At 36.2% G+C, this 60,948-nt stretch overlaps 2 protein-coding genes across 11 annotated transcripts; one reads left to right on the top strand and one right to left on the bottom strand.

The window, feature by feature from the left end:
- Window positions 1-3,466: 3,466 nt before the first annotated feature.
- PLCZ1 (phospholipase C zeta 1) lies at window positions 3,467-54,166 on the bottom strand. Of its 10 annotated transcripts, none has more exons than XM_027594476.1 (14): window positions 54,053-54,166; window positions 53,483-53,638; window positions 52,311-52,434; window positions 41,389-41,620; window positions 37,148-37,349; window positions 32,543-32,687; window positions 27,071-27,220; window positions 23,775-24,005; window positions 22,150-22,297; window positions 17,919-18,035; window positions 16,652-16,824; window positions 8,944-9,076; window positions 4,389-4,538; window positions 3,467-3,606 (listed from the first exon to the last, which is right to left on the bottom strand). In XM_027594476.1, exons 2-14 carry the CDS (start codon window positions 53,491-53,493, stop codon window positions 3,521-3,523), a joined length of 1,902 nt encoding a protein of 633 aa, XP_027450277.1. In that variant the 5' UTR covers window positions 53,494-53,638; window positions 54,053-54,166; the 3' UTR covers window positions 3,467-3,520. The 10 variants fall into 10 exon arrangements, 9 of the variants coding, with proteins under 9 accessions (XP_027450277.1, XP_027450280.1, XP_027450281.1 ...); XM_027594479.1 differs by having other exon boundaries at window positions 41,389-41,623; window positions 52,311-52,418; window positions 53,505-53,638; XM_027594480.1 differs by lacking the exon at window positions 52,311-52,434 and adding an exon at window positions 43,107-43,184 and having other exon boundaries at window positions 41,389-41,623; window positions 53,505-53,638.
- Window positions 54,167-54,237: 71 nt separating this feature from the next.
- On the top strand, window positions 54,238-55,308 carry CAPZA3 (capping actin protein of muscle Z-line subunit alpha 3). The gene has a single exon (XM_027594082.1). The coding sequence runs from the start codon at window positions 54,392-54,394 to the stop codon at window positions 55,289-55,291; it is 900 nt and encodes a 299-aa protein (XP_027449883.1). The 5' UTR covers window positions 54,238-54,391; the 3' UTR covers window positions 55,292-55,308.
- Window positions 55,309-60,948: the final 5,640 nt, after the last annotated feature.

Genomic DNA, 60,948 nt, shown 5'->3' with positions numbered 1-60,948 from the left:
GCTGGTGTGTGACTATACAAGACACATAGATTCCAATCTCTCCTAAATTCAAATCCCACTTTAATCTACCCCTTTGATGTGTGAAATGGAAATTTCTAGGGGCTGGGGAAAATGCTTGCGCTCATTATACAGAGAGCTCAAACTTATGGCGTAAGAATCCAAACCGCATCATAAGAATCCTTTGTTGGTACAAATATTGCCTGAGGGTTATTACTTTGAAATAAATGCAATTTAATAAATGTTTATGTAGCACCAAGACTATGGAATCTTAATAACTCCTGAAAAATGAAACTCATATATTCCCTCAATAAAATGTTCATTGTTCAAGCTCATAAGGGCTTCACTGAGAGTGATTCCATTTTCACTATACCAGTCCACAGCATGAGCTTCTTACCATTGTGGTTCCCAAATATCCCTTGAAATTTGCATAAAAGTTTTAACTGCAACCCTTGGAGGCACTATTTGGGTGCATTGTCTGCATTCCTCAAAATCACCATACACTCCCCATACCCAAAATTAAAATAAAGACCTCTTTTTTATGACTACAGGGAGCTTCTCCACACTTCTTTCAGAGATAGGGCAACTTTACTCCTCAGCAACCAGCATCAGTGGCCTCCAGTGGCCACCCATCTCCCAAACAAAAGTCAGAAGAAGTCTAAGTGGGGAGACTGTGCTCTTAATGTTTTCTGAGGCCCTAAACAACCACAAGCAGAAAAAAGAGAGAAAAGGTCAAAATCAACAACATAACAAAATTTTCCTGTCACACTGATCACTAAAATGTAATGCATGTTACAGAAGGAGAAGCCAAGTTTATGTCAATGCCCTCCAGCCAAAGGTCACCAGGAACACACAGAGTTAGGTTTATTGCTTATTTGCAATAAGGAGATGCACAAACAGGGAACCATGGGGCATCTCAGTAAAAGGATGTTGAAAACACTTCTCATTGGATTTAGTCTTGCGTTAGATGATTGGGTAAGGGGGCGCAGTTCAAGGAAGTAGGGCTCTTCTCTGCATTGGATGTTGTCAAGAGTAGGGGGCAATTCTATGATTGGAATAAATCTCATCCATAATTTAAAAAAGAACGAATCAAGGCAAAAAGTATAATTGGTAAAGAATCAGCAGTCAAGGGGCACCTGGATGGCTCAGTTGATTAAGCATTTGCCTTTGGCTTAGGTCATGATCTCAGGGTCCTGGGATCGAGTCCTGCATTGGGCTCCCTGCTCAGCAGGGGGTCTGCTTCTCCCTCTCCCAAATAAAATGTTGCTTATGCGAATGTGTTGTTCTGTGAAGCCAGTCATGTTCAACAGGATACCATGGTCTAACTGCAAGTGTCAGGCCAGCTCCTGACAATGACAGGGCCCACCTGATAGCACAACGTCAGTTCCTAACTATCATTTTGTCAGTTGTGTGGAAATACACACCAAGGAACATGACCTAGTCTAAAAGATGGTGGATGGCTTCCCTGAGGAACTGACATTTCAACTGAGAATTTAAAAGATAAAAGGTCTTCTGCTGCCACAGCTCAGGGGTTCACTTCTTTCTATTCCTTTCCACTCACCAATGTTATTTTTTCCTGCAAGTGAATTATGCCCCTCCCCTCAACCTGCTCCTGCTCTCTCTCTGTCTAAAATAAATAAGTAAATCTTAAAAAAAAAATCATGCCTAGACAGCATGAATCAAAGCTGGCTTCTCACATCACTCCCAGCCTTCTCTAAATGAGAGCATTCCCTGGCTGTGGAGTTTTTATGGTAGCTGGTGAGAAATTTAATAATAATAGTAGTAAGAGTAGTAGGAGTAGTAATAATAATATGCCAGTTCAATTCAAAAGGAAAGTAAATGATAAATAATGCATACAAAAAATTAGACCAAAAATGTTTAAAGACATTATAAGATTATTGGACAGGAGGTAAAGTGATCCAATGTTTCCTTTCAAAAGTGCATTTCTGATGTAGAGTGGGATATTGAAAAATGGAAGACTTGGTCTTCAAAGTTAGTGAGCTGAATTTGATTGGTACCTGAAGCAAAAGTGAGAAAAAAAATTGTATATATCCTTTTTTCTACCTCATTTCCAATCTTGATGGTATAAATAAGAAATAGAAGTTTATCCTGCTGCAGAATTAGTGAACTCTTGCAAAACTCACCTGATCAGAGTCTTTAAATCTCATGGAATTCCAGATCTTCAGAAGACTTTAGGAGTTTAGAAAGGTTAAAGCCTCAGGTCAACAGGCTGAACACCCCACCTGCTATTAGACTGAACAATAGATGATTTAAAAAAGATCTTTTTATTATCTGGCAAAATAAAAGTATCCCTTTGAGAACTGGCTGTGTCTCTGCACTGGGAATAGGGTACCCCACTCTTAAATCTAGAACGACCACAAGGGAGTATCTGGGTGACAATGCATTGGGACTTTTCTTACTACTTATGGCTTGGGTATTTGAATTCCCAGTGGCATCTTTATTTTAAATATTTGGTTCTGAGGGTAAACCATAGTAGTAAAATATGGTAGTTGTGTTATTTTATATTTTTCTGGCCATCAAGAGAGAATGCATTAGTAAACATCTTGAAGTCATTTTTGTTATTTTAGTTTTAAGTTCAGATTTAATTTCAACAAATTAATTCTGACCTATGAGGGTCCCCTAATTAGTCAAAAATTGTGTTGCATACTTTTGCCTCAGTCCCATGCAACAATGTGGTAGAATAAGTATTAATATGCCCGTTTTTTTAAAAAGAAAAGTTAATAAGGAACTATATTATTCTACATACAACGTTTAGTAAATCAAAGTGCTGCTGATGGCGAGAAGCCCAGCATATGAAATGGCACGGGAATCTCATCTCTGACCAAAGACAATCTTCAAAGTACATCAGCACAGGCTCAGAAATAGTGTGAATTCAGAGATCCCAGCACAGAAGTTCGCAGAGTAGATCTCTTCTACAGATACGGAGATTAAACACGGTTTGATTGCAAATCAATTTCACAGGCACTCATAAAAATGTCTGTGTAATTACAGGGTACCAAATCCAATGCCCAGCATCTGAGAACTAGCCCGAGAAGGCAGGGGCTAATTACTGCCTAGGATATAAAAGGGCACAGAGCACCTGGGAATCTAATTCTAGTTCACTACAACATGCAGCAGTGGGTGTCTAGAAGTTAAAACACTCTTAGATTTCACAGTTCTTTTTACTGATAAATATTTGCCAACATATCTTATATAATCAGACATATTTTAAGAGCTTGTAAGTTCTATTCATTTACAAGCAAGTTGCAAGACCAGCCTCAGCAGCTGAGGGGCTGGAGAACTGGGCTGCAAGAGAGTCACATTGTCGGGACCCTCTGAACTGTTTTGCTTTCTTTTTTTCTGCTGTTCTATTTTGAATATTAAAGGGGAATTTGCTCAATATTTCTGTTTTTGTAAATAATCATTTTTCTTTATGTTTTAAAAAAAGAAAAAAGGTATAGACGTTCATTTTGGCTGTTTTATTACGATGTACAGCCAATGATCTGCCAGGTACTATTAGTTGCTATCTGACGTACCACACATAAATAAACAGTGCAGCCGGCTCAAGACTCTCACCCATTTTGGAAAACAGAGGAACACGACGGTAACCTGCAAAAGGAATCATTTCTAATTAGGACAATAAAAATAAACCAGCAGTGTTCTCGATAGTGTTACCAAGAACCTAGCTTTGCTAAGCGTATGTAAATCTATAACTGCATAGTTATATTCGGCTTGTATATTAATTTCCTAGAAAAAAGAAAATATCTGGTTTCTGTTCTGACTTCTTATTGCCTAACACTGAGCACACAGCTCACACTTCTCCTCCCTCAAAGTGCAGTGTGCTAAATTGGCCACCATCCTTCTGCTGCGGAAGGACTCTGTTTCCAATGTACAGCTCAGATGGTGATAGAGAAGTAAACACATTGAGACAAGGTAATTGGGGGAATAGTATAAATCACCCCTGCAAGGTGACTGCAACATAAAGGCAGCTCTGAAAGAGTCAAGAAAGAATGGTCTTGGGCTCCCAGGCTCTTCTTGGGCTGGCAGAATGAGTCATTGCTTTTCCCTTCTCTTTGATTCCCATGCTTTATTTCTTTGTGGTAGTCATGACTACTCTTAATTGAAACAAAAGAGTGATGATCCATGTAAAGAAATGCTCATCCATGCCAAGTTTGTCTAATTTATCTTCCTAGCGATCCCAAACCACAATCCCACCTTCCATATGAGAACACGTTTCTAGAATATACCACTGAGAGAAAATATGTGTCAATGCATAAAATTTCCTTTACATCTGACTGTTATGGGTAGAGTTATTTAGTGTATACATGTGTGTCTTTGGTAAATGTAAGTTCTAATTGTTAGCACAATCATCTTACTTTTTGGAATATTACCTTTGTTCATGCATAGAACTGGTAACGTATATTGGCCAAGAAATTCATTTCCAGTTATTAAACTTTGATTTTCAACAACAAAACGTATCAGAGCCAATTCTGGCACCTGAATAATGAATGTGAATGTTTCATTCCATCTTGGACAAAAAGCTGAAATATAAAGGAAGATATCATCAAAGAATCATAGACACTATCTCTAGGGAGTAATGCATGGTATCTGTTCTCTGAAATTTTTCTCTTCAACACTTAGTAATATTAACAGCTTATGTTTTAGAGCACTTAAATTTTTCACGCAACCAATGAGAAAGGAATAATAATGACAGTAACAAAAATTATTGGGTTTTTAGTATTGCTGGGCAATATGATAAGAACTTTAAGTAGATAATCTCATTTCATCCTTACAACAAACCCATCAGGGTTATTAGTATCCACATTTACAGATGAGAAAACTGAGCCAGAAAGATGTTACATAACTTCCTCAGGGTTTCACACACACAGCCATTAAGTGGCAGGACAGGAATTCAAACAAATGGAGTCTGATTCCAGAGCAGAAACATTTCATCACTAGGCAATATGACTGCTGTGTTTAGGCATTGCCCTAACAAAGGAGTTAAATAACATCATTTTTCTATACGAGCTCCTATTATGGGAAGAGCTCCATAGACAGTTGTTGGCCTGAGAGCTAAGTGCTCCAAAGCCAGCCTTTGATCCTTCTTTTGGATAAGTGCTCATTTTAAAGTCCCAAGTGGATGAGTCATTTAGATCTCCAGCAAAATAATCATCCCAAACAACCACCTCTTGCCAAATAAGAAATCCAAATTGTGTCACAATATGACCCAAATCATCCAATACTTAAGCATAATTTAATGGAATCAAGAAATTCACATCCAGATCAAATATACAGTCTATTTAGATTCAGAGAAAAATAATATGCATTGCTTTCATGTACAAAGGTAATGCTATGCTTGCTATGTCGATAGGTTTTGTTCTTTGAGTTACCTTTCCAGAAGTATGAAAGAATTTGTGACTAATTATATTTTCTGTTTTCTGTGGTGCATCTGTGGGCACAAGCACACATTTACCAGATAGTAATCCAGGATGCAATCTATGCCCATGAAAATATTAAACCAATTGACTCATGCTGGTATAATGAATGTATTGCCTTTCCTTAAGAAAAGAAATAATTCCATGGAGTGCAGGAGTCAATTCTTTTTTTTTAATTTTTTTATTAACATATAATGTATTATTTGTTTCAGGGGTACAGGTCCGTAATTCATCAGTCTTACAAAATTCACAGTGCTCACCATAGCACATACCCTCCCCAATGTCCATCACCCAGCCACCCCATCCCTCCCACCCCCACCACTCCAGCAATCCTCAGTTTGTCTCCTGAGATTAAGAGTCTCATGGTTTGTCTCCCTCTCTGGTTTCATTTTGTTTCATTTTTCCCTCCCTTCCCTATGATCCTCTGTCTTGTTTCTCAACTTCCTCATATCAGTGTCAATTATTTATAGACTCTTTAAAATGTGCACAAAATTCTGATTTATCTTCCTCCTCTATCCCTACTTCATTATAAACTCTCACACACACAAACACACATAGATCATATGTATTATACGTGAAAACCCTTTTAGGGAAGAAAGAAGAAAGAGAGAAAGAAAGAAAAAGAAAGAAAGAAAGAAAGAAAGAAAGAAAGAAAGAAAGAAAGAAGAAAGAAAGAAAGAAAGAAAGAAAGAAAGAAAGAAAGAAAGAAAGAAAGAAAGAAAGAAAGAAAGAAGGAAGGAAGGAAGGAAGGAAGGAAGGAAGGAAGGAAGGAAGGAAGGAAGGAAAGGAAAGAAAGAAAGAAAGAAAGAAAGAAAGAAAGAAAGAAAGAAAGAAAGAAAGAAAGAAAGAAAGAAAGAAAGAAAGAAAGAAAGAAAGAAAGAAAGAAGGAAAGAAAGAAAGAAGGAAAGAAAGAAAGAAAGAAAGAAGGAAGGAAGGAAGGAAGGAAGGAAGGAAGGAAGGAAGGAAGGAAGGAAGGAAGGAAGGAAGGAAGGAAGTAAAGTAAAGAAAGAAAGAAAGAAAGAAAGAAAGAAAGAAAGAAAGAAAGAAAGAAAGAAAGAAAGAAAGAAAGAAAAGAAAGAAAGAGAGAGAGAGAAAGAGAGAGAGAGAAAGAAAGAAAGAAAGAAAGAAAGAAAGAAAGAAAGAAAGAAAGAAAGAAAGAAAGAAAGAAAGAAAGAAAGAAAGGAAGGAAGGAAGGAAGGAAGGAAGAAAGAAAGGAAGGAAGGAAGGAAGGAAGGAAGGAAGGAAGGAAGGAAGGAAGGAAGGAAGGAAGGAAGAAAGAGGAAGGAAGGAAGAGAAGGAAGAAAGAGAGAAAGGAAGGAAAAAAGAAGAAAGGAGGGAGGGAGGGAGGGAGGAAGGAAGGAAGGAAACCAGGATAACAATTTGATAGTTACAAGTATAGTTTTCTCGGGCATGACCAAAACTGAAGAATTACTTCCACACCTTATCCAAATGTGATCTTTTTCCTTCCAGACTCTCATTTCTCTTATTATACTGCAATTACTCTAGGAGCTAAGCCATCTTAGAATCCCTCTTGTCCAGCTGTCTAGACTTTTATTCCTGCTAGTCTTCCTCATATAAATCCTCCACTCCTTTTCTGATGCCATGGGCCTTCTTTGACTGGAATTCCCCATCCTCTAGCCATGAAATCATATCCTGACTCTATTTGTTATTTCTCATTTCTCTGGCATACACTTCTTCCTACCAAATCTGCAGAAACAATCTCCCTAAAACTCAACAATGTTAGTGCTATATCCCTGTTCAAGAGTTTTAATTTTGTTCATTTTCTACAGAAAAGAAATTACCTAACATCTTATCATGGCTTTCACAATTTTCCATGGCCGTCCCCAACATAACTTTCTCATTTCATCTCATCCTAATCTTTAAGGACCCTGTCTGTATTCCACCCATATTAAATTTCTGTATTTTTCCCTAGCATATTTGAATTTAGTCTTCTCCAGGTTTTAGGGCTCATATTATTCCTTTTGCCTTCAATGCCTTCATCCTCAATCTCTGTAAAAAATTCTATTCATTCTCCAAGAACCATCTCCAAATTTGCCTGTTCCACTACAATTCTCATATTTTCCTTAAAACACTAATGACTCTATCATAATTGTTTTATTGTATCTCATCTCTCATGCCAAACTGCGAACTATCTACAATAGAGTTGATCAGAACATACATAGTAATATGTTTAATAAACAGAGATTTTGTTTTTTTGATACTTATCACCAGGATTCTAATAAAACAGGCTATCTATTGTTAGATAAACCAAATTTAATTTCTGTAGGAATAGTTCCATAAAACCCAGGGACATAATCTAAATTCTAATGGGAGCTAAAATCATATTATGAGAGGTGCATTGAATAAATAAATGTTCTGTGCATTTTGTCATGAAGATTCAAGCAAGGGGATGAAGAGAACAAGAGATAGGGTACTATAAGCTTCCTGACATAAGCAGTTACCATTTCGTGACACCGCCATTGTAGTATGCCTTCAACTCTAAGGCATGCCAAACACTGCAGTGAGTCATCACCAATATCCCTTCCCATAGATAACCTAGGATGAAGTAGCCAAAACTTCCCACATCTTTTTTCCATACCCTTTGCACTAGGGGGACACTGGAGGAATATTCGGGGTGTCAGTACAAGGGGCAGATGGTGGATATTATTGGAGATCATCACCCAAGAAAAAAAAGACTAATACAACTGCACCTGTTTTTCCATCAGTGCCATTTAACCTGGCACATATTTCCAGACTCACAAGTGAAGCCCACTCTATTTTGGGAATATCCACCCAAAGAAGATTCTAGACTCAAGAATCAGTTCCTAGGTCTCCTCCAAGACGAGCCTGACTAAAGGTCAATCCCAGGAATCTACACTTTAATATCCTTAATGATTTCAACCTCAATGAAGATGTGACGCTGTCAGTAGCGTATTATATAAAATATCACAGGATGCTGGGACTGAAAATCTTACCCAAGTCATTTCTTCCATTCCTAAATTTCCCTTCTGGCAAAAATGACTGAATTATGAATCCAAATATTGTATGAGTAGGTTTCTATGGCATCCTTAGCCAGAGCCAAAAGCCACAGACCTTTGATCTAAAATGCTTCAAACAGTGAAATAAAAATGGGTAACATACTATATCAGAATAATCATACGTTCTTTATTTTACACAAAGGTTAGAAGCTAAGTAGATTTGCAGCCATCAAAATGTCCCTTTAATTCAGCAATATGGGAAGAAACATGAATTTTCATCAAAGGGAAAAAAATAGTAATTTTTCAGGTCAGATAAATTTTTGTATCTGTAATCTGAAAATATATCTAAACAACACATTGAATCACTATCAAATTGTTTTGGCTGCATATAACACTTTGGTCACCTTAAACCTAATTCAAAGCCCTTGCCTTAGGAATAATAAAGATGTCTCAAAACTCTATCACTAGATAAATTTTAAGCTTTCCAACAAGAAGCCTAGTAGAAGTTCAATAAAAATATTTTAGGAGCTCACCATTTCTTTTAATTACACGAGTCTGCCGTTTCACATGATCATTTGGAACACCAAAAATTTCTAGAACCACTACTGTGTCAGCTTTGTTAGATGATGAATGGTTACTGGGAGGTAATTGGATACCACTGATGAGCTGCACAAAAATATTTGAATGCAAAAATTTAGCAGGATATCAAACTGCATAATCACATAATTTCAAAATAAAATATGTATTCCAAAAAAATGAGACTCTCAGCTCCCACAAAAAATTAAAAGTAGAATATAACACAAATTTTAAAATTTAACTCTTATCCTCAAGTGTCAGTAGGTGAATACTAGGAATATGTCTATATCATTCCATTTTACTAATATATAGTTATAGTAAAATTCACATTGAGATTTATAGTTCAACATTTTTTTTAATTTTTAAAGTCTTTGTTATAGTCGTTATAAGGCATTGTTTAAAAGTATTGTTATAATCATTGTTTACTGTAATTCAGCTTGAATTACTCTGAAAACATGAACTATCTTGAAATTCATACTGTATGTAAACAGCTAAAAATTAGAAACAATATTAATAGTACTTCTGAAATGTAAGAAAAAACACTGCATAATTTTCCTATAACAGTATTTTTTTGATAGTATAATTTATGTTTGGATAATTTATGATAAAATTTTATATTGTCTATTATTGTCAGTATTATCGTAAGTAATTTGAATCCGACAAAATCAATGATTTCATACGTATATTAGGGACTGGGTATCAGAAGAACACAAAGTAATTAACAATAGTTTCATTTAACCTTGTATTAGTCAAACTAGCTGTTGAAGCAAAGTTTTGTCTTACTTTAGGGAACAAAGTCCAAACAAAAAAACACTATTTCAAAGTGCACTAATTTGTAAAATGTATTAATATAAAAATTCAGGCATAATTTCAATTTCTGAAGATTATAATAAAAAGGAACAAATAAATAATTGTTTGGAAAAAAAAGAAAGGAAGAAGGAAAGAAGAAAGGAAGAGAAAAAAAAAGAAACAGAAGAAGTGCCAATGTATAATTTTTCCTTTCCTACATCCACACATTATAACATTAGCTGGAAACCAGAGTGACTATGTAAATATTTAACAACAACTATGAAATGGGCATTGATCAATCAGCCTAATTAGACATCAGGGTAGTTGGAACATTGGTCATAATCAATAAGTACACTGATACCAGAGCCTCCCAGCTGAGTATCTCCTCCGCAGGTAATTGACCCTTACCAATATGGAGAAGGTTCGGCTTTGGTGCACCTTGTGTCAAAAAAAAAAAAAATTGGCTGACAAAAAAATAATAATAATTGAATATGAGAACTGAAAAAGAATTTAGAGTCTATTATTCAAATACTTTTTACACTCTGAGTCACAGAGCCCTTCCAGGGGCCACCACGGAGATAGATGTCAAAAAGAAAACCCTTGATGGTCAACTAGAGTACCTCTGCTTTCATCTATTGGCCTTATGCATAAGATTTTGAACTTAGAAAATGGTTGTATTGTATTTATAAGTTTGAGAATGATTGACCTAATCCAAAACTCATAATTTGCAGATGACAGAGATTAAACCAGAAATGCTGAAATGTCTTCATCAAGGACGTAAGCTAATGGTAAAACTAGGTCTTTTGATTCCCCAGTCATGCCTTCCACAATTTGTACAAGTTGGATTCAAAGCTCTCCAGGACAATCAAAGCAAGAGAGAAGGACCCACATGGCTATGGCAGCAGTTGGCCAGGAAAATCATTAATCCTGCCTGTTTTATTACCTACATCCCTATATGCCACTTACATCCCCATATGAGACCCTTCAGAAACAAACAGGTGGCATTTGTAAACATCTGTGCATACTAGCTACCTTCTCTCTTTGCTTTCTCAATAAAAGAGCACATCTGTTCTCCTTACTATTCCTAACTTGCAAAAGAAATCATTCGATTAACTTACATATATTGAGCATATACTTTGTGTCAGACATTGTGATAAGACTTGAACAAAACACAGTCTTTATCCTTCCAGGGCCTTCAGACAAGCGGGGGAGAAAGACAAGTCCAAGTAAATAAATGAGTACAGACATACCTCATGTTATCAAGCTTTGTTTTACTCTATTTTGCAGATATTGCATTTTTTTACAAACTGAGGGTTTGTGGCAATTCTGCATTGAGCAATTCTATGGGCACCATTTTTTTCAACAGCAGTTACCCACTGCATGTTTCTCTGTCACATTTTGGTAACTCTTACAGTATTTTGAACTTTTTCACTATTATTATATTTATTATGGGGATCTGCGATCAGTGATCTTTGATGTTACTGTTGTAATTGTTTGGAGGTGCCATGAACCATGCCCATATAAGACAGCACACTAATACATGTGTGTGTTCTGACTGCAGATGGGGTGGAGAGAGCAAGAGAACTACAGTCAGAATTGGAGCCCGAAGATGTGACTGAATTACTCCAATCTCATGGTCAAACTTGAACAGATGTGGAGTTGCTTCTGGTGGATGAGCAAAGAAAGTGATTTCTTGAGCTGAGATCTACTCCTGGTGAAGATGCTGTGATGATTGTCGAAATGACAACAAAGGATTTAGAAGACCACATCAACGTAGTTGACAAATGGTACCACAGCCACCCTGACCTTGAGCAACCACCACCCTGATCAGTCAGCAGCTGTCCACATCCAGGCAAGACCTTCTACCAGCCAAAAGATTGTGACTCACTCAAAGCTCAGATGATGGTTAGCACTTTTTAGTGACTAAGTATTTTTAATTAAGGTATGTACATTGTTTTTTTTTAGACATTATACTATTGCACATTTAATAGACTATAGTATAAACATAACTTTCATATGCTCTGGGAAACCAAAAAGTTCATTTGGCTTGCTTTATTGTGATATTCACTCTATTGTGGTGGTCTGGAACCAAACCTGCAATATCTCTGATGTATACCTGTATAATACATATTATGGTATAGGGTGTTATGGAAAAACAAAACTACAAAAAGAAGCCTAACTATTTTAGTGTAGGAAAAAAAAAACTTCTGAAAAGAAGTGATCCTTAAGTCTTGAAAAATGAGTCTGAATGCAACAGGAAGGTGAAGGATGGAAGAATGACCCAGTCAAATGAAAAAAGCATATGTAATGCGTGGAGGTGTCATATGGTTACAGAATAAGGTGCAAGACTAGACGTGGAGAGAGAAGAGCCTAGAGAATTAGGCTAAGCCCTGACTAAGAAAGCAAGCAGGACACCCAAAGAAACATTAAGTAGGCACGATGAGATTAGCAGTGGGGCACAATGTCTCTGGGCAATTTGGGGAAGATGAATCAGAACTGAGACAGGCTATGTGAAAAACCCTTAGGAGGCCAAAAGAATAAATGTAATGACAGGTAACAAATTCCTTTAAAAAAGGGGGAGGGGGGTCAGTGGCAAATGGCATCAGACCAAGGGATTGGGTAAGGACGACATTTCTAATTAATAAAATTTAGAGATGGGACATGGGAAGTGACAGATGTGGAAGAGAGGAATGCTTCCCAATTTTCTAGCCTGAATTAATTGACACAATGAATTCGATGGAGATCATTGACATTTAAAGAAAATAAGATTAGACTAGGAAGGGACGTTCAGCCTTTAATATGTTAAGCTTGACAGAACAAGGATTAAACAGGTAAGGATGTTAAGTAGGATATTTAAAATATGTCTTTACATTCCAGAAATGAAGTCAGATTGAAGATTTGAGCACTCTTGGTAGTTGAAACCATGAATGTATATAAAAGGACACAAGGAGAATATTTAGTTTGAGATAAGGATTAAGAGAAAGCCTTAGCCTAACAGACACATGAAAAAATGCTCTACATCACTTGGCATCAAGGAAATACAAATCAAAACCACAAGATATCGCCTCACACTGGTCATAATGGCTAAGATTAACAAGTCAGGAAACAAGAGATGTTGGTGGGGATGCGGAGAAAGGGAAACCCTCTTGCACTCTTGGTGGGAGTGCAAGTTGATGCAGCCACTCTGGAAAGCAATATGGAGGTTCCTAAAAAAGTTAAAAATAGAACTACCTATGATCCAGCAATTGCACTTCTAGGTATTTATCCAAAGGATACAAAAGTAGTGATTCGAAGGGACACATGCACCCCAATGTTTATAGTAGCAGTGTCCACAATAGCCAAACTATGGAAAGAGCCCAGATGTCCACCGACAGATGAATGGACAAAGAAGAAGTGGTGTATATATATATATATATATATATATATATATATATATATATATATGCTTACTTTGAGTAGTATTCCATTGTATATATGGATACATACATACATATATACAATGGAATACTACTCATCCATCAAAAAGAATGAACTCTTGCCATTTGCAGCAACACATATGGACTAGAGGATACTATGCTAAGCGAAATAAGTCAAAGAAAGACAAATACCATATGATTTCACTCATGTGCAACTTAAGGAGCAAAACAGATGAACAAAGGGGAAGGGAAAAAATAAAATAAGATTAAAAACAGAGAGGGTGGCAAACCATAAAAGTCTCAACTCTGGGAAACAAACTGGGGGTTGCTGGAGAGGAGGTGAGTGGGGGAATGGGATAACTGGGTGACAGGCAGTAAGCAGGGCATGTGATGTAATGAGCACTGGGTGTTATATGCAACTGATGAATCACTAAATTTTACCCCTGAAACTAATAATATCCTATATGTTAACTAAATTGAATTTAAATTAAAAATTTTTTAAAAAAGAAAAAGCCTTAACAACATAAATACTTCAGAGGCAGTAGAGTAAAGGAGCCCACATATTTGAGAAAGGAAGAATCACTTGGGAAGAAGAGAAAAAAAAAGAGAGAGAGAGAGGGAGAGAGGAAAACCCCAGACGCACAGCAAGGAGATTTGTGAGGAGTAGGAGGGGACCATACAAAGTGGCTGATTCATCCCTTTTTCTCACTAGAACAGCTACTACAATGACTAGATTAGGTGTTTAGAACAATGTAGGCTTTCGCGTTTTTTCATTCACACAAAAAAACAACAGGGAGACACTGGTACAAATGTGGAAAAACGTTGAAATACCACCCACCTTATAGGGGCTAAAGAGATCAACAGAAATTTAAAGGCCCTAAAGGAAGTCAATGGAACTTAAAATATTAATGTATACTTTCTAGCTTATATCATAACCAAAAAGTAAAAGAAAAAGTTATAAATCTTTTAAATTTTTGTATTAAAAAAATACAAAAAAAAAGGGCGCCTGGGCGGCTCAGTCGGTTAAGCGGCTGGCTGCCTTCAGCTCAGGTCAGGGTCCCAGGATCCTGAGATTGAGTCCCACATCGGGTTCTCTGCTCATCGGGGAGTCTGCTTTTCCCTGTGCTCTCCCTCTCTCTCTCTCAAATAAATAAATAAAATCTTAAAAAAATAAAAAATAAAAAAATGCCAAAGTTACGATAATATTTGCAAAGTAAGCTTAATGGAGAATATTTTGCTGATCCTAGAAAGAGTGCCAACTAATTGATTTTGGGCAGCACCCAGTGCTGGAGGCAATTTCTACTATATGCCCCTACTTTTCTACCCTATATGTCCCTACTTTTAAAGTCACAAAATCCAGGGCGTGTGGGTAGCTCAGTCAGTTAAGCATCCTCTCTTGATTTTGGCTCAGGTCACGATCACAGGTTTGTGGGATCGAGCCCCATGTCAGGCTCTGTGTTCAGCACGGAGTCTGCTTATCCCTCTCCCCCACCCCCTTGCTTACACTCTCTAGCTCTCTTAAATAAATAAAATCTTTAAAAAAAAATTTAGAGTCACAAAATCCCTAAAAACCAAGGAAAAAGTCAGCTACATACTTCACTGGTACTGTTTCTCTCAGGGGCTGAGATCATTTCTTTCTCATTCAACTTTGCTCTACTCTCTTTCCACGTTAATCTCTGGAAGACTCTTAAATCTCCATTCTCAGCCAGGACAAAAAGGCTAGGGCCAGAAGTGGATGAAAGTGGTCCCCCAAGTCCTGTGACATCAGGACAGTAGAGGAAGGAGCCGAGAGAGGAAGGCTTATGAAGGGCATGCAGTCTGGGTTAGAACATCTCCTGCAGTCTGGGTTAGAGCATCTCCTGCACTCTGACCACCAGGGCGCCAGAGCAGGGAAGCTCCCACCAGCCAGGACAGCCAGCAACACTCCCCTCAATCAGAACAGCAAACACAAAAATCCTCGCCAGGGACAGCAATACAAGTACCAAAATTCCAGAACAGAATCTGAAACGGTTCATACGGTTCTAGGAGCAATCAGCTAAACCAAGAGAGGGACAAAAGAGCCCTACCCACCCAATTTGTTACAAACCACAGGTTTGTAGATACAATCTAAAATAGAATTGCTGGGGTGCCTGGGTGGCTCAATTGGTTAAGCATCTGCCTTCGGCTAAGGTCATGATCCCAGGGTCCTGACTGAGCCCCACATCGGGCTTCCTACTCAGCGAGAAGCCTGATTCACCCTCTCCCACTCTCCCTGATGGTGTTCCTTCTCTCGCTGTCTCTCTCTCTGTCAAATAAATAAATAAATAAATAAATAAATAAATAAATAAAATCTTTTAAAAAATAGAATAGAATTGCTTATAACTAAGTGGAGAGAAAAAAGCTAAGGGCTTTTCAGAAGATTCAGGGACATTTTTAAAAAAGGAAATAAATAGAGCACTTAAGTTATAGAAAAATAAGAAAGTTTTCAGAAAGTCTATACTTTTTGGAAACAATAAATTTTAGACAAATACTTTTGCTCCCAATAAAATCACACAGAATCTAAGAAGACAGGGGTTGGAGGGGTGGGGAAGGATGCTGGATAGGATACAGACAGAAATAAAAATGAAGCAGAATGAGGTAACTAAAAATTGGAGGGGAGAAACTGATAATGCAGGAGAAAAATTCATATCTACATTAGAATCAGTAAAGAATAAAATCAAATATGGAAAAAAACCAAAGGCAGGAAAAAAGAGAGTGATAGAGTTGATAGGAATTAGTAAACATGCAGGCAGATACTCAAGAAAAGCATATGGATAACTTTGGGTTTCTAAATACTAATCAAAGAATATTCAGAGACAAGGGGCAAAAATCTGAAACTGTGAAAGTCTAATTCTGGAGATTAATGACAAAGCAAAGAGCTCCTAAAATTTTCTAGTAAAACTCTATAAAGTTAAGGAGGGAGAGAGTCGCATATCTACACTAGTGGGCTGAACTCAGACTTCTCTATCACAATATTAAATGCCTAAAGACAATGGGATAACATAGACTTTGGAGAGGAGAAGCTTTCAGCCTCAATATTTCTATTCACAAGCAGGTAGTCATTCATGCAAAAAAGTCAACAAAAAGATTTTTCAGATATGGAGCGATACCGAAAAAGATGAACAGAAATTTTTTTAAAAGATTTTATTTATTTATCTGACAGATAGAGAGAGAGAGAGAGAGAGGGAACACAAGCAGGGGGAGTGGGAGAGGGAGAAGCAGGCTTCCCGCCGAGCAGGGAACCCAATGCTGGGCTCTATCCCAGGACCCTGGGATCATGACCTGAGCTGAAGGCAGACACTTAACGACTGAGCCACCCAGGCGCCCCAAGATGAACAGAAATTTAAAGGACATTAAAGGAAATCAGTGGAACTCAAAATATTAATGCAGACTCTCTAGCTTCTATAGTAACCCCCCCGAAAAAGAAAGTTATTCATCTTACCCTTATCGTAAGTGTAACTGGATCAATGTCTTTTGGTGTTTCATTTGGATTAAACTCTGTTTTAATATCTCTTAGGAAATGTGGTTTCAAGATATATCCAGAACAACCATTATCCAAAAATTTCCCATTTTGAAGATCCATAGGCAGACCAGGGGTCTGGAAATTTAAGGCCACTGTGAGAAAAAAGTATTTCGATATTGTCAGGAAAGAGAGGGTACATCTAAAGAAACACAGCTCAAAGATTTACTGAAACCGAATCATGGATTTTATATGTCCAAACATTGTAAGAGTGAGCGTCATTAGCCAAATAATTGCTGATTTTTAAACATGTCTTCCTGCTATGTGTATATTAATGTATGAAGATGAGTTTTAATTTTTAAATCATTTTATAGCTTTGGTTTAAACATCCAAACGATACACAGTATAGATTACAGAATAGCAATGTGCAGGTCAGATGACATTCAGGAAATAGGAGAATAGAGAAAATCAGTACACTTAATGCCAGAAGAAAAGATATGAGTATATTTAAAATTTTCAGGCCCAAAGAGATACTGTAATCACTTGAAGAGGAAGTGGGAAACAAGCAGAGCAATAATTGGTGTTAAAATATAGAAGTCCCTCCGTAGAGGTTGGTAAATAGCCACTATATGCAGTATCATCCTCCACTCCCCTAACACTCCCTCACCCACCGACCCCAACCCTACTCTCTCCCTCCCTCCACAAACCAATGGGCCTTGCCTCGAGCCAGGGGCAGAGGGGTTCACACCTGGCACCCTCTGACTGGTTAGTGCCTGTGCTGTAACAGCAAATCAATTTGGAATAGGGAGAGTCTGGTAAAGACAAGTAACAGAGCCACAAAATCTCATTCATTTTTCAATACTGTGAAGGCAGAAGCCGGTATAAAGTATAAAAGGAAGAAGTCCCTTGATAGAAAGAGGCCCTTAGCAAATCTTTCAAGCAAAGGATTTGATATTCACTGTCCTCTTACGTCCATTTCGATGTCTTTTTTCTCTTCCTACACATCCAATGCCAACTCTTCATGAATTTAACTTCCATGCCCCTAACCCTCACTTAGAGTTAACCTCTCTGACCCATTTAGGAATAACTTCAGCTCTTGAAACTAATGATTCATCATTATTGCCTGACCCTAAAACACCCAGGGCCAAAAAAATCTACTTGGGAAACTTTTCATAAATCTTTCATTAATTCACAAAATGAACTTATTTTATCTTATTTTTGCAGAAACTCACTATTCTATATAACATACCCATTTGACAACCTATATTCCAAAAATCTTGAGGATTAAAATTAGAGGAGTCTGCTCTTGTTGCTTTGGGATAAATTCTGGTAATGAACTTGCTGGTGTGAAGAATAAACTCGTGGCCTAAAAACATATATATGAGAACATTGTGAAAGCTTTCAAATAATTAAATACACTGCTATGCTTCTATATATTATATAATTCTACAATTGTTTCAGTACTTTTGATACGTATGTCTTAGCAAAAATATCTGCAATTCATGGAAATCAAAATAAATCCATGCCTTTGTTTGACAGTGTAATTCACTGTTATTGAGAAGTTAATAATTGTTTATTATACAATTTTATGTATATTAATCATTCACTTGAGAAAAAATGATTAATATATTTGTTTTCACACCCAAATTAATCTCACTTTGACATAAGAATATATAAAATTTCCAAATAAAATGTAATCATGTTTTAAAACAAAAGTTGCATCTTTCTCCATTTTGTCTTTTTTTTTTTTACTTTGGTTTTTGCGTTAGGGCAGAATCACATGTAAGTCATATAAAGATATATAATGCCATCCAAATTAATCCAGTTGAATAACCAACAGGTTATTAAGGTTCAAAGGGATGTTAAAGTTATTCAGTTCAGCTCCCAACCCTAACCACCACAGCATCTTCCCTCAAAATTCCTTCAATCTCTGTTTGCATCTCTCCATTGAAAGAGAATTTGCTACCTCCCAGTACAGCAGTCCCCCTTTATCCGTGGTTTTGCTTCTGGTGGTCTCAATTACCTACAATCAACCAGGGTCTGAAGCAGATGATCCTACTTCTGACAAATCACCAGAAGTTTGCTAGTACCCTAACAATGCATCACAACGCATGTATCATTCATCTCATCTCATCAGGTAGACATTTTAGCATCTCACATAATCACAAGAAGGGTGAGTGAAGTGCAATAAGATATTTTTGAGAGAGATCACATTCACATAAGTTTTATTACAGTATATTGTTACCACTGTTCTATTTCATTATTAGTTATTGTTGTCAATCTCTGTGCCTAACTTATAAATTAAATTTATCATATATATATGTATAATAAAAAAAACCTAGGGGCTCCTGGGTGGCTCAGTCGTTGAGCATCTGCCTTTGACTCAAGTCATGATCCCGGGGTCTTGGGATTGAGCACCGCAATGGGCTCCCTGCTCCGCAGGAAGCCTGCTTCTCCCTCTCCCACTCCCCCTGCTTGTGTTCCCTCTCTCGCGGTGTCTCTCTCTGTCAAATAAATAAGTAAAATCCTAAAACAAAACAAAACAAAAAAACATAGTATATATAGGATTCAGTACTCCACAGTGTCAGGCATCCACTGGGGGTCTTGGAATGTGTCTCCCATGGATAAGGGGACTACTGTAGTTCTGATTATTTTCAAATATTTCCCTTACTGAGATAAGGTCTATACTTATAACACACACACACACAGTCCATTTGTTTCTCTATTTTTTATGTTTCTACTTATCTATTTTTATAAGTTTCTATTTATATATGTTCTATTTAAATCACTTGAGATTCAAAACTCATTTGTACCCTTTACCATTGGACACCCTTCAAATTTTTCAACATAGATTTCGTGTTTCTCCGAGGCTTTTATTCTTTCACTAAGCAGGTCCTTTTCCCACAACTACTCCTGCTAATATGGTGACCAGTATTGGGAGAAATGGTTACTGCCTGGGGCCCACTACATTTGCTGGTCAAACTGGAATTGAATTGATGCCACCCTCATTCCACATACTATTCTTTAGGAAGCGTTGTCAAGTAAAGAAATTATAATTGCTGAAGTTAATAATTATAATCAACTTCATCAGCTCTCAATTTTAGAAGTTATACACTCCTTGAGAGAAAGTTTATTTTGAAGCTACTCATGTATAAAGGCACCATGTTGTCCAACTATCATGATCCCTTATCCAGCCCTAAGCAAGGTATTTATCTTTTGGTAAGATGTATACTCTTCTGGATCTTAATTTTTCCTATCTACAAAGTGATAAACATGCATGATCACTAAAGACCCTTAACATAATATGATCTAGTTACTTCTGAAATTGACCTTTAGAAATTAAACACACTATGTTACTATAAATGCAATTTATGTTCATCTTAGAATGAATTCTAAAAAATAAGAAATAAAACTATATATAATCTCATCACTTAATTAATAACCAGTAACCTCTTGGTATATATCTTTCCACTCTATTGTCATAGGTATATTCTTATTTTTTAATTGAATCATATTGTTTGTTCCCTTTTATAAACTTCCTTTTCTTTTACTTAAAAATAACATAAAAAATCATTCCATTTCAATACTATTCACCTACTACATTATTTTTAAATGACTGAAAAGTATCCATGCATATAAATAGTTGTTTCTTATTTTTCTGCATTATATAATAAGTAACATTTAAGTTTTTAATAATAATGGACATTCTGGGTGCCTGGGTGGCTCAGTCAGTTAAGCATCTGCCTTCAGCTCAGGTCATGATCCTGGGACCAAGTCCTGCATCAGGCTTCCTGCTCCACAGGGATCCTGCTTCTCCCTCCCCCCTCCCCCCACGTGTTCTCTCTCTCTCTCCCTTTCTCTCTCCCAAATAAATAAATAAAATCTTCTAAAAAATTTTAAAAAATAATGATGGACATTATCTTAGAGTACACCTTTGCCCACATCATTAATTATTTATCATTGGATTTTGGTGCAAGAAAAATGCCCTATACTCTCTCCAAAGAAATGGTGATGCTGCACTTTATGACTCTACTCAGAACTGCCCAGTACCTTTTCAAATTTTGAGCAAGTGTCTAATACAATGAGAGTGAGAGAATTATAACAACTTTTGCTGTGCTCAGAGGGCTTGTCCCCTTGAGAAACAACAAAAACTATCCAATAATTTGAAAGACTAGAGACTAGCAAAGTAGGTCATTCAAATTCAAACTCGGTTGACAATACTCACAGTAAGAAATATATCTTATATCACACCCAACACACAGTACACACACATAATTATTTCATAAAATAATACTCTTATTGCATCTCCATTATTCTATTCTATTCCATCCTATTCTACTCTGTTATTTTAACGGCAGTGGTTCAGATTTACTGAATTGATTTTTGGTCATAATCTACAGCTTAAAAAACAAACAAAAAGGCCCTAAAATATCCAGAGCCAGTTTGAAGAGATGAGCTGAATTATACCTCAAAACCCTTGGGTGCCAGTGGCCAGCCCAAAGAGGTTAACCAACAAATATATCGGACTCTGCATTTCCAAACAGCCAACAGCTGTTTTGAGTCAGTTGCAGGTGCTGGTTCACCTGCCATAGTGTTTCTACACAGGATGGTAGATTGCATTTTTTAAGAAGGATTTGGAGAGTCACTTGACTGCTGAGTTAACTGCCCATCCCTTTCCCCCCGCCTTTTTAAGTTCAGGTTATCCCCCACCATATAAGGCTGAGAATAGGGTAGAGTCGGCTTCCCATTCTCTTTCCAAGGCCTTGTTGCATCTTTGGCTCTAGCAACAGAATAATCCACCTCGGGTTCAGAATCAGAAGACAGTGAAAAGATGCGGAGACCAACGGTACCACTGAAGATGTGAAGGGACAGTGCATACTCTGTACAGCCATCTGGCAGCCTGGCGTGGATGCCATGTCCTCCTTCTCCCTCACCTTGGACACACAGCCTCTAGGTCTATTTAATTGTCTACCTCACGTGCCTACTGAGTCCACATAGTTCACCATGGCTCCCTCTACCATGAGCCCTCATCATTTCCTCCCCACAAGGAGTCTCGCCTTTACGCTGCTATCAAAGGCATCCTTCAGAAACACAGAGGGGATGGTGTGACTCCTGAGATTTCAATCCTGTTCACCTTTGATTTTAGGACAAAGTTCACATTTCTTGTGATTTGGCTCTGCCTACCTCTGCAGCCTTGTCACTCATCACTCTCCTCTACAAAGAGCTCACCAGGGCCCCACCCACAAAACTGTCCACACTGGACATTCTCAATCAAAATCTCAGGACTTAAAGAAGTCAATTAAACAAGTTCTGTGAAATCACTTATTGTGATTTGAGGCATATAGCCTTTTTTAATTACATTAAATACGTTGAAAATTTATGAGAATATAGTTTTAGAAATGTCACTGACCAATCTTGACACCTTTGCAGTGAACTAAAGTTGTTTAAACACTTCATCTGTTTGAATCATAAGAATTTACCTTTCAACTTTGAAAGTTTTCGGGCTTCTGACTCCCCAATAGAATTACTTTCATTAAATTGCTGATACAGTCTTGAATGCTGAAAGCTTATGAACTTCTCAGCTTTGGTATAAATGACAAGATCAGATAGGGCCATAGCCACTTTTACCTATGTGGTACAAAAATAAAATGCAGCAATTTCATGTTTTTGCAATAAATCATTTGAAAAATTCCTCTTCCAGTAAAGAAAATATACTTTCAGATCAATTATATGAGTCTTTTCATAACATTATCTCCTCAAAAACCATTTGGAATTCATCAATGTGATTATTTTTCCTGATGGTAGTATTTAATGTTAACAGGAGACAGCATACATTTAAAATCCCAACTACTGTAGTAAGTATTGAAGATGACAATTATTACTATTTCCTTTTCCCCAAAGATCTGTTTATTCTTGTGAATTTTGCAACTTGAGGATATTTAGTCATGAGTAAGTGTATGTCCAATATGATCTAACATTTGGGAATAACTTCTGCTGTATGGTACACATTTATTCTTTTACATGCCAGCAACTAGACCTTCTACACCTCTGCTATCCCCTTCACAAGTTTTGTTTTGGGAAAACATTCCTTGCCCAAGCTCAATCCATGGGCTTAAGTGTTGATAATGTGGCTCAAACCTGGCTAATCAGAGCTTTGCAGTTCCCTAGCAATAGCATTTGACTCTGGGCTGTGCCCATAACTTGATTATAGCCAATGCCCAAAAACATTTGCTTGGTCATGTGAGAGATAAGTAGGTCTTCCATTGGATTGAGCCTGAAAGCATCTGAAGCTAAAGCTTTGGAGAAGTCTTGCACCGATGTAGAGAAAGTGGATCCAAAGTTAGAGAAAGTTCTGTGGACTTTGCTTGAGATATTATACCACGTCCTTCCTGAAATCTGAACCCCTTTCCCTGAACTTTTCATTGATGTGAGCCAATTACCTAATTCACATTTTACTTAAACCAGCTGAATTAGTTTAATGTCACTTGCAACTCAAGATACCTTCTTTTGTCATGCTAATTTGTGTACTTATAATACTATATATTATAATGGTGATTTTCTTGTCTCTGAGAGTATGGTCTCCTTGAGGGCAGAAATATTATGTTGTTTATATTTTGTACATTGCACAATGCCTAGTACATAAAAATGTATAAAATTGGACCACTAAGAAAACGTTAAAAACAGCCAGGAGCACCTGTGTGGCTCAGCTGATTAGGGGTCTGACTCTTGATTTCAGCTCAGGTCATGATTGCATGGGTCATGAGATCAAGGGCCTGTTGGGCTCCAGGCTCAGTTGGAAGTCTGCTGGAGAGTCTCTCCCTCTCTCTCCCTCTGCCCCTTCCCCCACTCTTGCCTTACTCTCTCTTTCTCTCAAATAAAGAAATAAATTTTAAAAAATAAAATAAAAACAACACAGGAAAAGATATAACTTTAAAATTTTCTTTTCCCATGTTAATTTTTTCCAAACAAGTTTTAAATGAAAGACTAGAATTTTTATGAGAAAAAGATTTTTCCCTCCAAAAAAAAAAATGTTTAATTCTCTACCAGTAAGAAAATAAAACAACTTTTCAATCACTTGTAAGATTTTCATAAAGTATCATCTCACCCTCCTTCTCCTGAAAAGTGGTAATCCAGCTGCAATAATTGCCCCTGGTTCCTTCTGTGAATCGTCTTCTAAAATAGCCAATGCTTTTGATTCTTTGACTTCATCGTCCACATCTTGATCTATCTCTTCATATTCCTCTACCTGACCATGCTTATCAGAACCTTTTCTTTCACGGGTTTCCCTTAAGGATCCTATTTTCTTGTTTCTAACTAATATTTTGAATTTTAATGCCTACAGAAACGATTTGAAAGAGAGATACAATTACACATTTATAGGGAAGTTTGCATTTGAACAGTCATTGAAAAGTCTTTCACCATGTTTTCAGTTAGCCCACAGTAGTAAAATATGTAAGAACTCCATCTTTTTCCATACTCCTATAATACCATAGAAACCAGTGATATTATAGTATCGACTAAAATTTACCTCAAAATAAGCCTGTTATATGATTGGGATTTACTATGGCTCCATTTGTTTTACTTTCCAAAAATTCCTACTATTTTAAAAAACTGACATACATGAAAATTATATGTGTATATATATACACACACATATTGTATATATGTATAATTTTTATATATTTATTTATAATATATTTTCTATATTTATATATATATTAAAATGCTTGAAATGCTATAAAAGAATGTTACAACTTCTGGTAGTAAATGCTTCAGATCATTACTCTGCTACCCAACATTAAAAAGTATTAAATGAGATCAGGTATTCAAAAATGTCTATTGTAATGTTTGACACCTAGAATAGACTAAATTTAAGTTAAAGATTTGCAAATCTTCTTCATATTTCAACTGTACTGGCCACAAGCATCATCAACACAGTATTTCCTGTCCATCAAAACGAGGATCATGGCAAAATTGACCATCAGAGTCACTCATTCTAAATCCAAAGACTTCCAGTTCCCTTCTTTCACTTATTTATCCCTGCCCTTTTCAACTATTAATTAATTTACCAACGTACTTTTTTTTTCTAAGGAGGCTCCACACCAAATATGGGGCTTGAACTCATGACCCTGGGATCGAGAGTTACATGCCTTACTGACTGAGCCAGCCAGGCACCCCTATCAATGTATTTATTAAATGCCTGCTATGTTTAATATATAATACTGCTGAAATCTGGACTATGAAATAAAGTTCTTTTCTTCAAGGAGCTTTGATTTGTCCATTCCCTTTACTATCCTCAGGTACCCACTCGAATTACTCCATCACGTTAGACCTTCTCTCTATTACTATGGCCCTTATATTACTCTCTAATATGGAGCTTACCAAAGTGCACTATACAACCACATGCATCAAAAGTATCACCTGGGCTCAGTCAGTTAAGCATCCAACTCTGATTTGGCTCAGGTCATGATCTCAGGGTCATGGAATCATGCCCTGCGTCGGGCTCCACACTGAGTAAGGAGTCTGCTTGAGATTCTCTCTCTCCCTCTCCCTCTGCCTCTCCCCCTGCTCTCTCTCTCTCTCTCTTAAATAGATAAATAAATCTTAAAAAAAAAAAAAAGCATCACCTGGAGTGCTTGTTAAAGGAACAGATTCCTGGGATTTACTTCAAAATTAAAGAATCAGAATCTTGAGTTGTGGGGCTGGAATTATGCCTCTTTAACAAGTCTCTAGGCAATTCTTTTGTACCTCAGTGACCGAGTGAGGAATGAGAAAACGACTCTATCTCTAATTCCTCATTTAGTCATTGGAAAGCATCCCCTTACTTTAGTACAGAAACAAAAATGTTAATGAAAACTACATATCCGCAGAAAGTTGATTTATAAATAGGAGGAGGAATCCTATTCCTAGAAAACTATACATTGTTATAATTTCCTGAATTAGACAATTAGATTAAACCTTAGATTACATCTTTGATTAGATTAAATCTTTGATGGTATGTTTCCAGTACTTTTCACAAGGTCTTTAATCTCTTTTCTGTCATAACTGCGCACATTTAGTTGTGAGCATTCTTATGGGGTGAAAGAGTCAGTTTTTCCATCTGTTCAATTTTTTTGTTCATTTCAATACTATCATGAGTCTTAAACTTCTCATCACCAGTGTCACAACATTCATCTTTAAATTTTCCACTCATCTAAATAAAATATGGAAAAATATAAAGGAAAATATTCAAATATTACAAAAGCACTGCTCTAAACACCAAAATGATGACACATCAAAATGAAACTAGTGAGTGTTAGACAATACTATCATGTCATGCAAAAAAAAAAAGTTCACTCGTCTATCACCTCATGAAATTTGGGATGAGAAGACTAGGCTGGCAGAGGAAACTAAGAAAGACTGGCCAGAGAGGAATGAGGAAAACCTAAAAAATATGGTATTACAGAAGAAAGTGTTTCAAGGAAAGGAAGGAGGCTTCCCAGCATTGAATGTTGTGAAGGAAAAAAGTCAGATGGTGACTGAAATAAGTCTGTTAGAATTTACTGGTAGAAAAGTCTCTGATGACAATGAGAAACTTACTGAGGTGCAGGTGGAGGAAGCCCATTAGGTTGTGAGGAGATGAGAAAGTGGAAATTTAGGTTGAAACAGAGAATAATAAAGAGATAGCTGAAGAGAAATCGAAATCATGAGGCTAGGGTGGGAGTGCATTTTTAAACCAAGTATTTGAATATGCTCAGTTGAAGATGGAAAGGGTCCCATAAGAGACAGAGAAACTGAAAAGAGCAGATTAAAAAAAAGGGGGGGGAAGGGAAGGGGCACCTAAGTGGCACAGTCAGTTAAGCATCTGACTCTTGGTCTTGGCTCAGGTGGTGATCTCAGGGCTGTGAGATTGAGCCCTGCATGGGGCTCCACACTCAGTGCAGTCTGCTTAGAGTCTCTCTCCCTCTGCCCTCCCCCAATCTCTTTCACCCTCTCTCCCTCTCAAGTAAATAAATAAATCTTTTTTAAAAAGGGGGTGGGGCAAGCCACCCAGATGCTAAGGAATTGGACACGGACTCTATTAATAACCCAGATCTTTGCCTCTTTCTTCGCCTTTGCCTATAAAACATAACAAATTCCTGTGGCCTAATATTAACTGACTTGAAATTTTGGACTCATGGGGTATGGTACACAATAAAAATGAGAGTTTTTACCTATATCTCTATATATTCTCTTTATCAACATACATTTACTTAGATGCTCACGGGAACATTTCCCAGGCAACACATTGCAAAAATACACCTCTATGCATCATCAAAACTAAGCATTTTCATTGATCTCTCACCCAGTTTTATGGATCAATATAATAGTGACATGCTTTTTCTTTTTTTATTAACCTGAGCTTCTCAGACAAAAGGTTACCTTTGGTGAAGGTAGTTTGTCTGGAAAATCATCAAGCATATCAGAAAGCAAGGCATCTCCAAAAACAGACTGCAAAATGTCTGCCATCACTTCTTGTTGGGAAGGGGAGCAGTGGTTCTCTAAAGAGAGCACCACTGGGTAGTCAGACGTCTAAAAAATTAACCATTGCTACGTTATTGATCAGAATGCCTCAACGATTTTCATGCAATTAATAGAAACAGTTCGTCTATTTTAAAACTTACATTCAATGTTCTGTACTTTTGCAAAATAAGTATTCTTTAAACTGAAATTACTTTTGATTTTGACATAACAGGGAACATTAAATCTGTATGAAAAGGAAGATTATTACTATTTATACTAGAAATATAGGAAACAACTGAAGCATCCAACAGTAGGTATTTGTTTAAATAAATTATGTCACGTCCATTTAAAGGAATGATGTAAGTCTGGTAAGAAGGAGGTCTGCTATAGAAAGGTATCTATGATATTGTCTCACGAGGAAAAAACCAAGTTGCTAAAGAGTAATATTCTACATTTTAATGTTTTAAGCATATATATATTTGCTTACCATATATATATATTTATTTAGATATTTTTAAATGTGAAGGAAACTTTAACACAGAGAAGTTAGAGGAGATGTTAATTTTCTACTGTTTTAGTTTCAAAGTCTATAATCAAAACTCATGGCTTTATAATTAGAAACAAAGATAAAGATAATAATAAAGAGAATCTATTAAGTAAAGATGGCTTTACAAAGATGTTTTCTGCCGTTTGTCACCACCGTAAATTTGAAATGTGCCACAAAATAGAGAAACCACATTCATTTTGGAGTCTCGTTTAAAATTTTCTTTATTTTGTTTCCTATATACTTATCGGGACACAAATTTACCAACTTGTAAACAAACCAAGGACATGCAAGGTCTGTTGCATTATCATAGACCTTTGAATAGGAGATACAATATCCTTCCTTTTTAATGTATGAGTATATTGGTTTTTGTGGCTGCTGTAGCAATTGACCACAAACTTGGTTGCTTGAAGCAACAGAAATTTGTTCTTTCATAATTCTAGGGGCCAAACTTTTAAAAGCAGTTTCATTGGCTAAAATGAAGGGAGCAGCAGGCTCTAAGGGAGATCTATTCCTTCCCTCTTATAGCTTCTTGTGGTTGCCAACTTTTGTTGGCTTGTGGCCATATCACTCCAATCTCTACCCCTCATCTTTAGGTTGTCTCCTCTTCTGTGTGGCATTTGGGCCCACCCAGTCATGCTGGATAATCACCTTATCTCAAGGTCCTTGATTTCATCCATCTGCAAAGACTCTTTTTCCAAATAAAGTAACATTTACAGGTTCCAGGAAGTAGAACCTTTGTGGGCCCTTATTCAGCCTACTACAATAACCTCATATATACTCACATACATATAAATGCCCTAGTCTAATATCAAGAGAACATTGTAAAATTTTTTCCCAAATATAAAAAATGATTTTGAAAATAGGCAAAGTGATGGCCTCCAGACAGATTTCTCAATTAGACCCTGACACTCACTGGGGAAAGTTCATCTTTTTTGGGGGACAGGGGGGTCTTCTGTGGTCTTTGGCTCCACCTTCAGGGAAGGTCCTCTTGTCTTTTATCCTGGGCCACATTTAAAGTATGTATTGAGGAGTTTGCTTTCCTTAATACCAGGCTACCTTTGCAGCTCACTTCTTGACCAAGGGTTGTTTTAAGGCTCACCTAAGAATCACACTTGTGTTTTATTTTGCCATGTTGTATCATGTTGTGTTTTGGCAATGTAATTCCCTTAAAATGTTAGACTCCTCATATATACCCACAGTTCTTTCCTAGTCATAATTATCGTCTATTTCATTTTATTGCTCTCTCTTCCCCAAATCAATGGTGACTATCTTGAGTAGAAAATTCAACCTTTGTAGAGAAGAGCACAGAGAGCAACCTCTGTGACCTCGGCTGCAGCAACTTCTTGCTAGACACGTCTCCAAAGGCAAGGGAAACAAAGGCAAAAATGAGCTATGGGGACTTCATCAAGATAAAAAGCTTTTGCACAACAAAAGAAACAGTCAACAAAACCAAAAGACAATCGACAGAATGGGAGAAGATATTTGCAAATGACATATCAGATAAAGGGCTAGTACCCAAAATCTATAAAGAACTTATCAAACTTAACACCAAAGAACAAATAATCCAATCAAGAAATGGGCAGAAGACTGAACAGATGTTTCTCCAAAGAAGACATACAAATGGCCAACAGACACATGAAAAAATGTTCAACATCACTCAGCATCAGGGAAATACAAATCAAAACCACAACAAGATACCACCTCACACCAGTCAGAATGGCTAAAATTAACCAATCAGGAAACACAGATGTTGGCGGGGATGCGGAGAAAAGGGGACCCTCTTACACTGTTGGTGGGAATGCAAGCTGGTGCAGCCACTCTGGAAAACAGTATGGAGGTTCCTCAAAAGGTTGAAAATAAAGCTATCTTTTGACCCAGCAATTGTACTTTTGGGTATTTACCCCAAAGATACAATGTAGTGATCCAAAAGAGCACCTGCACACCAATGTTTATAGCCAAACTATGGTAAGAGCACAGATGTCCATCAACAGATGAATGGATAAAGAAGATGTAGTATCTATATACAATAGAATACTACTCAGCCATCAAAAAAATGAAATCTTGCCATTTGCAATGACGTGGATGGAACTAGAGGGTATTATGCTAAGTGAAATAAGTCAATCAGAGAAAGACAACTATCATATGATCTCGCTGATATGTGGAATTTAAGAACAAACAGAGGATAATAGGGGAAGAGAGGTAAAAAAATAAAACAAGATGAAATCAGAGAAGGAGACAAACCATAAGAAACTCTTAAGCACAGGACACAAACTGAGGGTTGTTGTAGGGGACAGGGGTGGGGGGATGGGGAACTGGGTGATAGACATTAAGGAGGGCATATGATGTAATGAACACTGGGTATTATATGAGACTGAGGAATCATTGACCTCTACCTCTGAAACAAATAATACATTATATGTTAATTGAATTTAAATAAAAAATAAATAAATAAGAATATACACAGATATTATTCCACTTACATTAAAGTATAAAAACAAGAAAACTTTAATGTGTGGTATTAGAAGTCAAGACAGTTGCCAACTCTTGTTTGGGGGTTAATGACTAGGAAAGACACAAGAAAGGTCTCTGGCTATTGGTTATATGTATTCAATTTATAGAAAGGTATCAACCTGTATGATGTTGATTTATATACTTGTACATAAATATAATACAGATTATATTTCAATAAAATTTGTAAAAAATGAATGGTGGGAGTGAATAAATAAATATATGATAAAATAAAATAATATAATCTTTCAAAAAAAAAAAGAAAGAAAATTCAATCTTCGGTCTAACCTTTGCTACAAAACTGAGTCACCCTGTTCAGCTGAGAAGTCTCATTGAGTCTTTGTTGTTCAAAACAATGAAAAAAATTTCATTCCATCTCTTTCTCTTTGAGTCTTAGAAGTTGTAAGGGTTTCCATCCTTTCAAGGCCTTTGAATTTTTAGATGCCTCTATTCCCTCAGTTACCCCACCCTGAAGGATGGGAGAGAGCTTGCTATGCAAGTATTTGGGTTTCAGACAAAAGAAACAGGGAGTTCAAGGGCTTTGAGCTGTGTCTGAAAAAGAGTAAGGAGACCAGAATGGCCATGTGAACAATGGAGAGACAAGTAGGAGTCGGAGGTAACAGAAAACAGGTTAAACATGTATTTCAGTTCATATTTTGAGTGGGATTGAAAGTTTTGAGAAGGGGAATGACATGATTTGACTTACCAAAAAGTCACTCTGGCTGAAACATTGAGATCAAACTGCAGGGGAAAGGGAAAGAAGGGGTTAATTGCAATAATCCAAGTGAGAGGTGATAGTAGTTGCCTAGGACAGTGACAGTGAGAATGGGGAGAAGGGGTAAATTCAGTATATATTTTGAAAGTAGGCTCACAAGGATATACTAAAGAACTTATTGAAGGGTTGGAGAGAAATGAGGTGAGGAGGGTTAAAGTTGACAATGATTTAGGCTTGAACACAGGAGTTACCAGTAACTGAGATGGGGAAGACCGTGAGAAGAGCAGACCCCGGAGGAAGAGGAATATCTGGAACTCAGTTCTAAGCATGTTAAGTTAAATATGCCGGTTAAATATGCAAGAGGAGAGGGGTGCCTTTGGGGCTCAATCGTTAAGTGTCTGCCTTCGGCTCAGATCATGATCTCAGGGTCCTGGGATTGAGCCCCGCATCCGGCTCCCTGCTCAGCAGGAAGCCTGCTTCTCTCTCTCCCACTCCCCCTGCTTGTGTTCCCTCTCTTGCTATATATCTCTCTGTCAAATAAATAAATAAAATCTTAAAAAAATATATGCAAGAGGAGATGTCCAGTACATACTTGTCTATGTTGGTATAGAGTTCAAGGGAGAGATATAAATTTAGAAATCATTAGAAATTAGATGTTTAAGAGAATCAATGCCATGTATTAATGTTTTATACTAAAATAGACATTTTTCATGTTTTATATGTATATTTTGTAAATTTTTAGTATTTTATACTCTCACATAATAAAGCAGTCGACTTAAATTTGTGATTTTTAAGTTATGTTTATATTTATAGATAATGTTTTGACCTACTTAGGAGAACTTCAAGTTTATCAAATTTGTAAGTTTAATTATTAGATATACATTTTTTAAGTACTCAGTATGATTTTATTAAATCTCTTCAATGGCACTGCAATTGAAGTATTTAAGAAAGAAATCAAATATACTAACTTTACAAAAACAATTTAAAATGTCTGAAGGTGGTTAATTAGCCAAGTTTGTAAATAGAACCAAGTATTATTTTAAACAGAGTGTTAAAACCCACTCAACTTATAGACTAGGATTTGTAGGCTGAATTTGGAAGCTCTCAAAAGAACTAGATCTTTGAATCTGTAACCTTACTAAATCCAACAATAATTTTTTAAAATCCCAAAGTAAACTTCTAAACATTCTTTGCTGTATGAATTGCTGCCATCATAGTCGCAAAAAACTGTCAACAATCTATATAATACATTGTTGACATATTTTTATTGTGCATTTTGAAAGTAAAGTACTTGAATGTTGGTAAAAATAATTTACTATTATATAGACCAGTATTTCTCAAAATTTTTTTGGCTGTAACTCACAGTAAAAAACATATTTTACATTGTAACACAATACACACACACACACACACACACATACAATTAAAAAAAAGTTCCCTGAAACATTCATCCCACTACTTGAGATTAAATTTGATAAATCTACCTTTAACTACATACTACATAGATCATAACACACGATTTGAAATATCACTGATCTAAACTAAGGTCCAGCATTATAGGATTTTGAAGCAAGTAAATTATATTGTGCTTAACTATAATTTAACAAAGATACGCACGTACTATGAATGCATATTTCTGTATCGATTGGATAACAGTTTTAAACAGAAGCTTGCTGGTGAGTGTATAACCATGGTATACAACAGGTTCATTTCGTGATCCATCCCAGCAGTCAATTTCCAGACAACGACATCCTTTCACAAGGGCACTAGCAAAATTTAAACAAAATAAATTGTCATTTCTGGATCATTAAAAATGTATGCTATAGTGTCAAAATATCCCAAAAACTATTTGTGATTTTGCAACAAATGTATAACAGAATCCATAAAAAAGACAAGTAGTTGTGTTGAACCGAACACACTTTTCTTCTTTTCTGTGAGCACATCCCGACATGGAAGTAACATGTGCCATCCATAGTTTCAGCACCACCAAGATGGTGCAATGTGTAGTTCTGGGGACTGTGAATCCTGCAATTTCTCCCTATTCCTTATGCTCTCATTTCTACAAGGGCAGGAACTAAAATTTCAGTTTCATAAAAAAATGTTTGTTAGATATAGTTCATGATAAATAAACATTTATTGTGTTTTTATTAGAAAAAAATGGGAATTCTAGGGATGTAAGAAAACAAGTGGCAGGCAGACAGAAGTGATCTCCTAAAATACAATCTTGGAAGAGAAACTGAATGAAAAGAGGGCTCACTTGAGACATCAGGATTTTGAAATTGACAGCCACATATCAGGGAGTAGATAGAAGAAGCCCCCTGCTATACTCGAAGATCTTTTTCCAAGAGAAAACCAAGTTAATACTTGTTTTCCAAGAAGTATATTGAGTTATCCCACTGTGTCTAAGTCAGTGGTTTTCAGTCAGGACAATTTTGACTCCTAGGAGACATTTGGCAATGTTTGCAGACACTTTGGGTTGCCACAACTGGGAATGGGAAGGAAATTTGTAACTGGAATCTAATTCATAGAAGCCAGGGTTCCTGCTAAACATTCTACTATGCACAGGACCAGCCCCCCGCAGCAAAGAACGATCTAACCTCAAATGTGAAGATTTGAAAAACCCTACCATAAGCCATAACAGGAAAAGGGAGTGTGGTCCCAACACCAAGTACTTGATAGAAAATCAGTAGGTCTCCCAAACAGAAACATAGGGACCATATGAGAAAATAGAACTTTTAGATGTAATACTCCTTGGGGGATCAAATTTAGTCAACTTTCTAAGACTATGACTCAAGCAATATTCAGGGACAAGTGTTAACTGAGCAAAGATAAAGCAATTATAACCCCAAAATCCAGCTGCTGAATTCAGAAAATAAAGAGATCTTATGCTCCTTTGGGAATAATATGGATGAAAGATGGAGGGAACCCGAGGAGGTAGAGCATTAGAGGGGAAGGATATCTCATCTATTTTGGAGGCTTCACCAAAACAATGCAAAATATAAAATTAAATAAATAATAAATTTTTTTGAGTTTTTTGGAGGTGTGTTTTTTAAGACCATTTTTGTTTTACCTTTTAAGTGCACACGGCTTTATTCAGGTATATAGTGATGCACTATAATGTAAAATTTCAGTTTTTGTTAGTCTGCTTCTCCTTGTGTTGGAAAAATGACCTAGTGTGCTCTTCTAAGAAAATTTTGTTTACCCATTGATATTTCCATGGGTGAATTAGGTGATGATCTAATTTACGTACAAGTCCTGAACTGGGCTATATTTGTAGAGTTCAAAATGAATGTATTTCTCATCTTGTGGATTTATTTACATATTTAGATTTTAAAATTGGAGAAGAAGCAATATCTATTTGTAAACTTTATTAATTGCTATTAAAAAATGTTTGCATCACTCTCCTCTAGTTGATTGTCAAAGTAATTATCTTGCCTTTTTTTTATCACTAAAAAAAATCAGTCCTCTGGGCTGTTACCCAGAGAATAATCTTGAACGCTCTGCTGGGGAAAACAAAAAAAAACTGCCAAAAACCAAATTGTGAAAGAAAACTTTCCATGAAGGACAACCTAAATAATACTGGTTCTTGCTACTTCTCTAGATAGCTTTAATTTTATCCTTAGATCAAGCTAACGTTTACCAAACTGTTTATTTCCACTACATGGTTTGGTCCCCGGCAAAAATGATTTGAGTGGATTTCACTGTGTCAAGCCAACTCCTTTTATTCAGAGGCACATAAAAGAAAGTTGTGTCTCCCCCAGTGGTGTTAGGGAAGCGACTTTCTACTATTTCACACTGAATCCCCTTTTTGGAAATGAATAATGGAAATTTCTCTGTCACTCAGTAAAAAAAAAAAAAAAAAAAAAAAAATTCCACTTAAATAAGTTTAAGGGGCTTTTCATGGATTAAAATATTTAATGCTATAAGGCAGTTAATATTAGTCTTCCTCTTTTAGAGATGAGGAAGTTGAGAATCAAAGAAGTTGTAGCTGGGGTGCCTGGGTGGCTCAGTCCTTAAGCATCTGCCTTCGGCTCAGGTCATGGTCCCAGGGTCCTGGATCAAGCCCCACGTCAGGCTCCATGCTCAGCAGGAAGCCTGCCTCTCCCACTCCCTCTGCTTATGTTCCCTCTCTCGCTGTGTCTCTCTCTGTCAAAATAAATAAATAATCTTTAAAAAAAAGCAAAGAGGTTGTAGCTGTCACATAATTAACAAAGGACAAAAAGAGAGGAAAGATCAGCACCAGAAACTTTGCATTAATCGATCAACATTACATTATACCACCTCTCCTATGTAGAGAAATTTTGAAAAACTTGCATTCTAAGAGTGTATCTTCCACAAGTGGGTGGAAGAAATACAATTAAATTTAAATACAATTAAATTAAATTAAAATTTAAATGTTTAGTTGGGTGGAACATTTTCTTCATTCAAAAGTAAATTTTCTGCATTTCTAAGTCAACTTGGCTAAAATGCATATTTTCCCTTTTCAAAAAATTAAAGTATTTAAGTATGAGTAAAATTTCTAATGAAAGTATAGCTATGAATTGGGTTATCCTTATGGAATTCTAAACAGATACATTTCTGAGCTCATGGATTCATGTGTTTACATAAGATTTTAAATTGGTGAAGCCATGTTCATTTGTAAGTTTAATATTATCATGGAATTATGAGATATCTTTTCCACCCATGATTTCCTTAATTAATATCAACCAATCACATAGCTTTGAATGTCATCTATGTATTGATGACTTCCAATTCTATATTTTTCTAGTGTAGATATTTCTTCTAAGTCCCAGACACATATACTTAACTGACTGACCTAGGCCTTTGACAATGAATTGGTATCTCAACTAAATGTGGGAACTATCACAACTCTTGCTTTTGCCTCACACCCTAGAATGGCCTCGGCAGGCTTCACTATCTCTGTCAATAGTATCACTGTATGCTAAGTTATCAGGCCAAAAATCTTGATAGTATTCTCTTTCCCTTATACCTCCCTTCAGATCACCTGGTAAGCCTTCGTGGCTCCACCTCCTTAAAATATTTCAAATTCAACCACTGATCTCAACAGCTGCCTCATGAATTCATCATCTACATAACCATCATCAGCTGCATTGCTACAATATCTTCTCTAGTCATCTTCTACCTCCACTCCTACACCATCAGTCTTTCGTGCACAGTAGAAAGTAAATCGAATTATGACATTATTTTAAGGAAAACCTCTCCAATGACTGCCCAATGCAACTGGAATAAAATCCAGTTTCCTTTCCATGGCCTTTAAGACCCTCATAAACTGACCCTGTCTACTTCCTCCAACTCATCTCCCTTCATTCTCCATTATTTGTTTCCAGCCAAACTTGCTTTCTCTCATTTGAATATGCCTAAGCATTTATTATTTCTTCTACTTAGTGTGCCCTTCCTACCAAATATTTCTGAGGCTTCCTCTTTATCATCACTCATACCAAACTATGTCACCCCTTGAGAAGCCTTTCTTGACACTTTAACTAAAGTAACACCCTCCACCCCACCTTTACTTTCTCTCATGTTACCCTAGTTTACTTTCTCCATGCGACTAATCTATCCTTGAAAATATCAGTCTGTTTACCTGCTTATGATGTCTATTCTCATGAACACATGAGCTCTGAAAATCTTGTTCACCAATGGATTCTCAGATGACTGCCTAAGCTGAAGCCTGGTATTGACAATGTAATACATTGTAGAGTGCAAAATTAGAGGTGTGGCATAGATTGCTTAATCTATGTAAATCATTTGACATATAAATCTCTATATTTATCTAATCTATAAATGCCAAGGTATATAATTTATCTATTTATGTGTTGCCTTTACTTGTAGCATGGTGTCTTGATGTCTGGGAAATAATTTTAACCATATTTTTTAAAAATCTAAGACGTTTTGGTGAAATAAGATAAGAACATTCTTCTTCATATGGTTTCCTATAAGAGGTATCCAAATTATTCAGGAAACCTCAGAGGGGCAATAATCAGGGAAAGAAGGACAATAGTCAAAATTTGAAGGAAAGTATATGATACTAAAATATAGAATAATTATATAGCCATTGAAGGTTGGCTCTCCAAGATATTCACAAATCAAAATTTCTTTTTCCTATGTTATTGCACAACATCCATAGTCTTCTTTTATTGTGAATTACCACTTATTGGAACTTCCAAGTGCTGTAAAATGTAATGGATATAAAAATCAAAATAAATACCTTACATATCCCCAAAGGTCACTTGGTCCCAGTAACTGGTCAGATACCAAGTATGTATTATGTGAACTTGAAATAAAATAATCATTTAATGGATGATTCATATCTTGATAAACTTTTCCACAGTCAGTTTTAAGTATTTGACATTCAGGTGAACCCATGTATCTTATAAAACCTTCAAATGACATCTGGTGTGCTCTCTTAACTATAAAAAATAAAGGGATGCAGAAATATCATTAACTGTATAAAAATTACATCTCATTTTAAAATTTATTCTCTAGTAGAGCATGTTTCTAAAATATTCATTTAGAATTAATATTGATACTATTTCTAATTTCTCTGTGGAAACAATTTTTTTTCTAATGAATACCACTAGTTCTTCTATATCAACATTCAAGTAGAGAGTATATTATTTAATTTATCTCTGATTTCTTAATGTTTTAAAAATATGTATAAGAGGGGTGCCTGGATGGCTCAGTTGTTGGGCATCTGCCTTCAGCTCAGGTCATGATCCCATGGTCCTGGGATCGAGCCTCGCATCAGGCTCCCTGCTCAGTGGGAAGCCTGCTTCTCCCTCTCCCACTACCCCTGCTTGTGTTCCCTCTCTTGCTGTGTCTCTCTCTGTCAAATAAATAAATAAAATCTTAAAAAAATGCATATAAGAAAATACATATATCATAGGTCATTGAATTTCCATAAGCTAAACATCTAGATAAGCAGCACCCACCTCAAAGAACAAAACATTGCAGCACCCCAGAAACCTGCCTTCTGCTAACTTTTCAGTTTCTCCCTCCTAACTCAAGTGTATTCAGTGGTCTGGCTTGTAATCACCTAGATTAGTTTTCTCTGTTTTTTGTGCTTTATAGGAATGAATTCACACAGTACGTATTTTTTCGTGGCTGATTTATTTTGCTCAACTATGATTTATTCATAGTTGCATATAGTTAGACATTGTTTATTCCCATTGTTGGATAGTATTCCATTGTGTGAGTATACCATGATTATTTACCAGTTCTATTCTTGAGGAGCAGTTAGATAATTTCCAGTTGGAGGCTTTTACAAAGAATGCTGCTATAAACAACTAGTACATGTCTTTTGGTGCAAATATGTATACATTTCTATTGGGTACATGTTTATGAATGGAATTGCTGGATCATTTGCATATTAGCATCTTTAGTAAACTATCTCTGAACTTTTATACTATTGGCATAATATTACCAAAATTATGTATTTAAGCAAAACACTGACTCTGGAATCAGATACTTTTAGTTAAATCTATTTACTTGTTACATATTTAGCATGTTAATTAACTTCTCCCTATCTTTGGAATGATGGTAATCATAACTCCTATCCTTATATATTAATTACATAAATTAGCTCTATCAATGCTAGTTGTTATTATTATTTTGTTATTCATAATTCAGTTTGTCTAAAAATAACAGCTGGTGTGAATATTCACTTTAAACTAGAGAGTGATCCTTGGCAAAGAATTTTATTTCTGGGAATTTATGCTATAGAAATAGAGACTCAGACAAAGATTGATGTGCAAGAATGCTCACTCACACTAGCATTATTTATAAAAGCAAAATAAATGGGAGAGAAAACAAATTAAGGCTCAAAATATGATATAGTACTAAGCAGCAATTAAAGATAATGTATCAGAAAAAAATATACAGTGACAAAAGTAAATGTTTATTACTTCATAAATGTAAAAAAGCCAGCATTCAAAATGCTATTACAATTTTGACTTAAAAAAAAAGAAAGAAGAGAATATATAAAATGTTAATAGGCATGCAAACTCTCTCTTTGAAAGACATGCAAATTTAGGAGTATGGGAACATATGGGCAAATGCATCATATATTGTAATAGTAAAGATTTGCCTGAATTTATTCTTTTTTTCTGTAGCAGTGATTGCTCTATAGCCCTTTTCATCTACTGAATCATTAAGTTAATATCTTTGATAATGGAATAGAAAACAGACTCATTTTGTGCCCTTAAAAGCTACAAGATTGAGATGAGAGTTAATCTCATGGATATTTAAAAACCTCATTTGGTACACATCACATACCAAAGTGGGATGAGATTGAGGAGCCAGCAGCATTTGGGACTATCCAATCATAGTTCTAATTGGCCTTAATAAGTGATCAATAAACATGTAAATGAAACACAAGGTCTTGGGTGTGTATCTGAGCCGGAGGGAGGCTCAAACGATGAAATGGATGAACAGTGTAGTATTATAGTTAAAATGCAAACACAGTTCCAAGATGTCACTGCCAACCATCCCATTATCCTTTTTCTTTTTTGATTTACCCCTGTAGGTAACGGCGCCAAAGTAATTTTTTTTTTTTTTGAATACTCACTACTACATCAGTGCTACTCAAAGAGCTTATCTGTGGACTGGTTGTTTCCAGTCAGCAATTGCATAAAGAGCTTGAGCCAAAACATAAATCAATTCACTACTTCTTTAGAGAAAATTTTTGCTGTTAAAAAAAGAAGTAGTCAGCTGAACTTATCAGGCATGCTTAGTGATGTAGTTGTTTTACATCCTGGTGCAAGCTCTTTATCTTGTTTCAAACCTGCAAAAATTTTAATAGTGATCACACCAAACTCTCACTAGTACTGCATTCAGTCTTACCACTACAACTCTCCAAAATCTTTTCATGACAGTGAGTCATGGAGCCCAAATCCTAATTATGACCTGCAAGACAGACATGATCTGATCCTTGCTTATCTCCCAAATTCATCTTGCCCTCATTCTCCAAGTTCCAGCCACACTGTTTTCCTCTTGTTTCTTGAATTCTCCAACTCATGTCCAATACTTTTCTTCCCTTGACCTCAGAAACTTCTCCCATTTTGTCCCATGACTAGTTATTTCTCATCAATTCGGCCTCAGCTTGAAGGTCACATCCTCAGAATGGACCATCCTAAACACCCAACCAGAGCTAGTCTTCCTGGGTTGTTTACTCTCTTTGCTCACAGTACAGAGCATTCTGTGAAATTATCCTTTTATACATTTATTTATTGTCAGTCTCCTTCACACCCCCATCATTAACATAAGACCTACTTTGCCTTATTCTTCATAAGGCAGTATCCTCAGTCCCCAGAAGCAGACTTGGTTGCCACAAATAAATATTTGAATAAGTTATGAATATATGACTCAATGAAGAAATGTTTGATTTTGTTAGAACCCATATTATCATAAATATTGGTACATAAACCAACTTTCAAAGGCAGAACTTGAATTTTAATACTTCCCTTTTTAAATAAATATTCTGAGCTATTTTACTAATTTGTGTAGGGCTAAACACTGCTTTAATGGTACTTTTACATAATTATGTGAATATTTTATTATATTATGTCTTTATTTCTTTAAAGATATGCATAAGTGGAAAAATGTGCAATGTTTTGCCCATTAAAAAGTGGGACAAAGATAAAAAATTATATGACACATGATTAGCTTAAATGGTCATTTAATTCAAACCAGATGACTAAGGGGTACCTGGGTGGCTCAGTAGGTTAAACATCTGCCTTCAGCTCAGGTCATGATCTCAGGGTCCTGGGATTGAGCCCCTGTCAGGTTCCCTGCTCAGTGGAGAGTCTGCTTCTCCCTCTCCCTCTACCCCTGCCACCACTCATGCTCTCTCCCTCTCTCTCTCTTTCAAATAAATAAAATCTTTTAAAAAATAAAATAAACCAGATGACTATATTCAAAAATGAAGGAAAAAATTTTTTCATGTTTATGAAACTTTATAGACAATTATGTGTATAAACAATGAAGAAAGTAGTGATTTTCTAATATTTTATTTTTTCCTAGAATAGTTTTCACTTAGCTATTTAATACTTCCATATATTTTCAATAGTATAATGTATAAATGTAGAAGACTATTACTTGGTTTTTAACTTATTAATGAAAATGAAGACTTTTTCATCACAGCACATGTAACAGAATCTCATCTTGTTTTCCATGCCTAAGCTGGTCTCTGAACACTTAAGAGATATACCAAAGCAGTTTAAAAAAAAAAAAGGAGCTGGACAATGAAGTAGGAAAGAATGTAACTGTTTTCACAGTGCAGTTTTCTTAAAAGTATATACACAGTCTATAAAATATAGAAATAAAACTGCCAATATTTTACGTTATCCAGAAGAAATCTGACCCATCCGAAAATTTTAACTTGATAACTTTAATTCATAAAAAAATACTTTGCATTTAGATATTTGAGAAAACTTTGAAACGTAAGCATACCTTCTTCAATAGGCTCATATTTTTGAATGATCTCAAAAGCAATATTTGTGGTCATGTCAAGCGCATACTGTTCTTGTATCAAAAATTGAAGCAGGTTTTTTTCAAAAAGAAATTTCTGGTTTCCAGAATACGTGTTGAAAATCTCAATAATTTCTTCTCTGTGTGCAATAATTCGATAAATTGATCTAAATTCTTCTATGGTGATTCTTCCTTGCTTCAGCCTGTCATTATCCTACTAAAAAAAAATGACTGGTGGGCTCACATTGTGAATATAAAAAATACACAAAATAAATAGTTTAGAATATTTGTGTAATATATATAACAACTAATACTTGAAAGAAGATCAATCTTACATTGGATTCTTATGTCAAATAAAATATATAAAACTGCATGAAATGATGCTGAAGTTGAAAAAAGGTAAGTGGAAAATACCACTTAAAACCCAATGGCCATAGTGGGAATGGAAAAATGTGTGGGAGATGATGAGGATTCTAAGTTGTCTTTCAATTATACGTTTCATTTTTCTCTTCACTCTCCTTCAGTACCTTCTTACAGCCATGCGAGATGGTTTGTAATCCCATGCCACTGATACGCATAAACATCAGAGTAAATCTGAGACATTCAAGGTCACTGTGAACTTCAGAAGCTGCAGGGGTGGTACTAGCACTACAGTAACCACAGTTGCTACAGAGTATCTTGAGGAAGTGGAATGTACGTTATCACTGAAGGATTGGGGGCAGTGACAAACAAGGTGGGTTCTGATAAGAAAGAGTGGATTCACCTGGCTTTTCTGGAAAATTCATGTTTGAACTTTATGAGATGGAAACAAGAAAGTGGGCTGTGTCCAGTTATTAAAAGCATCAGAAATAGTGTGAGGTTCTGAGTAGGAAAATGACTAGCAGAAGTAAAAGTGTAGAATGACCAGTTGGGCATGACCAATTGGAAGTGATAGAGAACTGCAGGATGGAACATAAATCAAACTCTCTGAGCTTCATATTCTTCATCTGAAAAATGGGATTTTTCACTACTTATGTCATCAAGTTGCTGTGAGGACTGCAAATATACAATAAATGGTTGTTCTAGATATCAATGTATTGCTATGTCTTATCAAGTTCTGCTTCCCTCTCATCATCCAGCCTAGTGTCTCATCTTTTGCCCATAAAATGAGCCCCTACAGTACAACAGCAAAAGTTCAGTGGTAGACCAGACAGTTTGATATGAAGGATCCAAGAAGCAGTCTGAGCTGGGAATTGAATATGAATAGTATCAGGTTAGTTCACAAAGGAATATGAATCCATGTGTATGGAGCAACATGAGGAAGCAGGGACTGGGATGAAGCCCCAAGTGGGAATGAGATGAAGATAAGCTTGGGAGAAAAGCCGGGATCTGTTCTTGTCAAATTGGGCCCAGAGCTCATTAAAATTATATAATCTTAAAGTAATTCATGTTATCAATTATCTTAGTAGACTAAGAAGATTCAACTTACTGTTTTTAAATTCTGGATTAAAGTCAATGTCATAGAATTAAATTTATTTTATTTTAGCCCCATCCCCCTCATAATTTGTTATAAGATCTTTAACAAGCCCATAAAAATCAAGTGTGCCTGTAATTCCTGCAAATTTGGTTATATAAAATTGTGTAAATTAAAAATTACAGTCCTATTAAGTAGCAGTATAAAATAAAATACATTATCCACTAAGTGATAAAAGTTTTATTACTTTCAAGCAAGGTTTAAACTTGGCCATCTGACTTGTTCTGTTTTGTTTTTCCCAAAAGATCAAAGTTGTCATCTGATACTAGAAAGAATTAGAGATGTAAAGTTCAAACAAAATTCTACAAATCCAAATAACTGCTATGTGATCCAACCCAAAGAAGTTAATAGTCAAACACTAATTAAATTACCAAAAAATAAAAAACACAGAATAGGTGAAAATTGTATTACTGAAGATGGGAAATTCTAATTTTAGTAGGAAGAGAGAAGGAAAAGGAAAGCAAGGGAAGTCAGTAATGATGGAGCCTGGATAACGAAATCAGCAGCAGGGGAAGCAGGAAAAAGGAAATCGATAAGCAAGAAGGATTCAAATCTGAGGACTGACACACATAATAGCAACAAAACTGATAGAGTACCAATGTATAAATTTAATATCTCCCCTGTAGGAGGAAACTGGAGCTCAGAAATCTTAGGTCAATTGTCCCCAGTCCCACAGGCATGGTAGACCAGGATTTGAACTAACTCCAAAACCCACAGAGGAACGGCAGGAAGAAAGACATGTCAATACACCATCATGCATATTGACAGTATATAAGTAGAAATAAATTGTGTAAAATAGAAATCTGATCCTTTCAACCACCTGTTAAATTGCTCAGTATTTCTTTTTTGTCTTCCAGACAAACCCCAAACTGTATCGTGTTGGCATCCAAGGTCCTTTAAGATGTCATTGATGGTGTCTGCTTTAATCCTTTTCTTTCTTGCACCTCACACTTTTGGTGCTCTGAATTAGTTACAGCACAAATACCAAACAGTCTTGCTATTGTATAGGCTGTTTCTTCTCTCTGGAATACCCTTCTTTCACTTCCTAACCTACTAATTTTTACTAATTCTTGGAAAAGTATCCTCCTCTAGAAGTCTTCCCAAATGTTCCTCTCTGTCTCCCCCAGGTCACATCAGATAGCCCACCTCTGGTTTTTTTTTTTTTTAATAAGACTCTGAATCTTCTTCTATCATAGAATTTATTACACTGAAATGAAAGCCTTTTTTTTCTAAATCCCTTCTAGAATTGCCTTGGACAGGAAGTTTGCCATTTGCTTCTTGTACTCTTAGTACCTAAAAGAATGAAAGAATGCCTGACTGAAGGTATTAAGAACATGATCTAACACCTAAACAATTTTACAATTCTGGTGAAATACATGCATTTAACTGGATAAAGAGTTAACATATCCCTAAACCTAGGAAGAATAGGAAAAGATATTTTTAAATACATATTACCAAAAATATGCAAAATCTCGGGCCCCACTTCAGGGAATACTACAGCTTTTAGAAATGTTACATATTAATAATTTATAAATACAGCATAAAATAAGAGTAATGAAGCCATTTTTCTCTTGTTTAAAAAAAATTCCTTAAGTGGTTAGTCTCTACAAGGCATTACAAAAAGAACTTTACCAAACAACCTATTCAATGTTTATGTATAATTTAAAAATGTATGTCTTACCTTAAGACCATGACCACCATGAAGGTAGATATTTTATTCTTTTTATTCCCAATGCCTAGTACTGGACCTACCCTAGCATAGGACATTAGTGACTGTATGTTTGAATGAATGATTGAAAACATGAAGATAAAAGAACATATTAAAATGATTCTATTGATATTCTGATAGTATGCTTTCAGAAAACAAAATTAAAGCTTTTCATGTTACCATTTTTCCTTGCTCAGTTTGCTAGTAAAAAGATGAAGTGTCACTTAAAATAATGACCTCACGAGAAATTTGATCTATCAAAACACAGAATTCACTTTTAAATTAAGATGAAGTGTTTCAAATTTGTCTCCAAAATTACACTAAAAACAGAGTATTCAAAATATATCACAGGAAATGATATGATTTGCCACCTTTTTCCACAAACTCTGACATACTAATTTAAACTGCTTAACAACTCTGTCTTCTCTCTGTCTTCCCTTTCTTCCTAACTAAATATATGAACCAGAAATGAAATAGAATAGTAAAGATGTAAAAGCAACACCTTATCAGTGCCCTCTGGGAGCTCATATTCTAGAAAAGGAAAGCTGACATGAAAGTGTTACAATGGAAATATATACACAACAGAAAAAGAAAGTTGGGCAATTCCTCTTGGAGACAAAAGGTCTTTATAGAAGAGGTGATCCTGGAGCTGAACTTTCATTGAGAAAGAAGATGGTTGCCTGAAAGTGAAGAGGAAAAAGGTTATTCTAATTGTTGGGATCAGAGCAAATAAAACACATGACAGGACAAAACAGGAGTGTGATTAGAGAGGATGTTAGTGAAGCTGCAGTGAGAAATAAAGGTGAAGTCAAAATTGCATCCGAGAGGCGCTTGGATGCCGCACTGAGGCTCTCAGACTTCATTCTCAACCAGTGACTGACTGATGAGCTTTAATGAGGGAAATCATACAGATTTTGTTTTAGAAAGATCACTCTGACAGCTATATACAAGATAGGATTAAAAGCAAGGAACCAGTTTATAGGGCTATTCAAACTTTAATGGACATATAAGTCACTAAGAGACTTGTTAAAATGCAGAGTCAGCTTCAATATGTCTGATTCTGTGTTTCTAACAAGTTCCCAGGGGATGCAAGAGATGCTAGTCTGAGGAGCACAATTTGAGTAGCAAGCAGTTGGAGACCAATTGACTTTGTGTAGGAATAAAATAGACCTTAAAAGATTTGAAAATTTGATGTGGAGGTAAGAGGTGAGGTAAGAGGTAAGATAAGAGAAAGAGTCTGGGACCCTCTTGGGTTTCTGGCTTGGATAACTGAGAGAATGGTGCTGCCATCCTCAAGGGAGAGGAAGACAGTTTTGAAAGGAAAGATGGTTTATCTTAAATATAATAAACGTAAAGTATCTTCACCCAAACCAAGAGAGCCAGGAGACAATTAGTTGGGATGGGAAGTGAGGATTGGTGTATTACAGGAGAAAACACAAGAATTTTGCAGGCAGACAGACCCAGACATGAGTTTCCACAGTAATATGACTTAAACAAATTAAATCAACATTCTTGTCCTCCATATCTCTATGTGTAAAGAGAGCCTAATAACAATTTCCTTGGATGTACATTGAAATAATGTATGCAAAAACCTAACACGGGGCCTAGAATATGGCAGGTGATGAACAAATAGTAGCATGTACATGGCTTTGTTGTTCAAGATAGAAAACTTGTGCTTTGTTCCCATTAAAGTGGTAATGAAAGTCACTGAAAGGCAATAAGGTGGTGACCCAGGAACCTCCAGAACTCACCTCCTCCCTTGGACAGACTAAATCTACAACTACATATATGACAATTCCCTCTGCAAGAAATCCAAAAACTAGTTGAGTGAACTAACTTGCCTTCATATCGGACAAAGGAGAAAAAATTCTGTAACAAAATAGGCAGGAGAGGCTGAGACACAATCTGTCCACAAACCTCACCCCCAACATGGTGACATATAATTGGGAGAGAACCCACAACTCTCTGCTTCTCCCTGAGGAGTGAGGGGTTTGGACCCAACTTCTAGTGCCCCAACTTTTAAGACTTCCACCTGAGAGATAGTCTTCTAAAACACCTAGCTCCTAAAGCCAACTGGGGTTTGTGTCCACAAGATCCACAAAGCTATAGTAAACCATTCTTAACAGTTCACAAGGACTCATGATGGCTATCCCCCTAGGGCTCAGCATGGAGGCATTGGACTAACACAGAGTTTTTTTTTCCCTGAAAGAGGTCTATTTGGTTATCTTAAAAGCTACAGCCTGAAAGTCATGCTTCTGATCCAACACAGGTGGAAGGGCAGACTACAATCTTCCCTAGAGACCAGGGAGGCCAGAAGGTACCATCTTTGTGTTTCTCTCTGTCTCCCTCCAGATCACAAGTATCTCCCTGAAACAAGCATGTGCACACATCTGGCACCCCAGCTTTTGCAGCTGCCACTCAAAGGATGACAGCCTGGATCTGACAGCCAGTAGGGTTTGTGCTCACAGGTTCATCAGAACTGTAGCAAACAAAGCAAAAACCCTTGGCTAGTTGTCCCACTGGAGCTTGGTGCAGAGGGAGTTATAGAGACACTCATTTCCAGTCTTTCCCTGAAAAAGGTTTATTTGTATACTTTACAAGCTGCTACCTGGGGGTTCAGGCTTCTAATCAGCCCACATCTAGGCGCTGACTGGGGTCCTCCCATTTGGAACAGATAGGTCTTGGCACTCCCTCAATGACAGGGAGCCACTAAGAATAAAGTAGGCTGTTTGGACAAAGTTTGAGAGACAAACAAAAGCTAAGGCTGACCTGAACAGTAAGTTTCATCTTCTAAACAAGGCCACTCTTTCAAGACTGGTAGAGGTGGCTGTTCTATCTAATGCACAGAAGCCAACACAGAGAGTAAAAGAAAATGAAGAAACAGAGGAATATGTTCCAAACAAAAGCACAAAATAAATAGAAACAGACTTAAATGAAACAGAGATAAGAGATTTACCAGATAAAGAATTCACATAATGGTTATAAACAATATGAAAATTACTCAAAAAAATTAAAAATAGAACTAACTACCATATCATACAATTCCACTTCCTGATACTTATTCAAAGGAAACAAAATCACTATTTTGAAAAGATCTCTGTACCTCCATGTTTATTACAACGTTATTTACAATAGCCAAGACATGGAAGCCACCTAAGTGTCTATCAACAGATGAATAAAGAAAATAGGAATAAGATATTACTCTGCCATAGGAAAGAAGGAAATTCTATAACTTGTGACTTCACGGATAAACCTTGAGGCCATCATGTCAAGTGAAATAAGTTAGAGAAAGACCAATACTAAATGATCTCACTTATAAGTGGAATCTAAAAAAAACTGAACTCATAGAAACAGAGAACAGACTGATGATTACCAGAGGCAGGGCTGATGGGGGTGGAAGAAATGGGTGAAGGTGGTCAAAAGGTACAAACTTCCAGTCTTAAGATAAACAAGTACTAGGGATGAAGTGTACATGATGACTGTAGCTAACACTGATATAGCGTATATAATAATAAGTTCTGGGGGTGTAACACACAGTTTGGTAACTAAATTAGCAATACCGTATTGTATATTTGAAAGTTGCTACAAGAGTCATCTTAAAAGTTCTAATCACAAGAAAAAGAAATTTGTACCTATGTGAGCTGATGGGTATTTACTAAATTTATTGTGATAATCATTTTTCAATATACACATATGTCAAATCATCATGTTGTACACCTGAAACTAATACAATGTTGGATGTCAATTATATCTCAACAAAACTGGAGAAAAAAGAAAAGGTAATAAAATTGTTCAGAATAGTATATAAAGTAAAAATAAATAAAATTAAGAACTTAAGTTTAAGAGAAGAGCAAAAGAAAAAATGATGGCAGGACAGATGGAAAAGGAATGATCAGAAATTTTAAAAGAAAACTAGGAGAGAGTGATGTCATAGAAGTCAGAATGGGGAGTAGTTTAAGAAAAGAGGGATAAATAAAATGCACAGAGAGCCTAACCATTGTATTTACCATTTTAAAAAATTGAGGTTTTCAAGGTAGGTATAAAGGCAAAATTTATTGCAATGAATCATCGAAGAAGTGGAGAAAGAAATGTAAAGGATTCTTTCAGTTTACCTGCTAAAAGAGAGAATGTAAAATTTAGAAAAGGATATGGAGCTATTTGTTTTTGAGATAAAAAATAAGCTTAGACTGTGGAGGACCAACTAAAGTAGGAAATCATAAACTTGAGGTGGGACCAAACAAAAATATAAGTGGATGAGTTGACCCAAGTTTCACATTTGTAAGGCAGAGGCAGCAGAGGTATACTTTCCCTCCTCTCTTTACCTTTTAACTCTCAAACCACTCTACATTGCTGCCAGATTTATCCTAAAATTTGCACAATTTCCCTACTCAAAAATTTTCAGTGGCTACCCATTGCCTATAACAGTAAATCCAAATTCCATAGCCTACCACTCAGGATTTTTGTCATCTGGCCATGCCTAGCATTTGCAGCCATTTCTCACCACTCCCTTCATGCATCCTAAATGCAAGTCATGCTTCATTACCTTTTACTACCCAAGCACTTCTCACACTGTACTCTACACATACTGCTTATTATTCTTCAAGGGCCGACAAGAATGCTTCCTCTACAATGGCATCTTTTATAGAAGCCCACGTTTGAGTCTCTGTCTCCTCAGATTCCCTGTATGTGTTACCTATGAAATTTATTATAATCTACTAATAAAATAGTAATTTCTGCATTTCTTTTCCTTCTAATGAGAGAAAGAGAGCACTTTATTAATTTTTTACAATCCACAGTTTCTAAAAGAGTGCCATGCACATACTATAGATTTAATAATGGCTGTTAACTGCTTAGAGAATTTGAAAACTTAAGGTAAGCCCAATAATAATATGAATTCTTAAAATTAAGAAAGATGCCATTTCATACTCAACCAACAATCAAGAAGGTAGTCTTAGGCTAGCAATGTGTATTGAAACGACACATGATATTTCCTATAAAATATCTTACATGCTACAAATTAAAGAAAATTATTAAAGTAATAAAGATTTTTTAATAAAAGGATTAAAAAATCTTGGGGAATTGCTCTTCAAGTCATGACTCAATAATTAATTTTGTAAAATGAAATTTAGAATATTTTTCCAAGGTCATAAGTGTACATCTTCTTTACTTAAATTTCACAGTAGATATTTATCCAATAAGAAAATAAATTCACATCATAATTTATGCCAGCTTCTTAAGAAATCAATAAACATAAAGCAATTTCTATATTTTTTTAACAATTATGATTGTTATAGCTTCAACTAATATTTGTTGAGTGTTTACTCTTTGCCAAGCCTACTATTAGACACATTCACAAATAATATTTAATATTCAGCACAATCCTGCAAGATAACTGTATCAGTATCCCCATTCTGCAGATTACGGCATTTGCTCAGAGCAACTTCTAGGTTGCCAAGTACTACACAGTTAAGATCTAGTGGAGTAAAGAATCTCCATGCGCGTTGAGCTTGCCAATAATAATAGCCCTGACACACTAGAAGATTTTGGTCACCAAAATAAGATTCATCATGATTCATTTTATTTACTCTGGCTACAAGCTGTACCCATGAAGTGTAGAAAGACAGACAACAAAAGTTGAAACAAAACAGTCCAATGTTTAAGAAGCTTAATTTTTAGCTATCCAGAAAATTTAGTAGGCCAATACACCTTCCCTAGCATTCTATTTAATTAACATTTTAATGAATATATGGCAATTTAGCCTAAGACAGCAAAGTATTATTTATTAAAGGGCCTAGGGGAATTATTTTAATAGATGAAAATTGCTTATCTGGATCATCAACCCTGTTTATATGCAATTTATGCTTTAAATTATTTGAGGTCATTTGAAAGAGGCTTTGAAGAATTCTAAGCAACCTCTGCCCCTCTAATTTTTATAATTCACATTGTTTTCATAGCCACTCCAAAAACATTTTGCTAAACAAAATAGACCTTCATTCCTGCCATGTCCAAATAATCATCAGTTTCAATTAATGAGCTATCTCTTTATTTGTTATAACTGCTGCACATTCTACATAATACTTTTAAATATGGCATCCATTTTACTCAAGTGCATTTCAGACACGTATTTTTATTTTGCAGATAATTCAAAGCAACCTGATAATCACTGAATAAGATTTATCATATTTCACATTTGGTAGAGATTTAATACATTACCTCTACATTGTATTACATGTGAATTTTATTAAACTAGAAAGTACATAATTGTTTCTCCCTTTGAGTGACACCACTGGAGGAAAATTCTACACGTAAAGATCTCTCACAAAAACTTATGTTCTTCAGGTATGGTATTAGACATGAGTTGATTAAAATTCTGATAGCTTATGGCAGCATATACTGCTTGAATTCATAAATACAACCTGAAACTCGTCTTTTACTGCAATCTCTTAAGAAGTACAGCTTTTTTTTTAATCTCCTCTTTGTGATTTATAAACACGGGGCCTAAATCTTATTGAGAGAAGTACTTGATTGGGGGCTGCTCTCCATGGTCTCTCATGTCTCTGCAAGTTTCTGAGCAGAGGCACCAACACTTCAGAACTAGCTGTTGAAGGACGTTTGCATAATGAGAGATAGTATCTCCTCCCATGGGAAAGAGCAGGTTTACTGTGCATGATAATAATGATAATGACACATTCCTGGGCAAAGATCAGGTAGGCTTACTGCCCATAATAAAAGATTGGGTTTCCTTAAGCTTGAGGTCCTTCTCTGGTAACTCAATCCGCTGCATGTGCATGTGTCCTCAACTGGCCCTCTTCACATCACGCTTTAGGAACTGAGGCTGGGAGAAATGGCACCAAAATGCTGATGCTCTTTCAGTTGCTATTTTTGTGAGTAACAAGCTATTTTCCCTGAACCAGAAAAATGCCTCTGCCATCATCCATGAAATTATATCAGGCTAATTGGTTAGCTTGCAAGTAGATAACACAAGCTTCACAGTTTGCAATAATGGTAACATTTCAACATAGGTTGTTATCTGGGTAGTCTCTTTCAAAAAACACTACCAGATTCAGGATTTCTATCTTTCTAACTATCTAGACTGGCCAATCTAGTATTCTTGCCTGATTTGCCAAGAAATTTGCCATCTTCCTAAGGCAAACTCAGCTGAACGCTTGACTTCTTCTCTTGTGCTTACGATCTTTCCCTCCGTCCTCTAGTGAAAGAATTGAGTCAGGTTCCCTCCCTACTGGTTCTTCTCCAAACAAAAAGAATTTTGGGCATGATTTTCTACTTTGATGTGAGTAAAATGCCATTTTTCTCAATATTACTTATTCCTTCTATAAATTATTAAGATCCAAACCATTTACTATTTCATCATTTATATGATTTTGATCTAATCATATGAGCAATCCTAATCTTATGTGAATATTCCTATATTCAGTTTATATAGTGCTAAATTAATAATCTGGTATTATTTCAAATTTTATTAATAACTCATTTTACCACCTACCTAAATTCTCTCCTTCTTGATTATAAATATATTTAGCATAATTAATTACTTTAATTCTTAAGAGACTAATTTTTAATATGTATTTTCTGCAGAAAGCATCCAAGTAGCTATTGACATTTCCCAATATTGAATCAAGCCCTTCCTAGGATGGGGTAGACAAGAAGCGGATAACATCTCACCTTGAAAACAGACTTCACATGAATATAATTGCACGGAATATCTAATTTTTCAAGTAATCTGTAAGTTTTTTCTACATTAATTTTTCCACCTTTAAATTCATCCCGAATCTTTGACAAAAACCATGTATGAAACACAAAAAAAGAAGTTAAGGAAATTCTCACAGAAAATCATTAAGTACTTAAAATGCCCAAAGAAGTATTTTATTTCTATTCAGTTTAATGTTTTTATTTTTATTTTTAAGGGATAGTCTATTTTGTGCTCAAGTGACAAGATAATTCTATGATAAATAATATTAAAACAAAACTAGGTAGGTACTATTCTGTAGTAAAGGTAGGAAAGGGCATATATAACACAATAAAAAGTACAGGTAAAGAATAAAAATAAACATTTGAGAAATCAAGTTATTATTGGGGAAATAATAGTCTGTTTCCTGAAGACATAGACTTGGGGGACAGCTGGGCTTCAAGATCTCCCTGTCACTTGACCTGTTGCTCAGCTTCACTTCCCTTGTCTGAAAAGTGAGCAAATTAATACTTAGGAAGATGGGGGCATTAAATGGGTTCTTAACATATTATTGAACACAGTTTCTGTTACTGAGTGTTTAATACATAGTTACCATGTCTGATATTAGTTAACTGTCCAGCTACACACACACATACACACACACACACACACACACACACACATGCAAAAAAAAAAAAAAGCAATACTTTAAGTACCATCAAAAAGAGTTAAAAATGCCATGCTGAGTGTGTATATTTGGTACGAATGAAGAAACTAAAACAAGTTTACTTATCGTATACAGATAAACTACAATTAGGACACTTCAATTTGAGAAACTAAGGTTGAGAATTAATATGACATTTATAAAATCATGAAGGGTATCAGTAAAAAATGTTCAAAAATCCACTCAATTTCAGATTGTTATAATGAAAGCCCTTAAATGTAATGGCTATGACTTAATATGGCAAAACTCATGTTCTTATAAGAAAAAGACAGGAAGCTAGGGAAATTCAGAAACGCTTAGGATGGATGGAAGGAAGCAGTTTATACTTAAATGAGAGGCTTAACTTCATAACTCTTCAAAAAGAATGACAGGAGAATCAAGTAAAAGGGATAAATCAAAAGAAAGAAGAGAAAAGAGGAACAGAAAGGACTTCTGAGTGGATATTTGTTCTCCATATTTTCATGACCTGTTGTTCCGTTTCTCCTTGCTTAGAAGTCTCTCCCCATTACGTGTTGTCACAGGTTCCACATATAGTTAACTCTGCCCTTTTGTAGTAAAGGAATTTCTTGATATTCATCAGCTGTTGCCTCTGCCCCTTTTCTAGGGAGAAAGCAGAAAACACAGAGTGGTTTGTGCCCTTGTTTTTTGGAGATAGCTTAAATCCCACAGAAACCATATGCAAGGTGTGCTTGAAAGTTTCTGTCTTCTTGTTATGTTTTGACATCTTCAAACCCTCAGTGTTTATAAATGCAGCATCCACTGCTCTTTGGCTTTTTTTCTATCAACTGCCTTCCTATCTTGTTTTTATTTTTACTATTTTGTTGACCCCCCTGAAACTTTTCAGCATAATGTGCTTCCAGTGGGTTTGGGGTAACTATTCTGAGGGACTGAGGATAAATCAATGGCACTGTGGTCCCCGAAGGTGCAAAGGGCTGCCAAAATCTCTCTAGAAACTCTGGGCTGCTTCTCTAGATCCCTGGCAACATAGAGATCCCTGGCAACACCGAGACACACCACTTTTGAAGAAGGCTGTTCAGGAGGTTAAGTTCTTAAAATCTTCAAAATATGTACAGCTGGTTGGCTGGGTACCACGCTGTCAGGTGACTGTCATGTTTTTCTTTGGGTCTGAACACCCATTGTGATATCATCAACAGTTCCGCACTTCAGAGAGAAAGCTCCTTTATGATTTCATCAGGAGACTCAGAGCTTGCCAAACAACCTGTTTTCCTGGTTAGACATAGTAATCTTAAGCTTGAATGTTTAACACCTTGATGGGAAAGGTGTCTCATGGAATGTTTTCTCATCCTTTGAACACTCTTTATTTCAGAAGCTTTGCTTCTGCTGCAACCAAACATGTCACGTAGCGTTCTGAGTAGGAAAGAGAAAGAAAGAGTAATTCGCAGACTGTTAATACAGGCTCCTCCAGGGGAATTTGTTAATGCCTTTGATGATCTCTGTCTGCTTATCCGTGATGAAAAACTTATGCACCATCAAGGTGAGTGTGCAGGCCACCAACACTGCCAAAAATATTCTGTACCACTCTGCATCGATGGAAATCCAGTACTCCTGTCTCACCACAATGTAGTGGGTGACTACCGATTTTTTGACTATCAAAGCAAACTTTCTTTCAAATTCGACCTGCTTCAAAACCAGTTAAAAGACATCCAAAGTCATGGAATCATTCGGAATGAGACAGAATACCTAAGAAATGTTGTTCTGTGTGCCTTAAAACTGTATGTGAATGATCACTATCCAACAGGAAATTGCAACGTGCTGAGAAAAAGTGTGAAAAATAAGGAGTTCTTGATTGCTTGCATTGAGGATCACAGCTATGAAACAAGAGATTGCTGGAATGGCCTTTGGAAATCAAAGTGGATTTTCCAAATAAATCCATTTCTAACCCAAGTAACAGGAAGAATTTTTGTGCAAGCTCACTTCTTCAGGGCTGTCAACCTTCATATTGAAATCTCCAAGGACCTGAAAGAAAGCTTGGAAGTAGTTAACCAAGCTCAACTGGCTTTAAATTTTGCGAGGCTTGTGGAAGAGCAAGAGAATACATTTCAAGCTGCAGTCTTAGAAGAATTACAGGAGTTATCAAACGAAGCCCTGAGAAAAATTCTACGAAGAGATCTTCCAGTGACCCGCACTCTTATTGACTGGCAAAGGATACTCTCTGACTTGAATCTGGTGATGTATCCTAAATTAGGATATGTCATTTATTCAAGAAGTGTGTTATGCAACTGGATAATATAAAGGATTGCTCCTGGTAATTGTCTCGACCTGATTTCTTTGTATTTCTGGGAGGGGTATTGGTATTTTCCTAAAGTGAGAAGCCACTAGAGATGCTTATCACTTGACAAGTGCAAGTTTAAGTTAGGGAAAAATATAATAAATAATTTGACTCAGGGAATATTAACCATAAGGCAAGAAAAGGGTGATGTAAATGTGTTTCATGGTAGCAACCATCATAAAGCCAGAGATGTTTATTCGAACCTAAAACAGTTCCATAGAATGTGGCACCCAGAAGTATTATGAAGGTGGCCAGGGTTAAGGCTCTGTGTGTGTGTGTGTGTGTGTGTGTGTGTGTGTGTGTGTGTGTGTGTGTGTGTGTAGGAATGACCTTTGACTTTCTTTGTAACTAGAGAAGGTATGCAAATGAAAGTCACTCTGCAAGTGATACTTTACATAATTCAATTCAGTCCTACACCAACCCGAGAGCGGGGATTTCAGTCAGTAACATTAGTGTTAGATATTCCATGAAACCAACAGATACCAAAACCTACCTCACATGAAGAACTATTAGTAAATGTGGCTCCATTGCCCCCGCGCCTGCCCCTGCCCTCCAAGAAGTGGGATTACTCAAATCCCTGGGCTTTTCTGATAACTAACATGGTCTTTGAAAAGTCGACTTGAAAAGCCTGACCTATAGAGTCAAACTCTTGTGAAGTCATCACTATAAGCATTTATAAGTGCTTATTTCATGCCAGACTCTGTGCTAAATGATTTGCACACAATTTTTCATGATTGGGCTGGCACTGGTAGTAACTCCATTTTATGTGAGCAGAATCTAAGATTTCAAGTTTTCTAATTCGTCCAGGCACATAGTAAGTGACAAGGGTGTCTGACTCTGCTTTTAACCTCTAGAGGATGACCACTCTCCGTGGAGGCTTATTTCATTAAGAGTTGTGAGCTCTACAATGATTTAGGCAAGCATTTCACACAAAGGACACTTCCATAGGAACTGGAACTGGTGAACTGCTGTGTTTTAGCCAAGACAAATTACCTATTTAGTCACCCTATCACTATTCCCAGCAAGGTTACTGACCACTTGCCTCTGGTCTCAAAAAAGCCCAAATCTAAACCTCTCCAATAAGATTGCAGAAGTGCAGTAGAAAGGCCCCATCGCCTAATTCTGACTGGCAAAATACTCTGTATTTCGGATCCATGCTGTTGAGAAAAAAATCTCATTCTACTTAAGAAACATTGGAGCAGACAAGATTAGAATTCCTAAAAGACCTTTCTACCGTAACTGGTGGTTCTTAGAGAATCTCAGGAGAATTACCTAGAGTGTATCTTTAAAAATACAACTTCCTAGTACCCATCCTCAGATTCTGATTTAGTAGGTTAGGAAATCTACATTTTAAACAATTACCAGAGATGATTCTGTGGCAAGGGATCCCAGGACCACATTTTAAGAAATATGGGTCCATCATAAAGTGACACATTTTATGCTTTCTATTTACTTAATTAAAATCGTTTCTTATAAAACTATTGCCAAATGAAGGTCATGTCTACTACTTCACTGGATTCACTATGCACAGATCAAGGACATGCCTTCATCTGTTATGTTAAAAAGTTAAGGGAAACCTTTCTAAAGAAAAATAGCAAAGACAATTGCTCTCATTGTACTGAAATATAAAATTTGAATTGATATTATGGTTATATATGTAGGTGATAATTTGCCAGAATGCTCCAAAATAGGACTCAATGGTTTATGGAACAATCACAAAAGCATTTAGCTCCCACTGAAACATGAGGTTTTTAAAATAATATTTATTGGTGTGTCTGGATATAAAAACTCACATGTACAAATCATAGAAAATGCTTGAGATATAAAGCATTTTGGCCTTTTTCTTCCTATTCAATTTTATGAAATTGTTTTAAATATTAAGAATTTACAACATATATAAATTTTTATCCTGTTCTTTTTACATAACTCCTATATCATAAATATGGTCCCATGTCATTAAAATTCCTTGAGCACATAATTTTAATTATTTACATGATATTCATACTGTTCACGTACCATAACAAGACAACTATTTCTCTATTCATGCATAATTTAATTTTTAGCATTTTATTTCTGTTATTAATTGGGCTATAGTGAATATTTCTATGCATAAAGCTTTGCCCACATTGTGGATTATTTCCCTTAAGATAAATTCCCTAAAATTGCATATTAAAAAGATATGAACATATTAATGATTTTAATACATATTGCCAAATTGTTTTCCAGAAAGATTTAACAATTTATAATCCCATCAGTAGCATAAGAAAGTATCTAGCTCACCACAGTAATCTTGGCAATATTGAATATCAAATGTTTTCTTTGATAGGCAGCAAACCTTAAAAGAATACAAAACAAATTAAAAAGGTGCTCACTAACTTATGCTATATTATACCAAAAACTTTCCCACATTGATTTTATTTGGTAGTTATCTTCTTTGTACGGGGCTGGCATAGCCAGAAAAATCTACAACTACTCCTCTCTGTACCTTTATCACAGAAACAGACACACACACAGACACACACACCCTATACTTAAACCTACTCTAGCAATATACGTATATACACACATGCCCAGGCATATATACACATACACACAAAATGCTTCAGATCCTGAGGACTCAGTGCATCATTTTTTAATATTCCAGTGTTTTCTCCTCCCCATCCCACCCCTAACTGGAATGTAAGCTCCATAAGAATGGGAACCTTGTCTATCTCAAGGATCTATTACAGTCTGTTATTTGGTAGGTACTCAATGAATGAATGAATGAACAAATGAATAAGGATAACAAAGACATGAAACATGGTAGGTTTAGTGGTCTTAAGATTTTGTTAATCATCCATACTGCTGTCCCTTTAGGAGCTGTGTATTCCTTTGCAGACTTCCCCAGGCTAATCTTGTGACCCTTCCTTCTAAGGCAATGAATTGCATTCCGAAGCTACCATTGGCTCCTACAGCTCTGATGAAAACTTTTGCTCCTTTCCCACTCCAAATGGACAGAGATTTCTTCCCCAACAAGTTTAAGAAAATCAAGTTCTTCAAAAATCGTGTATTTCTTTCAATTTCACATGATCGTCTGTCAAAGATTTGTGTGCCCTTCCTCTTGGGGGTCTGGTCCGGAGAGATACCCAATGAATATATCGGCTACATCACGTTTTACTCAAGCAGAGATTCAGGAGGGGCATGGATCCTTCAACTCCACCCTTATCCCCCACTGTCCCACCCTGGTCAGACTGAGTCCCTGGTGTTCTGGGACATGTCTTAGCCACAGGCTTGCCTTGAGGCTAAAGCAGGCTTCATCTTTCCTTTTTTGTTGGAACTTTGATCATAGTATACAAAACCCAACTACTCCTTTCTACTTATCATTCAGATCTTCAGTAATAAATAGAGTTCCTACTGGGCTCTGCATATTTATGGTCCCATAGTTGATTAGATTTTAGTGAATCAATATAAAGAGTACTTTCAAGTAACTGCCACTCAGCCAGTTTTTGATTTATCTCACTTTCTCCTCAATTTCCACATCATGACACATCTCAGATTCTGACTTTTTTACTTGGATCATTTCAGCAGCTCCTTAGGATATAGTACCCTTGTTAAAGAATGGGTTCCCAAGTCTACTGCTTCCTATATTCTAGTGAAACCTATCTCAGCTCCACATCAGTCACTCGTCTCCCTCCTGATAAGCAGTCAACTTAGTCTTTTCTATTGACCACTGTAGCCTTCTTCTTGATATGCTTTTGAATTTCTCTACTCTACTTAAGCTCTACTTCTTCATCATTCCTTAATTTAGTAAATGACTCTGTCCCTTTACTAAGACACATGCTTTCAAAAATAGCTTCTACAGCTTCCTTTCACTACATTTAAAAATATATTTATTTTCTTCCCCTTCCAAATAGTCTCCAAAGACGTGTATGTTCCTTTCTAAGACTAACTCTTCCTCCTGTGGACTTGATCCTAAATCCTTGATCTTTTGTCATCCAGGCTTTTGATTCTTCAGTTACCTTTTTGGTCTTTAGTCCCTCGCTCTCCCCACCCCGTCATGGCTCCTCTCCTCCACCAGTAAGCATACTCAGTTCCAAGTAGCCTAAAAATTTTTCCCTATAAATTTCTCAGGTCCTTTCACTATGAAACTTTTCAAAAGATTATCCTATTCTTAATTTTTTTCTGCATCCTTACCACGTAAGAAATGGATTTAATTAAGAGACTGCTATGTTCTAGGCATTCTACCAGCAATTTCAGTTGCCTCATTGATTCCTTATAAGAATCATACAACTGAGAATTATTTTTCACAGCTTAGAAAACTAAGAATATTCTTAGGTAGCTTTGCCAAATTGACACAGCTGGTAAGGGACAGAACTGGGATTCCAAATCTGGTCTGTCACACTTCAAAACTCCTGCTTTTTATACCATATCGTGCTGCCTTAACTCTGCACCTTCTGGCTTCCAGTCTAAGAGTCTAAGGAAAAGCCATTCTCAAAAGTTTTCAATATCATAATTGTTGATTCCAATTGCCTTTTGTTAGTTATCATCATGGGAGCATGACTATTTCTTTATCCTGAAAAACATTTAGTCCCTCAGTTATGACTGAATCTTAGTCTCTCCCTCTTCTAATTCCTTTCATTTCTCCTTCTCCACCGTATCTTACATCCAAACACAGGCATTCTCCAAACCTTAGTTTTCTAACCTCTTCTTTTTACAGTGTCACCGTCAGTCACCAAGGTCTTCAGCAACCACCATATTCTTCACAATATTCATCACAATATTTATCAGGTACAACAGGACTGGAGAAAACTCCAATACTCACAATCCATGGCCTATTACAAGTAGATCTTCAAAACAGTATTTTTGATAGCATATGCATCTTTTTCTCTTCCCCCTTGGCTTTGAAACTTGTCGCTTATTTTTTTCACTAAGCACAGTATTTATTGTACAAGCCAACCTTGACAACACTTGGCTAGAATGGCTTTGCATAAACACATCTCCCAGTTCGACTTTGACCTCCAAAAATATTCTATGTTGGCACTGCTCCTCTGCTGTCCATTCTCCTTACCCTTCCGCCTCCCACAGCCATCCAACCCCAGTTTGCCTATGCTCTATAAATGCAAACAAGACATCTACTAAATAATCATACAGATGACTATAATCAAATTGACTTTGGGCTTCATTTTCCAATATTACCTACAAGTCCTACCTTACGGTGTCAAAATCAATGTTTCCAGAGCTAAGCTTTTATTCTTTCCCGCTCCTCTTTCCCGCAAACAAATTACTCTCTTTTTTCTGCTCTTAGAAGCACTATCTTGCCATTAACTCAAGGTCAAAACTTCGGGCATCCTTAACTTCTTTCCTATTTCCTAAAATTTAATTAGTTATTAAATCTTTTTATTTCTGTCCCTACAAGTACTTTTCTTATTTATTCCTTCTCTCACCTTATCAATAATCTTTGTTACTTCTCACTTATCAAGTTTTCTAACAGGTCTGCCTTCATTTCTTTTCTTTTTTTAATCTCCAATCTATTCTATAAAGTTCTGCCAAATTAATTTTCACAAACCTCAACTGATTACTCACTGCTGTTATTCACAATCTTCATCAAACACTATTAAAACATACCTATTAACTAGGGGAT

Source organism: Zalophus californianus, chromosome 9 (genome assembly GCF_009762305.2).
Source record: "Zalophus californianus isolate mZalCal1 chromosome 9, mZalCal1.pri.v2, whole genome shotgun sequence".
Classification (NCBI taxonomy): domain Eukaryota; kingdom Metazoa; phylum Chordata; class Mammalia; order Carnivora; family Otariidae; genus Zalophus; species Zalophus californianus.
The sequence above is the reverse complement of the archived record's forward strand: the minus strand, read 5'-3'. Positions and strand labels throughout refer to the sequence as shown.

Excerpts from the sequence above, each read along its gene's own strand:
- PLCZ1 (XM_027594476.1), bottom strand. Across the intron at positions 22,298-23,774 it reads CACTTTTCAGGAGAAGGAGG|GTAAAAGTGGCTATGGCCCT; the intron begins GTGAGATGATAC and ends TGTACCACATAG. Across the intron at positions 16,825-17,918 it reads GAATATAGGTTGTCAAATGG|TGGCCTTAAATTTCCAGACC; the intron begins GTATGTTATATA and ends TTTTTCTCACAG.
- CAPZA3 (XM_027594082.1), top strand. The coding sequence starts at position 54,392 with ATGTCACGTAGCGTTCTGAGTAGGAAAGAGAAAGAAAGAGTAATTCGC.